At 42.5% G+C, this 70713-nt stretch overlaps 4 protein-coding genes, 3 long non-coding RNA genes and 1 pseudogene across 9 annotated transcripts in view; 5 read left to right on the top strand and 3 right to left on the bottom strand.

The window, feature by feature from the left end:
- LOC116292232 (uncharacterized) overlaps positions 1 to 2034 on the top strand; it is a 7453-nt pseudogene extending 5419 nt beyond the window's left edge.
- LOC148904418 (uncharacterized) overlaps positions 1 to 4618 on the top strand; it is an 11280-nt gene extending 6662 nt beyond the window's left edge. Inside the window, exon 4 of one of the 2 annotated variants that reach the window (XR_016118920.1) lies at positions 3302 to 4618. This is a non-coding gene — a long non-coding RNA (uncharacterized LOC148904418). Of the gene's footprint in view, positions 1 to 3298 lie in introns of both variants that reach the window. The other variant, XR_016118921.1, reaches the window with a different exon arrangement.
- Positions 4619 to 30724: 26106 nt separating this feature from the next.
- Positions 30725 to 44357, bottom strand: LOC116296102 (uncharacterized). Its single transcript, XM_089025343.1, has 2 exons — positions 31028 to 44357; positions 30725 to 30936 (listed from the first exon to the last, which is right to left on the bottom strand). The coding sequence occupies exon 1, from the start codon at positions 37790 to 37792 to the stop codon at positions 35888 to 35890; it is 1905 nt and encodes a 634-aa protein (XP_088881469.1). The 5' UTR covers positions 37793 to 44357; the 3' UTR covers positions 30725 to 30936; positions 31028 to 35887.
- A 5761-nt stretch (positions 44358 to 50118) lies between these two features.
- Positions 50119 to 51129, top strand: LOC116294445 (uncharacterized). 2 transcript variants are annotated; one of them, XM_089025344.1, is made up of 2 exons: positions 50119 to 50806; positions 51003 to 51129. In XM_089025344.1, the coding sequence occupies exons 1-2, from the start codon at positions 50128 to 50130 to the stop codon at positions 51125 to 51127; spliced, it is 804 nt and encodes a 267-aa protein (XP_088881470.1). In that variant the 5' UTR covers positions 50119 to 50127; the 3' UTR covers positions 51128 to 51129. The 2 variants fall into 2 exon arrangements, with proteins under 2 accessions (XP_088881470.1, XP_031557899.2); XM_031702039.2 differs by having other exon boundaries at positions 51000 to 51129.
- On the bottom strand, positions 51110 to 52218 carry LOC148904417 (P2X purinoceptor 7-like). The gene is made up of 2 exons (XM_089025345.1): positions 51913 to 52218; positions 51110 to 51816 (listed from the first exon to the last, which is right to left on the bottom strand). The coding sequence occupies exons 1-2, from the start codon at positions 52110 to 52112 to the stop codon at positions 51402 to 51404; spliced, it is 615 nt and encodes a 204-aa protein (XP_088881471.1). The 5' UTR covers positions 52113 to 52218; the 3' UTR covers positions 51110 to 51401.
- A 48-nt stretch (positions 52219 to 52266) lies between these two features.
- Positions 52267 to 66533, top strand: LOC148904414 (uncharacterized). The gene is made up of 2 exons (XR_016118922.1): positions 52267 to 53748; positions 64809 to 66533. It is a non-coding gene; the product is annotated as an uncharacterized LOC148904414 (long non-coding RNA).
- Positions 53796 to 55570, top strand: LOC148904416 (uncharacterized; the record flags this gene model as incomplete). Its single annotated transcript, XM_089025341.1, has 2 exons — positions 53796 to 53984; positions 54330 to 55570. Coding segments are annotated over 2 exons (522 nt in total), but the record flags the coding sequence as incomplete, so codon positions are not given.
- On the bottom strand, positions 64098 to 65953 carry LOC148904415 (uncharacterized). Its single transcript, XR_016118923.1, has 2 exons — positions 65406 to 65953; positions 64098 to 64935 (listed from the first exon to the last, which is right to left on the bottom strand). It is a non-coding gene; the product is annotated as an uncharacterized LOC148904415 (long non-coding RNA).
- Positions 66534 to 70713: the final 4180 nt, after the last annotated feature.

Genomic DNA, 70713 nt, shown 5'->3' with positions numbered 1-70713 from the left:
GAAGGACCTAGCTGGTTGAAAGAGCCACCAGACTGTTATCCCTAGTTAGACGGCTTCATTGAAGAAGCAGATGTTTCTGAGGACTGTTTAAATGAGTTTCGTGTTATGAGAGCGAAGCAGAACGACACCGAAAGTACGGCTTCATTTCTAACCAGTTCAATTAAGATTCATATGTCAACCAAGCCTGTGAACGTGTCAGAGGTTATCGATTGTACAAGATACAGCAAACCCATGAAACTGTTTAGAGTCACAGCAACAGTGTTACGATTTATAGCCATTCTCAAGACTAAACAAGATGATCGTAAGCAGAAACTACAAAAAAACAGCGAAATATCACAAGAAGAGGTGATAGCAGCAGAGAAGCTGTGGATTCGTGAGGTACAAAGAGAGACAGAGCAACAGAAAAATTGGAAAGATTTGCAGAAACAGCTTGGCCTGTACAAGGATGAAGAAGGAATCCTCAGAAGCAGAGGGAGATTGGCCAATGCGTTGTTACCCGTTGAAACTAAGTTTCCCATATTCTTACCACGAGAACATTATTTAACTAGATTGATCGTAGAACATTGTCACCGAGAAGTTCAGCATGGAGGAGTCAAAGATACGTTGACGCAAGTTAGAAGCCAGTTTTGGATCCCTAGAGGACGTCAGCTAGTGAGGAAGATTCTGTTTCATTGTGTATTATGCAAGAGATTACGAGGAACAGCGTATGCTTCACCACAGCACTCAGATCTTCCACCATACAGGGTTGTGGAGACACTTGCATTTACACATGTCGGGGTGGATTATGCAGGTCCATTGTACATAAAACCCTCAGAGTTGATGCCTGAACAAGGACCAAAGACTTACATATGTTTGTTTACATGTACTTCGTCTAGAGCACTGCATTTGGAACTGGCTCCAGACTTATCAACAGAGTCGTTTTTAAGGTGTTTGAGAAGATTTGTTTCAAGGAGAGGAATTCCCTCATCCATTACTTCAGACAATGCTAAAACATTTAAACTTGCGGATAAAGAAATCCAGAAGTTGTTTGCTCATGAAGAGGTTCAAGGTTATGCGTTAGAGAAAGGAATCAAAAGGAACTTTATTCTAGGGAAGGCCCCATGGTGGGGTGGGTTTTATGAGCGAATGGTACAGTTGGTGAAGAGATCCCTTAGGAAGGTTCTTGGTAATGCAAAACTTAACTATGAAGAACTCTCAACAGTGCTAACAGAGGTTGAAGGAACTTTGAACTCTAGACCCTTGACGTATGTTGAGCCTGAGGTCAGTGAACAGCCACTGATACCCTCACACCTTATTACTGGAAGACGCTTAGCGACATTACCACACCCATCACAAGTCATAGAAGATTGCGATTTGACATCCATAACTAGAAGACAGATGTACCTCAGCCTGTTACTGAACCATTTTTGGAAAAGATGGAGCACAGAGTATTTGATGAACCTTAGGGAGTTTCAAAGAAAGAAATCTTCAAGAAATAAGGTTGCTGAGGTAGGAGATGTTGTAATCATTCATGATGATAATCCAAGTCGTATCAAGTGGAAGACAGGAGTGGTAGAAGAGTTGATTGTTGGAGAAGATCAAGAGGTGAGGGGAGTAAAGATCAGAACTCTAACGAAAAAAGGTGCAGCTACCAAGCTGAGAAGACCAGTCCAGAAGATCTACCCATTAGAAATTACATGTACCCAAGAGAAACCGACACAGTCGCAAGGAACCAGAATTGATCAGAGCAAGGAAGCAGATGAAACAGATCATGATGTTAAGGACAATGGAAGACCTCAAAGGAGGGCAAAGAGTCAAGCAAGAGTGCGAATAAAGGAACTTGTTAGTGACCAAGCAGTTTAGACTACTGCGTTGGTCAAGGGGGAGTGTGAGAGAATGATAAGGACTGGGCTCCCTGTGGAGGGAGTTTGAGTGACATGTGAGAGAAGAGACGTGAGAGCACGAGAGATGTGTTTGGAGAAAAGGATGTTGTGAGAGAGAATCGGAATTGTAAAGAGGATAAACTCGTTATTTGGATTAAATCTTAAAGCAGGAGTTGGAGACTATATTCATAAATTATCGTACACCGATCGTACGGATCGTACGAATCGTGATGACCCCTACAGAAGCACACTTTTACCATTGTCACGAATAGAACCTACTGCTAATTATACTTATACTTTTATATATGCTTGCTCGACCTCTTCACATACCCTTCCATTCGTACCATCCGTACGGATCGTACCATTCATACATACAGTGTACATTATTTTTTTAAAGTTCATTTTAACCTCCTCCACCATTTCCAAAATATTACTTTAGTACAAATTTTACGATTGATGAAGATAAGTAAAAGCATTATCAGATTACCAACTTTTCCAATTGATAATTACATTACGGATCACACATCCGTATGAATTATTAATCCTCTATCTAATAAAGCTGCTTCATGGTCTTCCTCACATCAAAAGTAGTTTAAAGTGTGCTTTCCTTGGGTGCTCACTCTCCTCACTATCCGTACGATCCGTTCGATTCGTACGATTTGTAAAACGTTCATGAAACTATAAGTATGGTATTCACTACCACAGGGTGACCATAACCACTTTACACAGACTGTGACAAAAGTACTTCACACAGGGTTACCGTGAAAGATTAAGTGCACACACCTAATGATATGCATGTTTTATGCATATCAATGACTTTCACGAATCGTACGGATCGTGAGCCACACTGACGATCCGTATCAGTTCGACAGTATTGTACAACCCTCTCCCTAAGCAAGAATCTCTTGCCCTAACTAAATAGTTTCAGTTGAAAGGTAAAGTATTTTAATATGATTTGACTGATCATATGACAATTCATTAGCATATTGGAAGAATAAACCTTGGTATCTCCAAATTGCTTAACTTAAATCATATGCTAGATATTATACCATTCAACTCAAGGGCGGATCCAGGGTTTTTTTGAAGGGGGGTCTCAGGGGTAAATTTTGTGGGCAAAGGAATCCCAGTCGCATTTTTACCACAAGAAGCCCATTTGACCTCGGGAATGACAGGGGGGTCGCGACCCCCCCCCCCCCCCCTCCCCGACCCACCCCCTGGATCCGCCCTTGCAACTCTTCACTTCATGTAGAATCAATACTGGAAATATTCAGTTATATGTGGGCATTTTTTTAAACACTGTAGAGTGTTATATAGGATTTAGAATGCTTACATCATTAAAGGAAGGAAATTTCGGAAAAACTATCGGCGGTTGATGTGATAATAATAAAAATATTAATTATGACAATAAAATACTAATGATCTTTTGTTTGTTACAGCAGGCTGCTTATTTTAACAGCTTTCACTGATGTGGGCCTGCTTTCACTCAAAGCGGTGAAAGACGACGAATTAGCGGTGTACGCCACCCATTTCACACTCTACAAACACTAGAGAACACTAAAAACCTTCATAAGCTTGTACAAATCATTGCTACTGATTGTTAATCATTATAAGTATTAGCATGCCTTGACGGTAATTAATGATGGCAATCGAACTAAGTGGAGTGCAATTTGGTCAGAAATCATACGAGTTATTACAAAATTCACGACGTTTGTAATCACGAATTTCATTTCCTACCAAAATTGCACGACACGAAGTTCAATCACCAATCAATTATATCCAATTTGTAATTTTCTTGATAAATACAAACTAGACAATGTTTTTTAAGCTAAACCAGCTAAACCACCTTCCTAGCCAAACGCATTACTGTCGATCCAAGCATGCTGTCAGGAAACTGAACTAGTATTCTGACCGAGCAATTCTTATTTAAAATAGATATATAGATAGTTTAGAGTAAAGTCATTAAACTCGTGATATAGATATTAGACTAATACACGTTGACTACTATTTTTAATTTCGTTATAAATAGCATACTTGGCAACTAAGGCTGAATCGCGTATAATTTGCAATACGTATACGTATACATACCCTTACTTGCGTTAGGGTTTCTAACCCCGACTTGCGCTAGAGTTTCTAACCCGGACATGCAATGTGGTTTCTAACCCTTACTTGCACTAGGGTTTCTAACTTTAACTTGTGTTAGGGCTTCTAACCCCGACTTGCGATAGGTTATCCAACCTCAACATTTGTTGGGTTCTTTATCCCCAATTTTCGGTTTCTAAGGCCGAATTGCGCTGGGGTTTCATGTTGGGCTAGGGCTTCTAATCCTGATTTTTGTTAGAGTTTCTAACCCCGACTTGCGCTGGGGTTTTCAACAAAGACTTAGATTAAAATAATCGACTTCTAAGTCATTTTACTCGCAGGATTGTCGCCTTTTCAACTGGTGACCATAAATATGTTACTAGTAGAAATACATATATTAATGCTTCTGCGGATGCGCACTAGGAAATACTTGAACAAGCCTTGTCCCAATCTCGTACTCAGAGCCCATGCAGGGCCCGGTTGTGCAAAACCCCGATTAGCGCTAAACCTGGATTATATCGCCTAATCGAAGTTTAAATTTTAATCTAGGATTAGATTGCGTATTCAAAGCACGATTAGCGCTAACCTAGGGTTAAAGAGTGGGTTAAATTTAAACCAACTCGCGAGGTGGTTTTTATCGCTAAACTGAAATTAAAATAAAGATTATGAAAACAAAATGGCATGTCTCTTGTTCAATTTTTTCGCAAAGAAAAGAAAAGCTCGTAGACATAGGTTTAAAAGCTCTTGTATCAAGGAATACATTGACAGCAAACTTCTGTGCAATACAGATTCGGAAGAGAAGCCATTATTCACATGAAAAATCTTATTTATGAGTATCTAGAGCGAAAGACAAGACGAAATCATGCCTCAAAAGTTCGAAAACCTCTGAACGCTCCTCAACGTTTTTGGCTAAGACATCAGTCCGGTGCAATAAAATGCTCTTTTTTTATTACAACGTTTACTTCGTTTTCAATTTTAACTTCATTAGGTAAAGCCTCCATCTTGAAAATAACATAAACCCTAGTGCATTTTGGGAAGCTAATCGTAGATTATATGCGGAGAAGAGATTGTGTAAGTGGGTGTAAGTGTGTGTCGGTTTATAAGTGTGTGTAAGTGTACGTTTGTATGTGTGCGTATGTGTGTAAACGAGTGAACGTTTGTGCGTATAACTGTGTATGTGTGTATTTGTGTGTGTAAGTGTGTGTAAGTGTATGTGTGTGTTAGGTGTGCAAGTCTGTGTAAGTATGTTTAAGTTTGTATAAGTGTGTTTAATTTTGTGTAAGTGTGTGTGTGTAAGTGTGTAACCGTGTGAAAGTGTGTGTGTATAAGTGGGTATGCGTGTGTATTTGTGTGTGTGTAAGTGTGTGTAAGTAGGTATAAGTGTGTGCAAATGTGAGTAAGTGTGTGTAGGTCTGTGTGTAAATGTGTGTAAAACCGTGAAAGTGTGTGTAAGAGTGTTTAAGTGTGTGTAAGTGCATCTATGAGTGTGTAAGTGCATGTATGAGTGTGTAAGTGTGTGTAAATGTGTTTAGGTTTGTGTATGTGTATGTGTGTGTAAGTGTGTGTATGTGTCTGTGTATTTGTATTTGTGAGTAAATGTATGCAAGTGTAAGTGTGTGTAAGTGTGTGTGAGTGTGTGTGTATTTGTGTGTAAATGTGTGAAAGTGTGTGTAAGTACGTGTACGTATTTATAAGTGTGTGTAAGTGCATGTATGAGTGTGTAAGTGTGTGTAGGTTTGTGTATGTTGTATGTGTGTGAAGGGTGTGTATGTGTCTGTGTATTTGTGAGTAAGTGCATGTAAGTGTAAGTGTGTAAATGTGTGTAAGTGTGTGCAATTATATGTATGTTTGTGTAAGTGTGTGTAAATGTGTGTGTAAGTTTGTGTAGTTGGTGTGTGTGTAAGTGTGCGTAGTGTGTGTGTATTTGTGCCAAAGTGTCTTTAGTGTGTGTAAATGTGTGAAAAAGTGTGTAGGCGTGTGTGTATTTGCGTGTAACGTGTTGATTGTTTACAAGTATTACGAGCCACACTCACCGGGCATATCCAGGCCGATCCAAACGCGTGTAAATGACGTCAACTTGTTTGATTGACGGCAGGCTATTGCAAAGTGCACGTGCCGATTTTTGTCTGTGGTGGCCGCGTAGCAATGCAAATGGCGGTAAAATAATTTAACGAGCATCCACACGACCAAAGAATGCGTGATCATGTTTGTTGATGGTAAGGTGTGGTATTGTATTGTGTGCGATTCTGGAGAGGGAACCTGATAAGAAATAACAAAACATTGCTTTTCTAAGTCTTGTAATTGGAATGACACAATCTTTCAACGAGTATCCAATGGAGGGCAAGTCTGGTGCCAGCAACGCCGGTAGCTGGTTTTTGGGTTCACACCGCCAAAGTCGATTACGTGTGATCTTAACTGTTAATGGTAAGGTATTGTATTGTATTGTGATGGGTGCGATCCTGGAGAGGGAGCCTGAGATGAAATAACACGACATGGCTTTTCTAAGTCTTGTAATTAGAATGAGCACAACTTAAATCCTTCTCAACCATGTTAAGGCCTGGGTTTGACCTCTTGAATAGACCCCCCGCGATTCCCAAAGTCACACGTGTTGCTGTCAAAAAATTCAAGATGGCGGATACAAATCGTCAACATGTGGCATTCGTAGCGTTTGATTTTTGAATTATTTTTGAAGTCTTTTGCGAAAAAGAAGTACTTCGAAGGATTTCTAATATGTATTTGAAGGTAAGTTGTATTGTTGTCCATTTGTTTGTATTTTCGTTTATTATAGAAGGGTAATATTTTAATTTAAAATACGAGTTGTTTCTGATCTTGTTTAGAATAAGTTTGGTAGCTCTGTTCATTAATTCTCATACTTTTCAGATATTTTGATGTTTGTTTTCTTTTTTAAAGATTTCTTTTTGTTGACGATGTTATTGGAAATAGATCGATGTATATGTGAAAGAAAAGTAAAATTAAACAAAGAAATAAAATAACTCATTAGCAAAAACAGTTGAAGTTTTATTGAATGTCCATGATACAATATTGTTTATTCAGTTAACATTATATTTACAGAATACATAAACTATATGTACCTAATAGAGTTTTTCTAAATCTTCTGTATTTCACAGCTTAAAACACATGGGTCTATTTTTAATATGCTAATGATATGTTTCTATAGTTACGCTAATTATGAGTACATTTCCCCCTTGCGAACCAGAGCTGACAGTATTTAGCATGTTCAGTACAGACTAGACACGCGCCAAGTTCAAAACGTTCAGGCAATAGTCGTTTGATCTACTCAAGTGTAAAATGAATGTGGAAAAATCTACCATAGATGGTAAGTCACCTAAATATTTGAGTAAATTGTTAGTTATGATAACGTTTCTAGTAAAAAAAAAATTAATGATTTACCGCGAATTTTCTTTTTCTTTCATTATAGAACTAAGAACTCAAAGCTGCAGTGGAAATGGAGCACGTGCTAGAAAAGACGCCATATCAGATGCGGAAAGAATCTTATATCGACAGGCTATTGCGGCAATAGGGAATGATTGGAGAAAGATTTTAGGCTTCTTTGTAAAGCACAAGGAATTGTTATCTGAAGATGTCAAACAGAAGTACGCAACTGCGTTTAAAAACATCGACAACAAAGATGCTGTCAAGTCCATCAGAAACCGTCAGTCAAACATTGGTAGAAAAGTAAGAGATGCACCAGAAATACGCGAACGAGAGGAACGAAACGCCAAAAGCATGAACAACATGACTGCCGAAGATATAATCGTGAGAATGAAGAATGTTCAAACACAGGACAAAGACGACCCTCTATGTAACTCATCGAGGTGTGATAGCGAAGCGGCAGATCAGCTGCATCAACCAGGAACAAGTTACAATACTCTCTCGTGTGACGATGAAATATTTGGTCAATCATCAGTATCAGGAGATAGAGCAGAAAGTACCGACACACTAGATGATGCCGAGATGCATATAATGACTAAGAAAGCAGACGAAAAGAAAAAGAAGGGCAAAAAACCAGCTAAAAGATTGAAGAAAGGTGAAAAGGCTAAAACCTTAACCAAGAAAGCCGATGAACTTATGTACGTAGGTTTGAAGGCCGCAAAGCTTCATATGAAATACCTATTAAAGAGCGCACAGGCGCAAGGGATGGACATGAGTTCCAGCAGCTTGGAGTCAAGTGCCAATTAAATTCAGAAACAAATGGGTCAATAATGCTATGTTTTTGGTTTTTGTTGGTTTGATACCTTGTAATCAAACATGTCATACAAACATCTAGTACTAAAAGCAAGCTTACTTTGCGTCACTTAAATAGTTTTTGTTAATAAACAATTGTTATCATCATTTTAGTTAGTATATTGTTGAGGGAAAGAGATAGGTGCGTCCATAGAGAATTATATGATAGGGTGCTTTCATCAACCCGTGAAATCTGTTTTATTTCCATCTTGATTCATTCAATTAGACAATTGAGAAAAATTTTGATTCAAACTTGAATATGACTCTTAGATTGTTCATTTAATTCACGTATAAAGTAAAACATCCAATTTGTACAAAGAATGGAATAAACCATGAAATTAAATGAGTATTGAATAGCATGCAAATAAGCCTCGTTTATTACTCGTTTATTACTATTTGTATCACGGATTTAGTGCATGCGCTTAAACTCAACAGTTGATAGAGTGTAATTATTACACTTCAACTAGACTCGTCCTTTTTTTCTTTCACGGGCCGTTTAATGATAGTCATCTCCGGTCATGCATATGACGTGTCCTTACAGTGAGTCTATGAGCTTTTCTCTCATGCGTGCTTTAAGGTGCCTTCTTCTATTTGTAAATGCGATAACGACGTCAGTGACCAAAGGACTGAGGTATCTCCTCTGACGAAATCGCCCGTGACGTCCAGGTACACTACGGTAGATGCGGACATCTCCTATACGGTGCTCTACATGTACTCTGATGCGTCTGTAGCAGCAGTAAGTGGGACTCGCGAAATCCGAATCACTAAGCATCGAATTTCATGGGTATTACCTGCGTTTCAGGCCCCTCTAAATGTATGCGTCGGCAGCGGGTATTACCCACGCGATGATTCCCTTACTGCTGCTGTGTTTGCAAAATCTATGTATGAAGTTAAAATATTTGTGTCGCAAACGAAGGTTAAAATATTTCCTAGATATAGATGGACAACATCGCGCGCATTCAAAACAAAACTGTACGCAAGCTGCGAACCCAGGTATTGGATCGTTTAGACGCCGACTTCGCCTTCACGACATTTGCAGAGGGAGACACAGAAGAAATTATGGACGAAGAAAGAGCCGAAAGGATAATAGATTTGATGCCGGAAAGTGACTACCGTCTTGAATTAACGTTCATAAAGTATTACGACGGTGAATGGATAATAGAAAGGGGTCGCAATCCTATTCGGGCGTCTGGTAAGCAGAACGTGTTTGTCTTAAACAAGCACACCAGGCCCGGAGCGTTGGTAGGAATAGACATGCTGTTCTACGAAGTTGCTTACCCGGTCACAGTGGTTATCTACGGCGCGTATGAAATCAAAAAGCCAGATGTTAAGAAACTCAAACCAATGCGACATCCCGGCAACTGTGTTGGGAAGCTGGTAAAGGAATTCTTTGAGGATTCCTCTCGTGGTGGTAAGTTAACCCCAAAGAGAAAAGAAGCCATAAGAAAATGGGAAAACTCCACCTACTAGGCTGGAGCGACGATAAATAACATCAAGAAGCTAGAAACCCTCTTAGAAAGGCGAATACATGTGAAAGATATCGCGGATGGGTACATTTATCCTGGGACGCACAAATACGGGGCAAGAGGCGCGCCTATAGTCATTTACCAGCATAATGGGCATGCCTGGAGAGAGCTAATATTCCCAAAGAAGAAGGAGACAAAAATCTACAAGGCCTCGCCATTGGCAGAGCTAATTCCATTTGGTTGATGGATCCCGAAGGAAGTCAGTTTATTACCCAAGATGGTACCCTGTATCGCCCAGAAGTAGAACATCAACGCATCCAAAGTGCCTGCGAGACTTTAGGAGAAGATTTCTCAGATGAGGTATTAAGTAGTCGTAGTTTGGACTTCTTAGCCGCAAAAAGAAGGAATGGGTGGAAACCGACCCCCAAAGAATTCAAAGACATAGCCAAAGCCTGCGTAGAACACGGCCACGGCGGTCTTTGGAACATGGAGTACGACGAGGAAGAATACGTATCCTTAGATATGAAACATTGTTACCCTGCGTCGTTCAAAGGCATAGGAGATTGTAAGGAATATTACGACCGCTACGGACACCCAGACTCTCAGTTCTTTCGTGTTTCGTTAGACGGCCACTACGACGCGCCGGCTACAGGATTTGTTAGACTAACCTCTTGGAAGTTAGCAAAGGGCTTACACCCCATAATTTACGCTTGCTATGGTAAGCATCTGCAGAAGAAAGAATGGATACCCGCACCCTTGCTAAAGTTCTTTGAAGAGCGCCACTTGCTAAAATACACCGCGCATGAAGCCATACTTTGCCACAGTAGCTTCACGAAGTGGTTACCGGAGCACAACCCAACCGTAAGAATCGTCATAGGAAAGTTCACGCAAGGTGCTAAGGAGGGTGAAAAACATATGCAGCGACGCCTAATAACGGACGAAGGCGAACTAAGCTTCCTTATCAAGCGCGCCCATGAACAAGGAACAATGGTGTCCATGGAGAAATGGGATTATTTCATAGAAGCCGAGCAGAGAGAACGTAAGTGGAATGCTTTGTGTTACTACCAGGACCATCGACCGCAGTATTACCATCTGCGTGCCAGTATGCTTGCATATGCGCATATCAACCTCTTAGCGATGCTCCTACGGTTTGACAAAGAGGACGTTCCGCGCGTATGTACGTGAAACCGCACGTCTTAGAGAAGATGAAAGAATTCTACACAGAAGACGAGTTAGCGGAAAGTGAACAATGGCGCGTCAAAGATGAGGAGATCAAAGCTTGGAGGGAACGCGTAGAATATCACGGAGAACACACCCGTGGTTCCACTACGCCGACGGAAGAACCACTGCCCTCAGTTGCCGACCCAATCTCTTACCAACGCTTCTCTTACCTCTACGGTACGTGCGGCAGCGGTAAGACGACGCGTGTGTTAGAACTCTTTCCTAAGATAAAGGTGCTAACGCCAACGCATCGTTTGGAAAGAGAACTCTGCGAAATGGGCCACGACGCACAAACCTAATACAGCTTCTTTCGTTGGAATGGTCAAAAATGGGTGCCGGAAGCAGTCCACGACATACCTCCCGTGATACTTTGGGATGAAATCTGTACCGTGCCGTTAGAAATCCTGCAGGAGTTCGTAGACTTCCTCCGGGGGAAATGCCAAGTTGTATTTTCCGGGGATCCATGTCAACCACCTCCTATAGCCGGAGAAATGCCCCATGAATGGTTAAAAGAAATGGTAGACTATCATGAAGAAATTAACACAGACTACCGTAGCAAGGATCAATTAAGAAACCTGAAAGCAGAACTGCGGGGGCTTAGCGACGCCGAACAATCTAAGGTGTTACGTAAGAGGGTACGAGCAAAGTCTTGCGAAGACTTCCTGTATTCTTGGCATCCTGAGGATTTGGTGTTAAGCAGTAAGCGCGCAGCACAGTCGCGCATACAAAAAGATCTACTCAAAATACACCAAGAGCGCTTCCCTACGCATCCCGTACCCGTTTGTTATAAACCCCACGACACCCGCATGCAGCGCCGCGACGTTTACGTACCCGGTACCGACATCCAACTGCAAAACGCAGTAACGCACGACAAAGCCTGGGTGCCCATAGAAAAGGTGGAAAAAATAACCTCCCATCCAGACTGGCGCTTGGGCTATTGTATGACAGTCCACATCGCGCAAGGGCTTACCATAAAAGAAACCTTATGGATCATAGACCAGCGGCTGTGTTGGAGCAACCTTATCTACACCGCCGTAAGCCGTGTAGAATATGCCAAGCAACTAAAAAGAGCCTGGGGTCCGCAACTGCGCTACGATAAAACGCCAGAGGACGTAGCCAAAGAAAACATTGCTAAAAAACTCCTTCGCTACAAGCGGCACGACGAAGAAAAAGATATGACGTTCGACCTATGCGTGGACGACGTCTATAAGAAAGGGGCGCGGTGTGCCAAGTGTAACATACCGCTACTATGGAGGTTTGACCCGAATGACGATCAGCAATTCTCGGTGGATCTCATAAATAATAAACGCGGGCATTGTAGAGGCAATGTAAGACTGACATGCCTAGAGTGTAATCGGGCGCGTGGAGCAGCACTACTCTGAGTCTTTGGGGACTATGAGCAGCTCTTCCTTGACGAATCCGCGACTTGGGCCATCTAGGTAATACAACACAGGTTGCCCTTCCTTGGTGACGGACTTCGAAATCTTATACGTTTCCAAAGACCAGTTAGGATCCGTGGCTCTCTTACTGCCACCTTCGAGCTCCCCCGGCTGATAGAGGTATCTGACCACTATGTCGCGGGGGAGCTTTTTTTCCTTCAGTCCGACCGCCCTTGAGCTTCTGACGTAGGACTTGTGTTCCGCGTGTTTCTTCTTCATAGCATCCCTGGGTTTCATTCCCGTAGCCCTGGCCGCCTCGTTATTTAAAGCCGCGACGACCTGGGGGAGTCTTTGAGTCCATTCCCTGTTGCGTTTGGAGGGATCTTCCAGCTCTTTCCAATACTGGTACCCAAAGAGACGCTCGGCCAGGGTCTTATTGAATCTTTCAACAATGCTCTGACCCCTGTGGTACTCTGCTTCGGCTCTCCTAATCTTAGTGTCGTGGTCTTTCAGGGTCTTGGTAACCACGCCCATGAACTCTGTCCCCGCATCCACTTGCAGCAGCTTAGGCCATTTCAAGACGCGCTTATAAATCCTACCTAGGGCTTCTGCGACTTCCCCAGAATCCTTGCTGGTTATGGGTTCGGCGTCCTTGTATCTGCTTGCGATATCGACTACGGTCAAAGCGTACCTATAGGTCTTTTTTCTCACCTTGTCGTGCGGCAAGAAAAGCAAATCCGCCTGATGGACTTCATTGGGGGCATTTACGGTAAAGCTGGGCCTGGGAATGTACTTAGGCACGGGAAGATAAACCTGCCAGAGGGTTTGTTTTTTTAACCAGTTCTTAGCCGTTTCTTCTGATACCCTGGCCGCGGTCGCGAGTTTCTTGATAGCTGACGCACCTCTCCAATAGCCTTCAGGCCCGTAGTAAATCCTTTTGAGCTTGTCCTCTACGCGGCCCATTATATGAATTCCAAAACAAGATTGATCTTACGTCCGTTGAAATCCACCGTCTTTCCGTCCACTTTAATGGTGATGTTTATGCTTTCTACCAAATTAGACAAATCATAGCACAAAGAAATGGGAGTGTATTCTACCAGGTCAAATGGATTACCTTTGGGCAGGAACTTAGACATAAGAGAAGACTTTTCTCCATTGTTGTAACTATTGACCAAGTCGCAATAGACTTCATAAGAGGATGCAACTTTCCATTTCACAGGTATGGCCGTGTTGGTAATTTCCTTGCCTGAGACACCTAGTAAAGATCCCAATGCGTCGTATTTTCCTAGGGTTACCGAAAAATTGTTTGGTAGATTATGTTTGAAGGTCATTTCGTACGGCAATCCTGTGGTGAGAGTATAACCGCGTTTGGCGAGCTCCTTAGCAAGGGTGATTGGTGTGTAATGTCCATCGGGTAGCATTACGCCTTGATAATTGTTAGATCCCTTATGCACGGTGACCATACCATTGACTAAATTATACCAAGAATTGTACAAAGAGCAACTAACCAGCCGAACCTTATGTGCCTTAATGGGGGGATTTAAGTAAGTGGTAAAGTTATTCTTGTCGCTTTCCAAAAAGACGATCATATATTACAGGGGACAAGTCCCCTTCTAGAAGCAAGCTACGCTTGCTGACTTAGACTAAATACGCCAAAGCTACGCCTCCCGCCAGCCCTGCAACTCCTACAAAGACCAACTCACTATCTTTTTGTTTCTTAGAAGGCTGGTAGTAATTCTTGAACTGAGGCCTTTTCAACCCCGTTAATGCCGCGGGGTGTGCCTGTGCATAAAGCTTAAAGGCGTAGTCTGTGTTTTCAAAGTTCTTATCCGCCTGCATCTTGTCTTGGTAGTTCTTGTCCAACCAATCCCTGTAAGCTTGTCTTTTTTCATTCCAAGACGCCACGTCTCGCTGATATTTCTCCAGCGCTAAGTCGTGTCTCTTCCTTTCGGCGGCCAAATCTCCGCTTTTGTCGCCTCTGACTAATCTATCCAATTACTGACCACCATAATTAGCTCCAGTGAATGCTAAAGCTGCGATAACTCCGCCGGCAAGCAAGGTAGCCATTTATACATTAGGGATGTACTTTTCCTTTCGTAGGTAATCCTTTACCATGATAGCCCCGCCAACGGCAGCGGTCATCTTAGCAAAGTTAGCGAAGCTCTTGCTTGGGTCTTCAGTAAAGTCTTCTTTGAGCACTTTCTTACCTACCCAACCGATACCCGCAACGATGGAAGTAATAATAGCTGCCTCTTCAACAGTTTTCAATAACGCGGTTGACATTATATTACAGAGCGAGAAGGTTATTACTCCATTACGGGTATTTTGCTTCTAGGCTTCTGCGTCACATGCACGGGTTCTACTTTTGGCTTTGTAGCCCGCCATTGTAAGTAAAGGCTGCCTGCTGCCAAAATGACTCCTAACGCGCCGATGACTTACCCAGGATTAATGAAGGATTCCTCTTCTTTCTCTTCCTCTTTTTCTTCTTTTTTGGCTTTGTTCTTTCTGTTCATCTCTGCGAGCTTCTTCCCCGCCGCGACTCTGCCTGGAGATTTAGCCTTGGTGATCTTTTGCTCCTCTTGGGGCTGCTCTACCTTTGATTCAGCTTCACTCATTTATATCTAAGGACTTGAAGGACTTGATAAGTAACTTAATAGGACCTGAGCAAGTACTTAAGGACGACTTGACTAAGTACTTGAGGCGACCTGGGTAATTCCTGAGGATGACCTGACCAAGTACTTAAGGATGACTTGACCAAGTACTTAAGGATGACTTGACCAAGTACTTAAGGATGACTTGACCAAGTACTTAAGGATGACTTGACCAAGTACTTAAGGATGACTTGACCAAGTACTTAAGGATGACTTGACCAAGTACTTAAGGATGACTTGACCAAGTACTTAAGGATGACTTAACTAGGTACTTGATCAGGTACCTCGGCAAGTGCCGCCTGGAAGACCTTTTCAACGTCTTTGTCCTTCTTGAAGTCCTTCCAAGACATCGTAAGTTCTTTCAAGTCGACGTGCTGAGCTACGTGAAGTGCCGCAGAGGCAACTGCCATTAACTTACCGCACTTCAAAGACAACCACCCGCAGGTTATCTTAAGTTCTTGAGCGATAACATAGTCATCTCTTATGTCCTTCTGTAGTTGCTCCACGTCGTCTATGGGCAGCGCAAGTCCGAGAAGCTTGGTGGCAAGTCGGATAGCGGAGTCTGCGACGGCGTCGGTGGTCTTACTTGCAAGGGCAGCCTCGTACCTCTTATGGAACTTCTTAACTTCCTCTTCTGACAACTTATTAACTTGCTCATGGGTAAGTTCCTTGCCTATCATTTCCTTGCACTTCCCAGATGACACAAGGATGTTAAGTTGTTCCTTAAGGTTACTTTCGTCTAACTGTGTGGGGACTTCTATCAACTGCTCAATCTCCATATACATTAGGAGTTAAAAATCGCAGGTCTTTACTAAATACGGAAACCTCAAAGAGAAGATCATTTTGGAATGTTGGTGCGTCTTCAAATGCCGCATGTATTCGTGCAGCTGTTCCTTGGATATCTCACCGCCGTAGTCGCTTAAGATGGTTTCCAGGTCTGACTTACTTGGAGTATAAAATACGACAAGTGATCCTATGTTTTCCCTAAAGGGCTTAGAGACGCTGGTAAGTTGATGGGAGAGCAACCAAACGCTGATATTGTCATGCCTGCCGCTAAAGGCGAGCTTAACGAGCTCGGAAGTGCGCCTTTTTACGTCGTCCCCACAGGCAATGTCATCCAGTATGAGGAGTGTCTGTGTATCTTTAGGGAATTGTTTGTGCCAAAACTTCAAATGTCCAGATAACTCATTGGGGTTTAAGATATCTACAAAGAAGTCATCATCTTTCGCGCCTACGCCCGTCCAGGTGCGGTTATTCACGTAGGTGGGGCAAAGTAGCACGATATAGTCAAATCGGTATCTAAAGGGTCCTAATAGCTGCTCTACCACGAACTGGGTCTTTCCGCAGCCGGTGGGTCCTACTATCAGAGCGTTACAAGGCATGTGATCTGGGTTCATTATATTTTAGAAAATCACAGGGATTTTCACTAGTTGCCTTTTCTTGAAGGGAACTTGTTCCCTGATATATATGGAGCCTACGGAAGCAGTGCAGAGAATCGTTAACGACGTCAAAGATAAGAGAGACACCATCGAAATGCAAAGGGAGGAGATCAATCGATTAAAAGAGCGCGTGCAGGAGTGTATGATGAAATGTGTGGTCTGAAGCGCGCGGAAAGGTTTGGTGCGCTGTTAATGATGGCCTCATGGGCTAAGGAATCCGTTAAGGACTTTATGAAGTATCCCATATAAGGCTTATTAAATTCTTATTATATATGGAGTGCGTGCGATGTAATAAGGAGTTCATCTCTAAGCAAATGCTCGAATATCACGTCAAAAATAAGGTCTGTAGAAAGTCGCGGGAGAAGCGCTGTGAACACTGCGATCGTCTGTTCAGCAGCAAGCAGATGTTAAAGTACCACGTGGATAACAGAGTTTGCCTGAAGAACATTTGTGAGCGCTGCGAAGAAAGCGTAGATAGCGACTGGCATCAGTTCCGCTGCTTTACGGGCTATGATCTTATCGCTGTGGCCTGTGAGGAACACGGCGACGCTGCTGCGCGTTGTTGTCCAAATGAGACTATTATCCGTTTGATACGTCGTAAGAAAGAGATTGACGACCGCTTTGCATGGTTCGACCGCGTTGAAGGTGTGCGTTGGGAAGACAGAGAATACTGGGAGGCGGATTGTCCAAAGTGTGGGTGTAACAGAAGCGAGCAACATATCTGGCAATGTTCGTACGTGAGCGCAGAGTGCCCCAAAACGTTTCAACAATACGTCGATCGCCTTGAACTGGCGCGTGCAAAGAAAAGAGAGGAGATTAAGAAAACCTCAGGGTAGGCCCATACATGGGTTTAGCGAATCCAGGAAACTATTTTGAGATATCCTTTATTATTATTTATTTATTATTAATAAGAATAAATAATAATAAGACATTACTTAAAATAGTTTCCAGGGCATTTAATAAGACCTTCATAAGAATAAGGCCATCCTTAAAATATATGATAGCCTACGCAGCAGCATTCCTTGGAGGATTCCTAATAACCCTAAGTATATATGGACTGTATTACGTGCGAACCCCCTGCTGACTGCATCGTTAAAAAAGAGTCGCCGACCCTCATTGTCGACGAACCCCACTTAAACGACGCTTTAGACGCACTTACCCGCATAGGACCGAAGGAAGGATGCACTTTGCGACGTCAAAGGCCCAGCGGCCATCCTTCTTACCATACGACCTCAGATGCATAAACTCCTGTCCTTCGATGACGTAACGAACGCGATCCGGCGCCCACAGACTGTACGTGACACCCTCGTGCGCCAATAACAACCGTAGCCTGTCAATATCGTCAAAGGCTACATAATTTTTTATTTCATACGTAACACCCTCCTTTAAGTCTCTCCAGTGTATCTGCCTCACAGCGTTAAACGCCATATATTCTATGAAATATCTTTAAGTGCGTCTTTAAAGTGTCTGTGTTCCTAAAGCGCTTGCAGCACCACCTACAAGGCAGGCGAATTCCTCGCGCATACTCCGTGATGCTCCTGCAGATGTCGTCGTAGTCGTTGCTTATCAGCACCTTAAATCCATTTTCCTCGTAGCCGCTTAAGAGGCGGCGTTGATCCTCAGACAATACCCCGTTGCCTTTCGGAGTCTTCAGCTCGATGCAGAATCCACGGTACCGCCTGTGAGCATTAAGGATGAGCAGATCAGGTTGACCGCGTTGATATCCTTTCTGCCAGCACTTTATGCGCTTGCCGTCGCTGTCCTGCAGTTCGCCTAGGCCGGGCGTTACGAGCATTTGAGGGTAATACTTGCGAATGTAATCCACCACCTTTTTATGCAGGTCGAATTCGTTTTCTATTTTGAATACCAACTTGTTAGGGCTGTTAAAGCGCTTGTCTAATTCGTACTTACCAGTCTTCCTTAGCGCGGGTAGGACTTCCTCAAAAACCCAATCCTGGAATGCCTCTGCCTTTGGCATCTTCGAACTGAATATCAATTGATACAGCCCAGGTTCGGTTACGTACACAGAATGCGGGTGAATAGTAGAAGGGAGGCGATTCGTTACCCTTAACTCACTCAACCTTTTTTTGTGCTTTTCAGAGACGTGGTCTTTGATAGCCTTTTTTCATAGTCCAACGCAGCAGCCACTTCCTTCGCCTTAAAGTACAAAGTTTCGCCTTGCACTATGCATTGCAGTTTGGTGTTGTTGTTTTCGAATACGCGTAACATGGTATATCTGAGAAATATTTTGACTTTTTTTCTAGAACGACTAAGGTAACGAAATCGGTGAGCATAGCTCACCTCTAGAGGCAAACTTGTTTGCCGAAATTAATATGCAACGCTCTTTAGTTGGTTCATTTCTATGCTCAGTTGTGCGTCAGACACGACAAAGAAGTAGCAGTTTATTTTGTCAGTGTCGCCCGCGGAGGCATTCTTGGTGCGCTTGATCTCCAATATTATACCATCCTGCGTATTTACTAGGCGTAAACCCTGGCCATGTAGGTCTTCGTCGTTCGTCGTGCGCATATCGATCCACAGCGCATATTTGTCCTTAAAGAATTCCTCAGGGCTAATTTGGTCGCCAAACTTGCGCATTGCCTTCCTGTACACGTCTGCGGGCTTTATCCCCTGGGAGTAGACCTTGTTTGGAACGCCGTTGACATTTATCCCCACGTTAGTGATGTTGGGGTTATGAAAGGCTTCTGAGTCGCGCTTGCCGGCCTCGTAGGGCTTAGCAAACACCAGCATCAACCCCGTGAGACTTCTTCGGGGGAGGTTAATGCTTTTGTTGACAACCTCGTCCGTCTTATCCAAGAAGCTGAACGTCTTGTACATCACCACGTGGTCGTAAAGGAATGCCTTTCCGGCGCTATATTCCATGCCGGCGCTACGGGCCAGCTCTTCGCTGTATACCGTTTCGTACTGCAGCTCTAAGTTGGTAACGGAATAGGGGTGAATGCTCCCAGAAAGTGCCGTTCCGGACGCATCCATCTGTAAGATGTTCGTGGTATCCGCTTGGGTTACTTCGAACTGTAACTCGGATAGCTGCCTGGGATAATACGCGCCATGGTTTGTAATCACTTCAAAGTCCAGCGGGATAACATACTTAATACCATAGGCGGTCTTTATCCTCGTGGCGTCTGCTACTGCCGTTGCGTCACCAGAATCCGTAGGTTGTGTCTTAGTATCGCTGCGAACCTTACGTAAGATAACGCTGCCAATTCCCTGCTCTATTCTTTGTGCGCGGTCAAAGGCCGTTAACCATAGGTCCTTATAGGTGGTGTATAAGTCGTACCTATTTAAGTCCAGCAAGGATTCCCCGGCAAACTTGATCCTCATCTTAGAGACCAAGTTGCGGCCTGCGTTATTAACGACGTAAGTTTCTATTTTCGTACCTGGTTGTATTGCTAGGTCAAACCTTAACGCCAAGGTGCCGGGTACTAAGACTAGGTTATCCGTTAGACGGGGTACGACTACATACAGCGTCTCCCCTGGTTTTGCGCTGGATGGCGTGAATGTGACCCGGTGAAAGGTGCGTTCTGCCTTTAGTCCGCCAACCTGCTTAGGTAATACGTTGGGGTTTAACTTTGAGCTTATCATATATAATGGACGTAGACGAAACTACTGACCTTGACCCCACCACTGAGGAAGGTAAAGAAGACATTTACGACGGCGACGAAGAACCGCTGCTTCCCACCCAACAACCTGACGATTCCCTAAGGAATAGAATTGTAAAGGCCCTAAGACATCCCAAAGCACGCGAGTACGTACTTACGCGCGAGCACATAGAGCTAGAGGACTTAGGTACCGTAAACTCGGCCATGCAGCGGCTAAAAGATACGTATTCCAACTTTGACTCAGACGAAGTAAGGCTTACCGAGCGTGGCGGCAGAGTCCTCATAAGCGTCCAAGACCTGAGATTTCCTGACAAAAACCGCTGGACGAAACCGCAACCCCTTTTTGATGAAGATGGTGAGGTTAGGGGTGACGTCTCAAGATTAAAAGGCTTCCAGCGTGCCACTAGAAGCCTATTAGACCGGCTGGAGGCGTTAAACCAAAAGGCTGCGTTAGAAAGGCGCGCTGAGGGGCTACAAGAAACGTTGGAAGAAAGGGAAGCAGAATACATGAGACAAAACCGACTACTCCTTGATGCTCAAAAGAGAGAACTTGACGACAAGAATCAGTTAATAGTACAGATGAGAGAACAAAGAGACAATGCCCTACGCGATAGAGACCAGGCCCAAAAGTCCTTTGAGCTTGCCCTACGAGACCTGGACATGAGCAAGGAAGAAGCTAAAAACTTGCATGTCACCATAGCCGGCTCTTTGGAGGAACAGCGGCAGTTGGTTGCCGAAATCAACACTAAAGAAGAGCAAATCCGGCAAATGAGTCAGGCTATTGAAGACCTGGAGGGGCAAATAGAGCGGCAGCAGGAAACAATCAATGACCAAACTCGTCCCGAAGAGGAAAGGGAGGCAGCCCAAAGGGAAGTAGAAACCCTCGAGGTACGCCTTGCGGAATTACAGGCACAAAAGGAAAACCTGGAAAAGGAGTTGGGGCTTACCACCAAGGAAAAGGTAAAAAGAGCTCTGGTGAAGTATGGTATTCCGCTGGCATTCGCGGTCGCTATTTCAAGCGTAGTAGGAGTTATCCTATCCGCGCTTAAGGCTACGGGCGCAGGCGTGAAAAAACTGGGTTCTGGTTTGACGGACTTGGGAAAAAAGATGGCAGCCGGCTTGCCTGGGCTACTTGGTAGCGTTCTTGGCCTGGCACTTAGGGCCGGCGGGGAACTGTTGAAGTTCGTGGGGAATAACATTTGGATCTTGGTTGTCGCTATTGGAGTGGTACTCCTGAAGAAGATGCGGGGTTGATCTTATCCTTGTATGTTACTGGAGGCTTATCGTCGTCGGGTGTCCGAGGCATCCTCGACTGGGAATAAGTAAAGATGGTATTCGCACCGCCTTGATAATGCGGAACTAGCGGCAGCACACTCATGGTGCTAATGGGTTTATGGCACCAAGCAGCATTAGGGGAACTAGGACCAAGGCCATTTATTCGAAGGTAGGCAACGTCGTTGGGGAGAACTTGTAGCTTCGCATATTGGCAATTAGCTATCATATGAAAAGTTATTGACGTTATGTCCTCTGCGCTTTGCGGTGGGGGCTCCGACGAGAAATGAACTGGGTTCCTTTTGTTATATTTTTTTCTGTAAGGCAGTAATGGATGGTCATTCTCATCAACGATCCTAAACCCAGCATTGCACGAATACCCCGTGTTTATGCTAATAGTACACACGATCAATCCCAGGCCTCCAACCTTCACCCACAGCCCGGTGTCATACCAATGCTGTTCTAAGTATTCCTTCTCCTCCAAATAATGAAGAAACCAGTCCTCTTTTGTGAGCGGATTCATACATTTCAGGGAATAAATTCCCTTCTAAAGACTAAGCACCATAAGAGTGCTGATGGTTGCGTGGTTATAAATAGTATCCCTTTGATTTTCTATGCTATTTACCGTGACCTTTCCCGTATCGTCTACGCGTATTTGCAGCTTTACCTTCCCATGGCAGTCGGCAACCATATGGAAAGTCCAAACCGATAGATTCTCGGCGCTCTCGGGGTTTGGCTCTACGGAGAAATGCGCAGGCTCCCTGTTGTTTGTCTTGTTTCTCATAGGCTGCAGTATGCCATTCTCATCTAGGAACCTAAAGCCCACGTTCGCATGGCTGCTCGTGCCAATGCAAATGCTTATTATCATATATTATCAGCTTCTTTCCTGAGTAGTTCAGATCCACAGACATCCCGGTGACGTCCGCCCAAGACGCCTGGGCGTATTTTTTCTCGCCTGTGTAAGTCGCGTAAACGCAATCTACTCCAGCTACGTAGGGGTTGTTCATCGCCATATATAATAGCTCAGACCAATGCTTGCAGCTGTTAAGTCGGCTTTTAGTAAGTTATGGTCATATTCCTCGGGTATCGTAGGCAGGGCCTTCTTTGATGGTTTCTTAACTACGGGTAGCTTCGTTTCGTGTGACTTTTTTGGCTCCTCTACGAAGTGAGGAATGCCCTTGGTAGTATCAGAGTTTACGTCATTCACCCCAAACTTCATGTCTTTGGTTGCTCGTTGAAGTTTGTTGTTATAACCCACGACGGAATTGGCGTTGATAACCAAATTACTTGGCATCAACCAACAACCAGGACTTAAGGCGTAATCCAGCCGCACTTTAGATTGCTGCACCGCCAATTGATATCTCTGCACCGACTTGGATATGTCATTTTCTATTATTGCGGACTCAAAAAGGACAAAGAATTCTTGTTGCGTTTCCCGCGAAGCACCTTGGGAACCAACAATGGGGCTGCGGGTATTTACCTGCGCTCCCAGGGTGCAGTAGACGAATGCTTCAATGCTGCGGTTAATTCGAGCTAGGTTTCTTAGGCCTTTTCCTTTTAATAATACAAACGGATCCCAAGGACTGGGGTAAATCGTCTCAATCCTATCAATCAGCGTAACGTCATTCTTGCGACCACCCAAGTCGTAAAACTTTAGGACCCCGGGGTATTTTTGATGATACATGTCTGCAGGACGCACGCCGTCAACATGCCAAGCATAGATAATGCCCAAGCCATGCGTGGCGGCTTCCCGATAACGAAAGTCTTTTTGCTGCGGCTTAAACTCATTCATTAGTCTTTCTAAGGCAGCGGAATCGTAGTGGTTATCCATTCGATTGAATGGCTTTTCCCCCGGCAGCGGTACGCTAAGCTCCTTCAATATGCGCCGCATAGTAAAGGCAACGTGGAACCTTAGAAAGGCAATGTCGAACATATCCGCGGCAACCCCGCAGCCTTTTGTAGCCGCCCAGACGGCAAAGTTTAACTGCTGCGGCCAGTACTTAAAGTTAGGTCCCCTTAACCATTCGTGGGCTTCTTTTCCTGAAGTGTGCTTAAGCTTAAAACCCTTAAAGATGTCCCTTACTACTACGTCAAACGTTTGCTTGCCCACTGGAATCTTTAAAAGCGTTACTATTTTATCAAAGTTGTTTACGCCACCTTCAGCATCGTAAAATGGATAATCCTGGTTGGTTATTAATAGATTCTTTGGAAAATTAGGTAGCCTTTCTTTATGCTCGGGTGCCTTCTTTGTCACATAATGTGGTACCTCCTTTGGTTTCAAATCCTCATTGCTGTACATTCTGGAGCCGTTGAAATAAATCCCATCGGGTCTTCTTTCAAACTTACTGGCGTCTGCGTGTGGAAACATCTTCCTAAACGCTCTCCAGTTCCAGTAATCCCTGTTGTCATGATGTGGCTGCTCCTCAATATCATTCCCAAAAGCGTCGTACATTAGTATATATAATGGATGTTATACCATCAGCACCTCCACTTTATCCGGATTTACCCAAAGAGGGTCCTAACGAATTAAACGCAGAAAACTTTAGGCTTAACAAAGCAAATCTAATCCTGGCTTACTTGGAAGGGCAGGCAAAACACTACGAAAAAGTTAGGAAGAAATACGTCAGAGCCCGGAGTACGCTACATAAGATTGCGATAACTTCAGGATCCATATCCGTAGTGTTGACGGGCTCCGGCGTTGCTACTTCGCTTACTGGACTGGGAATAATCGTTGGAGTTCCTTTGGCCGGCGTTGGGGCAGCCTGTGGTATTATTTCTGCTGTTGCTACGGGCATTATGAAACAGTTGTCAAGCAAAATATCCAAGCATGACACGACAATAGCTCTGTCAAGGGCTAAAGTAAATACAATTACCGATCTTGTCTCAAAGGCTTTGCGTGACAGAAAGATAGACGACGTAGAATTCTCGCTTATTCTGGCACAAGAGGAAAAGTATGAGAAATTAAAGTCGGACATAAGGAACAAAAAAACAGTCGTAAAAGATCTTTCCGAGGAATCTCGCAAAAAGATCTACCAAGAAGCGAAAGAAGAGCTTCAAAGAAAACTCGCTCAGTAAATATTTGCTTTGAAAAGAGCGTGACAGGATTCTATTTACATATCGAACGTCAGTCTAGAAATTATGCAGATTAAATATAATAATTTTCACATACGTAAGCGTCCTGCGTGTCTGGCGTTCGCTTGTGATCGTGGACTTTGGATCTGGGGAGGCCCAGAGTCCCGAGTTCAAGCCTCGCTGCAGACACATTTGGACCGGTTGCTGTGAGTGAAAAAAAAAGCCTCCCCCACTTACAGCAACCGTTAAAAAAAGATAAAAAATGCAATTCAAGAAAAATATATGTGTGTAATAGAGGGCCTTTGGCGCGGGATGAAATAAGCCTCGTAAGCCCAAAATGTAAAAAAACCCACTGGGGATAGCTTGGCGTTCTGCGCGATGCATTCCCCAGTGGGGTTTCTGGCAACGCCAGTTTTGCATTTTTATCTTCTCGGAATCCATCCTAACAGGGGGTGGTTGGGGTCTATTTTGTAAAATATTTCGTAAATTACGTCAGGGTAATAAGGAATATCCTTATCCAGCCGACAAAACATCCACTCGGCTCTTGTCATATCAGAAACCTCGGGAATAGACTTACCGGTAATTTCAGACAAAAGATAGGGAATAGCTTTGTAATATTTCCCTAGTTTTAATTTTTTCAATGTCTTCCGTAGACTTTGTGGGGTTGGCTCTTCTAAGTGGTCTATGATTTTCTTCTTTACTTCGTTGTCTAAATATACCGGTCGTAAACCCTGGATATGACTCATCCAGTCCCTAAAGTATTTTATTCTGTTATAAGGTGTTTTCTTACGACCTCCATTGGCGTAATACTGCTCTCTGGTAGCATTTGGTACGGCCTTACGAATATTCTTACCACACTCGTAACACTGTGCTGACGTGTCATCTTCTATTTGCATTTTTTTACCACAACAAACTAACTTCCTTGGTGGCGGGGTAACAAACTTAGGTTTCAAACACTTTACACAGAAGTCATAAACGAACTCTTTACATTCATGCAACGTATATAAGACAAATATTTTAACTTAGTAATGTGGGGCACCAGTAAAACCCGTAGAGAGCTTTTCGAATCGAATTACGCAGGTAATACCCAGAACGACCTTACGGGTAATACCCGCGGCCGACGCACGTACGTGAGCGCGGGGAATACCCATGTAATTCCGGGGGGTGGCCGCGAGTCCCCCTTACTGCTGCTCTTGCTATGATTACCTGTTCCTAGCTATGATCAACCGTCCCTACCTGTGATCAACTGTTCCTAGCTATGATCAACTGTCACTAGCTATGATCAACTATCCCTTAGCTATGATCAACTATCCCTAGCTATTTTCAACTATCTCTTGCTATTTTCAACTGCTCCTAGCTGTCATCAACTGTCCCTAGCTATTTTCAACTATCCCTAGCTGTCATCAACTGTCCCTAGCTATGATTACAATTTGAACATTCTTTTACTTTAACGTGTAAAATTGTTTAACTTAACATTGGCGTATCTAGGGGGCTCAGGGGTGCCTGTGACCCCATTTTCAAAGCCAAAGATAAATCATCTGACCGTTGATGCAGTATGTGATATGATGTCATAGTGACAATTTGGTATGTTGTTGTTTTGGTTAGCTAAACGTATCTATTTCTAGTCGAATATTTTTATGAAAAAGGGATTTTCATGCCGAAACCTTCAACGAGTGGGTGGACGAGGAATTTACTGCGTCATAATTTACATAAAAGAGTGCTCACACGAGTTTTATATTAGTTTATTTATAGTTCCTTTCACGGTTTCCGACGCCATATTGTTTGGGCAGAAGTGTAGGGAAAGAGATACGTTTTTCGTAATATTTCCATTCTGAGGTTACCCTGCGAGCAAAGTCTCCTTTACCTTCCCCCGAGTGAGAGAAAGGAAAGAGTCTTCTTTCCTTTCTCTCACTCGGGGGAAGGTAAAGGAGACTCTGCTCGCAGGGTATTCTGAGGTAAATTTTCGAGACCAAACTTTTTCTGCAGATGGAGAATCTTCTGTTCAATAATGTTTTGTGTGGTGTTTTTGAGCCGATGGAGCCACCATAACACTGGTTCTCAGAGAGACGGAGGCTTGCTTTGGGGTTTGCGAACAAGACTCGTTTATGCTGGTTCAATTTGACCGTAAAAAAATATTCAAACCGAATCCACGGACTTTCTTCTGTCTTACAATGACTAAATCCCAAATAGTCTTGTACTCTATTCAAAGTATCCAATGTGCACAGCACATTTGACACGCTTTCCCGTGTCAAAACTTGTTATACTTCTCCCCCTGTTTGCATTTCATTATGATAGCATCCTGATTGGGATTCCTGTGGCTGGGTATTAGGCACATTATATCATCAACCCCCCTCTCGGGGATCTTGCTGTACATGTGACACTTGGTAGCTTTGCCACTCGCTTGGGATATTCAAAACATTTTAAGGTGGGTTATGGCTTCTTCGATGCCCAATGTCCTTATTTTAGGTCATTCATTCGTTCGTCGAATGTCTTTCGATTTGAATTTAGTACTTGATGCCCGAGCAGACCGCTTATTTGGTCTTAAAGGCAGTGCAAACGTTCGCTTGCATGGCATCGGTGGTAGGGCCGTTGCTATGTTGAGAAAGTATGACCTTTCCGTGGTCTCTCGTTTCCGTCCTGATATAGTTATTTTAGAAATTGGTACCAATGACCCCTCCACACAAGGTCCCGAGGTAGTTGGTGCCGCAAATGAAGATTTAGTTTCTATTCTTCGGGAGGAATATTCGGTGCGAATCGTTTGTGTTTGTCAGGTAATCCCACGTGGCTTGGGATGTCGAAACCACACACAACTCAACAAAAAAGCCCGAACGCTCAACCACGTTGCTAAAACCTTGCTAGATCATAAGCAAGGGGTTTTTACCTGGTATCACAAGGGTTTTACTAACCCTGCTTTTAGTCCTTTGTTGGGTGATGGTGTACACGTTACTCAAGCGGGTCAGTATAGGTTGTATCGTAGCTACCGAGGCGCGATTTTGAAGGCACTAGAGAGTTTTAGATTGACATTTTTTTCTCCCCGCAAACGGCAAACGTGACCACGTTTTAATAGTTTTCCTGTATTTTACTTTACCTTTTGGAAACCTACTCACCAGGCGCAAATATTCTTTTGGTTTTCTACTACTTGGACGTTTTTGCGATTCGTTTTCAGTAATTTAAAATGATTTTTTACTAGTCAACTGACGTTTCACGTTTGCCGTGACCGTAAATGTAAAACTCTCTACTGTCAATGCTTTAACCGCAACTTGATCGGATGATTCAACCCTGTTTAGGTAGAAATACCTTTTTACCCCCTTTTAATTTTACGAGTTAAGGATGGTGCCTACTAATTGAGAATCAATTATTTTTTTAAATGACTATGTGAATTATTTTAACCTATCAAAGGGTTGTCAAATTCTGGTTAGAAAAGTAGGGGTCACTATGCATTAATAAGAAATAATAAGGCTTAAAGATCGTTAACAAATGATGACGTCGTGATTTTACTAACACCAGGAAAAAAATTTTTTTTCAAAAGATTTTGAGAAATTTCTAATTGAAATCGTCCTAAATGACTGACACTCTGTTTCTTTACTAAAAAATACCCAATTCTACCATGACTTTAATAGTTGGCTATAATATATATAACTTTTAGCTTCGTGCTCCCTATTTTCAATCAGTAGGTACATAAAGATTGTGTCCATATTCTTTTCAAAACCAATCATTTTTTATAAATTTTATTTCACAAGGCTAATTTAGCATTTACTCTATCATTTAGACGAAGAAAAAATAGGGGTATCCAGGCGTTTTTAAGCGAATTTTTAAAGAACATTATTAGGGATAAATCTTATGCCGAATGCGTGACAATTTCATATGTATTTCTGGCTTGTTTTTATTCAAGTTTTATAGGATTAAATCTAAAGAAACGGTAAAAAGCTTTATTATTGAAAGGATTTGGTTTTTTAGAACTATGAGTCTGCCATCTTTTCACTGAAACTTGCCGAAAAAAACTTGATTCTTTGTCAATAACACTTAAACCTTGGCAAATTATCTCTTTAACAAGCCTGGGTTACTTAAAGGAGAACCCCACACTCGATCCATGGCTTACTCAATTAAAAGTTTATTATATACTTATCTTTTCTACAAACCCTTGACTCCATAGCATCAAGTACAGCAGAGAAATAATTTACGAAGGACACGAAAAATCCGAGCATGGCGGTCGCCATTCTGAATTGCCTTCTGAGCGCGCAACATACTACTGGTCAGCGGCGTGTGACGTCACTACGCGGTCTGCACTTTCGCGCGAAATTCAACAAAAACACTCTCTACACGGCTTTGTTTACTAATTTTTTCACTCCTTTTTAACTCGTGGATACGCGAAGCGTAGAAACGAGTTATTGTGAGGGGGCTGAATATGCAAATGTGTCACTCGCTCACTCACTCACTCACTCACTCACTAAGATGTTAGCAGATCGATAATTAAACGTTTGTCGATCGTCTTACGTCATCCGATTACGAATGTTACACGACACTAACAAGCACAAAGCTCTTATACCATATAGATTACTTTGATATTTATATGAGGAAACGAAATGCTCATGTTCCATGTGGGAAACATTTCTATCACTTGTAGAAGCCGTGGGGGCGCACTGTGCATGCGCACACTCGCACATAGTTTTATCTTCGAATTATTCATATTAAAAGAATCAAGGAAAGATGCAAGTTGAAGTAAAATTATACAATTCACGCCTGAAATAAAATTTCAATGAGTTAGACCTTTTTTTCTGATGTATTTTAAAAAAGTAAACAAAAACGCTTATTAGGTACAACGTCAACATTTCGATTTCAGACTGAGATTCGTAGATCGAGCCGGTTATCGAAAAAATTAATTAGAACTCAAGAAGAGAGTCTGATTTCAAGCTCTGGAGGACTTTATTCTCCATAGGGACAGCTCAAAGTCACGGCGGTATTCAGCAATAAAATCTCATAAACTCGATCGAGAGAAGTCTTATTATTACTGATCAACAGTTGTATTTACTAAAGTAAACTTCTTAAGAAAATAATCAATGTAGATGTATACGTAGATCGTAGAAAAAATAACAAAAGACGAAAAAAAGACCAATTCCAATGGAGTTTTGAAGGAAGTTCGGCCAGTTTTGTCATTTAAATGAGCCGTTCTGAATAAAAAGTAGATTGATCGCCACGCATTACAAGATTACAAACAGCCGAAGCAATGCTCAGATTGTATGTTGAAATAGGCGAAGGTCTAACGAGAATTCGCTCTAATAAATAATCATTAATTTACCGACTTGGATGAAGGCAAAATAAATAGCATTTATAAACGTATTTCTATAAAATATTTGCTTAAATAAATAGTTTCATCCGAAACAAATGTAGGAGCCGTGACCATTGAAGGTCAAGATAAGTAGTAATGTAAATCAACACTTATAACGCAACGCTTTATGTTTATCGTCCCGATCGGCCGATTATCTTGTATATTCAGTTTTTGAGCTCGTAGGTCGAATGTTTGCTGGAATAAAACACACAGCCCGCCTTTGAAATTAAAAGCAGAGAAAGCGTTTTCAAATAAATCCTCTTCCAATTATACTCTATACTTGACTCAGTTGACTCTATCGAAGTCGTAGTCGAAGTCGTCTTTCGTATTAATTGAAGTTCAGACAATTCATCACAGAAATCGCTTTCAAACTCAACAAAATAGCGAAGAACTAGGTGTTAAAAGGAAAATAAAAAGGACGATTACTTATCTTACTAGATAAATTGAGTATTCAAAATATTAAATCGAGCGAAGTATTTGGAATCCTTTGAGAATGTCAGCAAGCATGAGGGCACAGGAAGACCAATCTAAATATTCGAAAAGTGCAACAAGTATCCACGAGTTCGCCAAAGGGCCTTTGATTTAAAAGTTATGCCTCATTGTATGGTGCCTGGTTGTTTCAATGGTTCCAAAACAATACAGGGAAAAGAAATTTCCTTTCACAGAATTCCAAAAGACAAAAAAATTGCAAAAATATGGCTGGAAAAAGTAAGAAGAAAAAATCCACCAAAACGCGAGTCATGCTACGTCTGTAGCGAACACTTCATGCCAGAATGCTTTGAAAAATCATTTAATCATGTGATAGGTCAAAAAGAAAAGAAAAATGCTGAAGTCTGAGTCTGTCCCTACTATTTTCAAACACAAAAAAGAGAAAAGACAACGCCAATTTTCCATTCAAAGACGGAACAAACAAGACAAGCAAGAGGTGGGTCAATTTATTTATACTTTCTCTCTTTTTTTTTTTTTTTTTTTTGAAGTTTGCAGAAAAAGAGTAGTATTTAGTTAAAAACACGCACTGAAACGACTATCAACCTTGAAAAATACTTCCACAAGCAAATAAAGTAGTATTTGACATAATAAATTGTTTCATGAAAATGTACTATCTTTCTTTGTTTATTTGTATTTCAAGGAACTCGTCCAATTAATTGCATCAAGTAATGTCCATCTTGACACTGTACAACCAGAAGACACTTTAACTATAACACCACAGAACAGCAAAACAACTGTTGATGCCAGTACACAATATTCCTCTTCAGATTGTTGTGGTATTTATCATCGTACTATAGGAACTCAGACACTGAAACCATCTAAAAAAAGAAATAATAGTTTAGTCCATCAGCAGACCTCTCCAGTTGTAGATTTTGAGACAAATTCTTTAATTCATAGCCAAACAAATACCCTTCTTGATCATAGCTACTGCCAAGCACCCTCTACTAGTACTGCATCAACTGGAATGGAACAGGAAAGACAACTGATCCCTTGTACTAATGTTGTTGATTGTGACATGTCTGACCTGGAAACATCTTCAGATGAAGTTTCTGACAATGATTACATCTATGACAGCTCAGATGAAAGCAGTGAATACTCAGAAATTTCAGAGGACAACAATATTGGTGATGACCTCAAATTCATAGTATATGAAAGTGAACTTGACAAGCTTTTTCATTTCTGTCACTTCTGTCATTTCTTGTCACCAGTTAGTGAAGTGAAAAAAATAACAAGTGGTAGTATGGTGGCCATGCATACATTATGTCTACAGCATCATGAACTCATCTGGACTTCCCAACCCTACATGAGCAATAATGTACCTGCTGGAAATGTACAAATACCAGCTGCTATTATATGCACTGGTGGAACATTTCAAGAATTTTCTAGTTTTGCTAAAGCTCTAAAATTAAAGTTCATAAGTGAATCATCATTTTACAGCACCCAAGACAAGTTTGTATTACCAGCAATAAATAAGCAATACCAACAGCAACAGCTATCTGTGATAAATGATGTAAAGAAACGTAATACTCCTGTTGATTTATGCAGTGATGGGAGAGCTGACAGTCCAGGCCATAATGCTAAATATGGTACATACAGCATGATGGATGAAGATTCAGGTTTTGCATTTTAGTCCATGTCTCAGAAGTGTCATCGTCAAATGCCATGGAATACGAAGGTTGCAAAAGAACACTAGATAATTTACTTAACAACAAAGTCTCAATACATAGCTCTTATTAACCGAGTGCAAGGTAGCAGCAGTAAGGGGGACTCGCGGTGTCCCCAGGAACCTATCACGTTTTCACGGGGATTACCCGCGTTTACGCCTATAGGAAACTTTTTACCGGCACGGGAATAACCCGTGTGAAGTAGGTGCGTTACACTGTTAGCTTTCGCGGGAAGTCCCTTACTGCTGCTATGTTGGGTACCGCATGCAAGCGGAGGTTAAAATATTTGTTGGATATACGATGCATGAATGTAAAAAGTTCACCAATGACTTCTGTATAATTTGCCTAAGATCCAAAGTTAACATACCCAAGCCTCGGGGTTTCTGGTGTTGTGGTAAGAAAATGCAAATAGAAGATGACACGTCAGCACAGTGTTACGAGTGTGGTAAAAATATTCGCAATGCCGTACCAAATGCTACCAGAGAGCAGTATTACGCCAATGGAGGTCGTAAGAAGACCCCATACAAGAGAATAAAATACTTTAGAGACTGGATGAGTCATATCCAAGGTTATCGACCGGTATATTTAAACAACGAAGTAAGGAAGAAAATCATAGACCACTTAGAAGAGCCAACCCCACAAAGTCTACGGAAAACGTTGAAAAAATTAAAGCTAGGGAAATATTACAAAGCTATTCCCTATCTTTTATCTGAGGTTTCTGATATGACAAAAGCCGAGTGGATGTTTTGTCGGCTGGATAAGGATATTCCTTATTACCCTGACGTAATCTATGAAATATTTTACAAAATTGACCCCAACCACCCCCTGTTGGGATGGATTCCGAGAAGATAGTGGACGATTACGTCACATGTCTTTTGGCCAATCAAAACCTTCACAATTTTAATTCACATTTGTGAAAACGTTTCACATTTGTGAAATAGATTTGTGAAACTAATTTGCATATGAACCAGACAGCGGGCGTTCAATATGTAAATAGAATCCCGTCACGCTCTTTTCGAAGCAGATGTTTACTGAGCAAGCTTTCTTTGAAGCTCTTCTTTTGCCTCCTGGTAGATCTTTTTGCGAGATTCCTCGGAAAGATCTTTTACGACTGTTTTTTTATTCCTTATGTCCGTCTTTAATTTCTCGTATTTGTCTTCTTCGGCCAGAATAAGCGAGAATTCTACGTCGTCTATCTTTCTGTCACGCAAAGCCTTTGAGACAAGATCGGTAATTGTATTTACTTTAGCCCTTTACAGAGCTATTGTCGTGTCATGCTTGGATATTTTGCTTGACAACTGTTTCATAATGCCCGTAGCAACAGCCGAAATAATACCACAGGCTGCCCCAACGCCGGCCAAAGGAACTCCAACAATTATTCCCGGTCCAGTAAGCGAAGTAGCAACGCCGGAGCCCGTTAACACAACGGATATGGATCCTGAAGTTATCGCAATCTTATGTAGCGTGCTACGGGCTCTAACGTATTTCTTTCGGATTTTTTCGTAGTGTTTTGTTTGCCCTTCCAAGTAGGCCAGGATTAAATTTGCTTTATTGAGCCTGAAGTTTTCGGCATCCGTTATTGGTTATTGGAACTGAGGTGCTGATGGTATAACATCCATTATATATACTAATGTACGACGCTTTTGGGAATGATATTGAGGAGCAGCCACATCACGACAACCGGGATTACTGGAACTGGAGGGCCTTTAGGAAGACGTTTCCGCATGCAGACCCCAGTAAGTTCGAAAGAAGACCCGATGGGATTTACTTTAACGGCTCCAGGATGTACAGCAATGCGGATTTGAAGGCACCAAAGCCCGTTCGTAAAGAAAGGCCACCAAAACCCGAGCATAAAGAAGTACCACCCAATTTTCCAAGGAATCTATTAATGGCCAAGGAAGATTACCCATTTTACGACGCCCAAGGTGGTATAAACGACTTCGATAAATTGGTAACGCATTTGAAGATTCCAGTGGGTAAGCAATCGTTTGACGTAGTAGTAAGGGATATCTTTAAAGAGACGATGTTGAAGCATACGTCGGGTAAAGAGGCCAGGGAATGGTTAGCAGGGCCCAACATGCGGTATTGGCCGCAGCAGTTAAACTTTGCTATTTGGGCTGCCACTAAAGGTTGTGGTGTTGCCGCGGACATGTTTCATATTTCATTTATGCGGTTTCACGTCGCCTTTACGGTGAGGAGGTTGTTGAAGGAGCTTAACGTACCCCTACCAGGAGATGAGGTGTTTAATTCGATGAATAACCGCTACGACTCCGCTGCCCTAGAAAGGTTAATTAACGAGCTTAAGCCACAGCAAAGAGACTTTCGTTATAAGGAGGGTAAGACGCATGGGTTGGGCATTGTTTACGTTTGGGGTATTAATGCTGCGCGTCCGGCAGGCATGGATCACCAAGAATACCCCGGGAAGGAATTAGAGTTTTACGATATGGGCGGTCGCAAGGATAATAACACGCTAATTGATAGGATTCAAATGATTTTTCCTAGCACTTGGGATCCGTTTGTGTTAATGAAAGGAAAAGGTTTAAGGAATTTCGCTAGGATTAACCGCAGCATAGAGGCATTCGTGTACTGCATCTTAGGAGCGCAGGTAAATACCCGCAGCCCCATTGTTGGATCCCAAGGCGCTTCACAGGAAACGCAACAGGAATTCCTAACCCTGTTTGAGTCCGCAATAATAGAAAATGACATATCTAAATCGGTGCAGAGATATCAATTAGCGGTGCAGCAATCAAAGGTTAGACTGGATTACGCTTTGTCGCCTGGTTGTTGGTTGATGCCAAGTAATTTGGTTATTAACACCAATTCCGTTGTGGGTTACAACAACAAGCTGCAGCGAGCAACCAAAGACATGAAGTTTGGGGTGAATGACGTGAACTCTGACATGACCAAGGGCATTCCCCATTTCGTGGAGAAGTCAAAAAAGTCGCATGAAACGAAGCTACATGTAGTTAAGAAACCATCAAAGCATATTCGCGCAACCATACCTGAGGAATATGACCATAACTTATTAAAAGCCGGCTTAACAGTCGCAAGCATTGGTCTGAGCTATTATATATGGCGATGAACAACCCTTACGTAACTGGAGTAGATTGTGTTTATACGACTTACACAGGCGAGAAAAAATACACCCAGCATCTTGGGTGGACGTTGAGGGCATGTCAGTGAATTTGAACTACTCAGGGAAGAAGTTGATCCTTTGCAGTATTTGCATTGGCACGAGAAGCCACGCCAACGTGGGCCTTAGGCTTTGTGATGACAACGGCATACTGCAGCCTATGCGCGCGAAGACGAACAACAGGGAGCCTGTGCATTTTTCCGTAGAGCCAAACCCCCTGAGCGACGAAAATCTATTGGTTTGGACTTTCCACATGGTGGCCGATTGCCATGGGCTGGTAAAGCTGCAGATACGCGTAGACGATACGGGGAGCGTTTGCGTAAATAGCATAGAGGATCAAGGGGATAATGACTATAACCACGCAACCATTAGCACTCTTACGGTGGTTAGTCTTTAAATATATGAACCCACATACGAAGCAAGAGGGGTTTTCCCATTACTTAGAAGACGCTAGCTTTTGGGGGGATTTATGGCAAGATACCCAGCTGCAGGCTTACGTGGGCGGCTTAGGTCTAGTAATGTGCACTGTTAGCATTAGCGGCTGGAATAGCTGCAATTTAGGCTTTAGGCTGGTCGACGAAACCAACACCCCACTACCGCCTTATAGGAAAAAAATGAACAGCAGGCATTCGGCTCACTTATCATTTGAGCCTACGCCAAGGAGCGCAGAGAACTTAACGTCGGTAACTTTTCATATGATAGTTAATTGTCAACGCGTAAAGTTGCAAGTGCGCCCAAGCGACGCCCGCACGATTGCAGGGCAAAAGTACATTGGCTTTGTTGGAATAAACACCATTCATTCTGCCGTGGATGTTCCTAAAGATGAAATTTGGAATCATAAGTCCATTAGCACCATTAGTGTGCTGCCTTTACTACTGCGCTACCAGGGTGGTGCGAATACCATATTCGCCCCCCGTTCGCAAACAAGGACGCCTAAGGAGGAAGTGGGGGAAGTAATGCGCTCGGATAAGCTTAAACCTTCATCTTCTTCAGGAATACCACCCCAATAGCGACGACTAATATCCAAATGTTATTCCCCACGAACTTCAACAGTTCACCGCCCGCCTTCAGTGTTAGGCTTAAGACGCTACCAAGCAGCCCGGGAATGCTGGCTGCCATTGTTTTTCCCAGGGCTATTAGCCCATTACCTAATTTTTTTCCCATTTCCCCCATTTCTTTTCCCACCTTTTTTCCAAGCGCCTTTGCACCTGAAGCCACACCGTTAATTGCATTCATAATTCCAGCAATAGCACCCGCAAGGGTAACTGCGAACGCCAGCGGCACGCCATACTTCAAAAGGCCTCTTAGTATTTTTTGTCTGGTGGTAAGCCCCAGCTCCCTTTCCAAGCCTTCCCTTTGCGCCTGCAACTCCGCAATTCGTTCCTCTAGGGACCCTACTTGCGCCCGAGCTGCTTCTCTTTCTCCTTCGGTGCGAGTTTGATCGTCGATTATTTCCCGTTGCGTTTGTATTTGCCTTTCCAGGTCCTCTATGGCTTGCTCTCTTTGTCTTAATTGCTCCTCCTTGACGATGATTTCCGTGTTTAACCGCCGCTCTTGCATTACCGAGGCTTCCAGCTGCGCACCCACGCGTCTAAGTTCAGCGTTACTATCTCCAACGTCTCTAACTGCGCGGTCGAAGTTTTTTCTAGCAGTATCCCTTTCAAGTAGCAACATGCTAATGCGGTGCCGAGCGTTTTCGCTTTCCTGATCATGGGAGTCTAACATTGCTCGCATTTGCTTCATGTATTCATTTTCCCTTTCGTCCACCGTTTGCTTTAAGTTTTCGATGTATTCTGCCTGCCGTTGTAATTCAGCGCTTTTTTCATCTAATTGCCCTGTAAGTTCGTCAAGTTGTTCCGTATGTTTGTTTATGAGTTCTTGCTGCGTCCTTTCTTCCATGTTGAGGGATTCTAAAGACTGCTGCAGCTGCAAGGCAGTGCTGCTGCCTGATGGCGTGCTCGTTAGCTTCTCCTCTACGTCTTCCTTGGTAGCCTGTATTTTCTTGAGCCTTTCTTGATCCTTATCCAGAATTCCAGCGATGGCATGCATTTTACTGGTAACCTTGGGGGTCTTAATGCCTTTGATGAATTCCTCCTGTAGCCTCATAGTTTCCTTACTAGTTAAGCTGGACAGCACGGATAAGTCAGGCTTGCCTAGCGCTGTCGTTATTTCCTTTGGTAAGGCATTGTTAAGTGCGTCAGACTTTTTGCTTTGATAAAAGTCGTACCACTTTTCCCTGCCTACGTATCGGACTTGAATTTGACCCTTGCCCCCGCGTTGGAATTCTAAAAGAGTCGAACTGGCGCTAGGATACCTCTTACGCACGTCGGTAAGTAGCTTTTCGGGTACCGTTTCGCCAATAGCTGCCTTTAAAGTTGGAGGAATTCGGGGGTCGGCAAAGAACCTTCCTTTACCATCGCGGATGACGTAAACCTTGGCGCCGCTCCTTGCAAGTCTACCCATGATTAGTTCCCTACCGTATTCGTCTTCTTCGAATAGCAGCTGCGCTTTCTTAGGATCCCAGTCGGGTAATAGCTCCCGAAGCCTTTCGAAGTCATCCGGGGGCTCTTCCATGGATTCATCCATTTCCGCTTGTACTTTTCGCAACCACTCGGCGCTAGGAGCTTCGGGGGCCGGTCCTAAGTCGTCCATTCGCATGTAAGATGGAAGGGATTTGTCGGGGTTTTCCCTTTTGAACCTGTCCGTAAGGCTACGTAAGGCACCGCGGGCCCTTGGACCGTACTTGCGACGTAGCTTTTCAAAGAAGCCCGGCTTATCCGCTTCCGGCAGCAGGGATTCGTACTCATCGTCGTTAATGTCTACTTGACCTTCTTCGGTAAGGGGATCGAAGTCTGGATCCGTTCCTTCTACTTCCATTATATATGATAAGCTCAAAGTTAAATCCCAACGTATTACCTAAGCAGGTTGGCGGACTAAAGGCAGAACGCACCTTTCATCGGGTCACATTCACGCCCAGGAGCGCAAAGCCTGGAGAGACGCTGCGCGTGGGCGTGCCCCGCCTAACGGATAACCTAGTATTAGTTCCTGGCACCTTGGCGCTAAGGTTTGACCTAGTGGTGCAGCCAGATACCGCAGACGCGCGCTACGTTGTCGATAACGTGGGTAGGAACCTCGTTTCTGAAATGAGAATCAAGTTCGCCGGGGAAACCCTTTTGGATTTGAAAAGGTACGACCTGTACACCACGTATAAGGACTTGTGGTTGACAGCCTTTGACCGCGCGCAGCGGGTGGAGCAAGGAATTGGAAGCGTTATCTTGCGTAAGCTTCGCAGCGGCACCAGCCCGGCGCCTACGGACTCCAGCGGAGCAACCGCAGTAGCAGAAGCAACAAGGGTAAAGACCGCCTATGGTACTAAATACGTTATCCCTTTGGACTTTGAAGTGATTACGAACCATGGTGCATACTACCCCAGACAGTTATCCGAACTGCAGTTTGAAGTGACCCTAGCAGATACTACGAACATCCTGCAGGGAAAAGATGTAAGTTCAACAGCCGTGGACCCTTATTTCGTTAAAAACTTAGAGCTGCAGTATGAAACCGTGTACAGTGAAGAGCTGGCCCGTAGCGCTGGCATGGAATATAGCGCCGGAAAGGCATTCCTTTACGATCACGTAGTAATGTACAAGACGTTCAGCTTTACGAACAACGTCGAAGAGGTTATCAACCAAAGTATCAACATACCCCGACGCAGCCTAACAGGGTTAATGTTGCTGTTCGCAAAGACATACACCGCAGGATTGCGCGACTCTGAGGCATTCTTTAATCCTAACATTACCAACGTAGACGTTAGCATTAACGGAGTGCCTAACAAGGTTTACTCACAGGGGATAAAGCCCGCGGATATGTACCGGGAAGCCGCGCGCAAGTTTGGTGACCAAGTTGCTCCAAAGGATTTCTTCGCGGACAAGTACGCGTTGTGGATCGACATGCGCACGACAAACGATGAAGACCTACATGGCCAGGGCTTGCGGTTGGTAAACACCCAGGACGGCATTACTTTGGAAATTACGCGCACCAAACATGCGAGCGACACAGCAAAGATAAACGCGTACATCTTCGTAGTTTCGGACGCGCAACTAAGCGTGGAAATGAATCAGCTAAAGAGCGTTGCGTATTGATTCGCTCGCTGCGCTCCCTCATCCAAGGAAGAATAAAATATTCCTTGCGTATACGATGCTTCGCGTATTTGAAAACAACGACACCAAACTGCAATGCATAGTGCAAGGCGAAACTTTGTACTTCAAAGCGAAGGAGGTGGCTGCTGCGTTAGATTACGAGAACACGGCTAAGGCTATTAGCGACCACGTATCTGAGAAAAACAAGAAAAGGCTGGGCGAGATGAACATAACGAATCGTTATGCTTCTACTATGCACCCACGTTCCTTATTCATATCGGAGCCTGGTCTGTATCAACTAATATTTAGCTCCAAGCTACCTAAAGCCGTGGAATTACAAGATTGGGTATTCGAGGAAGTCCTACCCGCACTAAGGAAGATGGGTAAATATGCAATAGACAAGCGCTTCGATGGTCCAAACAAGTTGGTATTTAAGATCGAAAATGAGTTTGACCTACATAAAAAGGTGGTGGACTACATTCGCAGATTTTACCCTCAAATGCTCGTGACCCCTGGTCTAGGCGAACTGCAGGATTCGGACGGCAAACGTATAAAGTGCTGGCAGAAGGGCTACCAACGCGGTCAGCCCGACCTGCTCATCTTGAATGCACACGTGCGATACCATGGATTCTGTATAGAGCTGAAGGCCCCTAAAGGCAACGGGGTATTATCTGAGGATCAACGACTACTCTTACAGAGGTACAAAGAAAACGGCTATAAGGTAATAATTGGCAACGACTACGATGTCATTTGCAGGGAGATCACGGAGTATGCACGAGGAATTCGCCTGCCTTGTAGGTGGTGCTGCAAGCGCTTTAAGAGCGCGCAAACTCTGGCAACGCATTTGAGAATATTCCATAGGTATAATGGACAAGGATAAATTCGCCGAGTTAAAGTTCATACAAACGCACTGGAGGGATTTGGTGGTGGGGGAGATTTACGAGATAAATAATTATGTGGTCTTTGAAGACTTGGACCGCCTGCGCTTGGTCTTAAAGAATAAAAAAAGAACATACACCCTTTGGGCGCCTGATAGGATAAGGTACGCCATCGAAGGGCAGGACGTTACCCATGTTATGAGTCATGGTAAAAAGGATGGCAGGTGGGTATTTGACGTAGTCAAGTATGAGCCCGAGAGTCCTCTGCACTCGTAAGGACGTCTGCTAAAGTCCGCTGCGCTTTAGGATCCGCGGAGCACCAGTGGCCCACAAAGGATTCTTCGGGGAATACCTTGCCACAATGAAGGCAGGTGTATTTTTTACGCGGTTTAGGTGTCGGCGGCTTACAAGGGGTAATGCAGTCTGCAGGTAGTTCGCACGTAATACAGTCCATATATTGAAAGGGTGATTAGGAATCCTCCAAGAAATGCGGCTGCGTAGGCTAGCATATATCCAACGACTGCAAAGGGCTTTCAAAGGGGGTCTTCATTATTCTTGTTGATTGTTAACAAACAACAAGAAAAATAAGATCAGGATTTGAGACTCTTTGCGCAAACCCTGTTTTGCTATTAGGCGCCCTTATTCCTTTCGGACTTTCCTTACCACCTCATTACTAGCATGCCAAGCGTCGAATCGATCTAAGTACTCTTTAAAGCCACCTTGACCCTCATACAAGCAATGCCAAATATGTTGGTCACTTCTTTGACACCCACAGCGATCGCAGTTAGCCTCCCAGTAATCCCTGTTTTCCCAGCCTTCAACGTGATCAAACTCCGCAAATGTTTCGTCTATTTCCTTCTTACGGCGCGTTAACTCCTTTGCGGTGTCGACTGGACAACATCGGGCGGCAACGTCGCCGTGTTTAAGGCATGCTACGCCGACCAAGTCGTACCCTAGACATCTATGACGATGCCATGCGTCGGTAAGGTCCTCGTCGCAGCGCACGCATACGTTCTTTAAGCAAACCCTTTTATTGCGGTGATACTCCAGCGCCTGCGCACTGCTGAACTGCTTATCACAGTCTTCGCAAACGGTAATATTATTCCTTTCTTTATCGCATACCCTCTTTTCGACGTGATATTCCAACCGCTGCCGGCTGCTAAAGCCCCTATTGCAATTCTTACACTCCATTATAACTAAGTGTTATTTAAGCCTTATAAGGGATACCGAATGAAGTCCTTGACGGACTCTTCTGCCCAGCCCGCCATCGTCAAGAGCGCACCAAACCTTTCCGCGCGCTTCAGGCCGCCTTTGCATTTCTATGGTGTCTCTCTTATCTTTTGCGTCGGCGACAATTCTTTGCACTGCTTCCACTGGTGTGTAGGCACCCTCCATATATATAAATGGGGTTCATTAGATATAAATGAACCCAGATCACATGCCTTGTAACGCTCTGATAGTAGGACCCACCGGCTGCGGAAAGACCCAGTTCGTGGTAGAGCAGCTATTAGGACCCTTTAGATACCGCTTCGACTACATAGTGCTGCTCTGCCCCACCTACGTGAATAACCGCACCTGGACGGGCGTAGGCGCGAAAGATGACGACTTCTTTGTAGATATCTTAGACCCTAACGAGTTATCTGGACATCTTAAGTTCTGGCACAAACAATTCCCCAAGAATACGCAAACCCTCCTTATACTGGATGACATTGCCTGTGGGGACGACGTAAAAAGACGCACGTCAGAGCTCGTTAAACTCGCCTTTAGCGGCCGACACGACAACATCAGCGTTTGGTTGCTCTCGCAGCAGCTTACCAGCGTCTCTAAGCCCTTCAGGGAAAACATAGGTTCACTTGTCGTATTTTATACTCCGAGCAAGTCTGATCTGGAAACCATCCTTTCTGACTACGGCGGTGAGATATCCAAGGAACATTTGCATGAATACATGCGGCATTTAAAAACGCACCAACATTCCAAGATGATCTTCTCTTTGAGGTTTCCGTATTCCATTAACATATATGGATATTGAGCAGCTCTTAGATGAAGTCCCCACACAACTAGATGAAAGTAACCTCAAGGAACAACTCAACATCCTTGTGTCTTCGGGGAAGTGTAAAGAAATGATAGGCAAGGAACTTACTCATGAGCAGGTTAATAAGTTGTCGGAAGAGGAGGTTAAGAAGTTCCATAAGAGGTACGAGGCTGCCCTTGCAAGTAAGACCACGGACGCCGAGGCAGACTCCGCTATCCGACTTGCCACCAAACTCCTTGGACTTGCGCTGCCCATAGACGACGTGGAGCAACTGCGGAAGGACATTAGCGAGGACTATGTCATCGCCCAAGAACTTAAGATAACTTGTGGGTGGTTGTCGTTGAAGTGTGGTAAGTTAATGGCAGTCGCCTCTGCGGCACTTCACGTAGCTCAGCATGTCAACTTGAAGGAACTTACGACGTCTTGGAAGGACTTTAAGAAGGACAGAGAAGTCGAAAAGGTCTTCCAGGCGGCACTTGCTGAGGTACCTGATCAAGTCGCCTCAAGTACTTAGTCAAGTCGTCCTCAGGAATTGCCCAGGTCGCCTCAAGTACTTAGTCAAGTCGTCCTTAAGTACTTGCTCAGGTTACCTTAAGTTACTTATCAAGTCCTTCAAGTCCTTAGATATAAATGAGTGAACCAGAGTCGAAGGTAGAGCAGCCCCAAGAGGAGCAGAAAATTACCAAGGCTAAATCTCCAGGCAGAGTCGCCGCCGGAAAGAAGCTCGCGGAGATGAATAAAAAGAACAAAGCAAAGAAAGAGAAAAAGGTGGAGGAAAAAGAAGAGGAATCCTTTATTAATCCAGGCTACGTCATTGGCGCGTTAGGAGTTGCTATAGCAGCAGGCAGCCTCTACTTACAATGGCGGGCAGCAAAGCCAAAAGTAGAACCCATGCATGTACCGCCAACATATCACGCACCCGTGCAGGAGCCCCGAAGCAAAATACCCGTAATGGAGTAGATTTATCACCAGGTGCCGTGGCGACCTAGATTTTCCTTCTCGCTTTGTAATATAATGTCGACCGCGTTATTGAAAACTGTTGAAGAAGCAGCTATTATTACTTCCATCGTTGCGGGAATTGGTTGGGTAGGTAAGAAAGTGCTCAAAGAAGACTTTACTGAAGACCCAAGCAAGAGCTTCGCTAATTTTGCTAAGATGACCGCTGCCGTAGGCGGGGCTATCATGGTAAAGGATTACCTACGGAAGGAAAAGTACCTCCCTACGGTGTAATATATATGGCTAGCGTGGTCGTAGGTGGAGTCATTGCAGCTTTAGCATGCACTGGAGCTAATTATGGTGGTCAATATTTGGATAGATTAGTTAGAGGTGATCGCAGCGGAGATTTGGCCGCTGAAAGGAAGAGACACGACTTAGCGCTGGAGAAATATCAGCGAGACGTTGCAGCTTGGAATGAAAAAAGACAAGCTTACAGGGATTGGTCGGATAAGAACTACCAAGACAAGATGCATGCAGACAAGAACTTCGAAAATACGGACTACGCCTTTAAGCTCTATGCGCAAGCACACCCCGACTTTAGAATGAGAAAGCCTCAGTTTAAGAATTACTACCAGCCTTCTAAGAAACAAAAAGACAATGAGCTGGTCTTCGTAGGAGTCGCAGGGCTGGCAGGAGGCGTAGCTTTGGCGTATTTAGTCTAAGTCAGCAAGCGTAGCTTGCTTCTAGAAGGGGACTTGTCCCCTGTAATATATGATCGTCTTTTTGGAAAGCGACAAGAATGACTTTACCACTTACTTGAATCCTCCCATTAAAGCCCATAAAGTTCGGCTCATAAGTTGCTCTTTGTACAATTCTTGGTATAACCTGATTAGGGGCATAGTCACTGAGCATACAGGAGGATCTAACTATCAAGCCGTATTGCTGCCCGATGGACATTACACGCCAATCACACTGGCCAAGGAATTAGCAAAACACGGTTATACTCTTACCACAGGGCTGCCGCACGAAATGACCCTCAAACATAATATGCCAAACTATTCAGTAACTTTTGGAAAGTCTGACCCATTGGGATCTTTATTATGTGCCTCGGGCAAAACAATTACCGACACAGCCATACCCGTGAAATGGAAAGTCGCATGCTCTTACGAAGTCTATTGCGACTTGGTCCATAGTTACAACAATGGAGAAAAGTCTTCTCTTATGTCCAAGTTTCTGCCCAAAGGTAATCCATTTGACCCAGTAGAGTACACTCCCATTTCTTTGAGCTATGACTTGTCTAATTTGGTAGAAAGCATAAACATCACCATTAAAGTGGACGGAGAGACGGTGGATTTCAACGGGAGAAAGATCAATCTCGTCCTGGAATTCATATAATGGGCCGCGTAGAGGACAAACTCAAAAGGATTTACTATGGGCCTGAAGGCTATTGGAAAGGAGCGTCGGCCATCAAGAAACTCGCGACCGCGGCCAGGGTATCAGAAGAAACGGCTAAGAACTGGCTAAGAAAACAAACCCTCTGGCAGGTTTATCTTCCCGTGCCCAAGTACATTCCCAGGCCCAGCTTCACCGTAAATACCCCCAATGAAGTTCATCAGGCGGATTTGCTTTTCTTGCCGCACGACAAGGTGAGAAAAAAGACCTATAGGTACGCTTTGACCGTAGTCGATATCGCAAGCAGATACAAGGACGCCGAACCCATAACCAGCAAGGATTCTGGGGAAGTCGCAGAAGCCCTAGGTAGGATTTATAAGCGCGTCTTGAAATGGCCTAAGCTGCTGCAAGTGGATGCGGGGACAGAGTTCATGGGCGTGGTTACTAAGACCCTGAAAGACCACAGCACTAAAATTAGGAGAGCCGAAGCAGAGTACCACAGGGGTCAGAGCATCGTCGAAAGATTTAATAAGACCCTGGCTGAGCGCCTCTTTGGGTACCAGTATTGGAAAGAGCTGGAAGATCCCTCCAAACGCAACAGGGAATGGACTCAGAGGCTCCCCCAGGTCATCGCGGCTTTGAACAACGAGGTGGCCAGGGCTACGGGAATGAAACCCAAGGATGCCATAAAAAAGAAACACGTGGAACACAAGTCCTACGTCAGAAGTTCGAGGGCGGTCGGACTGAAGGAAAAAAAGCTACCCCGCAACATAGTGGTCAGATACCTCTATCAGCCGGGGGAACTTGAAGGTGGCAGTAAGAGAGCCACGGATCCTAACTGGTCCCTGGAAACGTATGAGATTTCGAAGTCCGTCACCAAGGAAGGGCAACCCGTGTTGTATTACCTAGATGGCCCAAGTCGTGGATTTGTCAAGGAAGAGCTGCTCATAGTTCCCAAAGACTCAGAGTAGTGCTGCTCCACGCGCCCGATTACACTCTAGGCATGTCAGTCTTACGTTACCTCTGCAATGGCCGCGCTTATTATTTATGCGATCCACGGAGAACAGCTGATCGTCATTTGGGTCAAACCTCCATAGTAGAGGTATGTTACATTTGGCACACCTTGCCCCTTTCTTATAGACGTCGTCCACGCATAGGTCGAACGTCATATTTTTTTCTTCGTCGTGCCGCTTGTAGCGAAGGAGTTTCTTAGCAATGTTCTCTTTGGCTATGCCTTCTGGCGTCTTATCGTAGCGCAGTTGCGGACCCCAGGCTCTTTTTAGTTGCTTGGCATACTCTACACGGCTTACGGCGGTGTAGATAAGGTTGCTCCAACACAGCCGCTGGTCTATGATCCACAGCGTTTCTTTTATGGTAAGCCCTTGCGCGCTGTGGACTGTCATGCAATAGCCCAAGCGCCAATCTGGATGGGAGGTAATTCTTTCCACCTTTTCTATGGGCACCCAGGCTTTATCGTGGGTAACTGCGTTCTGCAGTTGGATATCGGTACCAGGTACCCAGACGTCTCTTTTTTGCATGCGGGTGTCGTGGGGTTTGTAGCAAACAGGTACGGGATGCGTAGGGAAGCGCTCTCGGTGTATATTTAGCAAATCCTTTTGTATGCGAGTCTGTGCTGCGCGTTTGCTGCTCAGCACCAGATCCTTTGGATGCCATGTGTAAAGGAAGTCCTCGTAGGACTTCGCTCGTACGCGTTTGCGCAGTGTTTTGCATTGGTCGGCGTCACTAAGGCCCCTTAATTCCGCTTTCAGGTTTCTTACTTGATCCTTACTGCGGTAATCTGCGTTAATTTCCTCCGCATGGTCTACGAACCCCTTTAGCCATTTGTGGGGCATCTCTCAGGCTATTGGAGGAGGCTGGCAGGGATCTCCGGCGAATATTACTTGACATTTCCCGCGAAGGAACTCTACGAACTCCTGCAGGATTTCCAAAGGCACGGTGCAAATCTCATCCCAAAGTATCACCGGAGGTATGTCGTAGATGGCTTCTGGTACCCACTTTCGGCCATTCCAACGAAAGAAGCTGTGGTAAGTTTGTGCGTCGTGGCCCATTTCGCAGAGTTCTCTTTCCAAACGATGCGTTGGAGTTAGCACCTTTATCTTAGGAAAGAGTTCTAACACACGCGTCGTCTTACCGCTGCCTCCCGTACCGTAGAGGTAAGAGAAGCGTTGGTAGGAAATGGGGTCGGCAACTGAAGGTAGAGGCTCTCTGGTAGGCGTTACGGTGCCCTGGGTGTGCTCGCCGTGATATTCTACACGTGCCCTCCAAGACCTTATCTCCTCATCTTTGACGCGACATTGGCCACTTTCTGCGAGTTCATCGGCAGTGTAGAATTCCTTCATCTTTTCCAATACGTGCGGTTTCACGTATAAGGAATCCGTGGCTACGCGTGGAATGTCATCTTTGTCAAACCGCAAGAGCATTGCGAGAAGGTTAATGTGCGCATATGCAAGCATACTGGCACGCAGATGGTAATACTGCGGTCGATGGTCCTGGTAATAACACAGCGCATTTCATTCGTGTAGTTTATCACCTACAAGGTAATCCCACTTCTCTACGGATACCATCGTTCCTTTGTCATGCGCGCGCTTGATGAGGAAGCTTAACTCGCCTTCGTCCGTTATCAGGCGCCGTTGCATGTGCTTCTCTCCCTCCTTAGCGCCCTGCGTGAATTTACCTATGACCACACGCGCTGTGGGGTTATGCTCCGGTAACCATTGCGTGAAGGCGCTGTGACAAAGTATGGCTTCATGCGCTGTGTATTTTAAAAGTTTGCGCTCTTCAAAGAACTTCAATAGGGGCACCGGTATCCATTCTTTCTCCTGCAGGTGCTTCCCATACCACGCATAGATTATGGGGTGCAGACCCGCTGCTAATTTCCAGGTGGTCAACCGTACAAACCCCGTTGCTGGGGCGTCGTAGTGACCATCCAACGCAACACGAAAGAACTGTGAATCTGGATGTCCGTAACGGGCGTAATATTCCTTACAATCTCCTAGGCCTTTGAAGCTTGCGGGGTAACAATGTTTCATATCCAGCGACACGTATTCGTCTTCATCGTACTCCATGTTCCACAGACCAACGTGACCGTGTTCTACACAAGCTTTAGCTATATCTTTGAACTCCTCCGGTGTGGATTTCCACCCGTTCCTTTTCTTTGCGGCTAAGAAGTCCAAACTGCGACTGCTAAGCACTTCGTCGGAGAAGTCTTCTCCTAAAGTCTCACAGGCGCTTTGAATGCGCAGCTGTTCCACTTCAGGACGATACAAAGTACCATCTTGGGTCATAAATTGACTTCCCTCCGCATCCATTAACCAAATAGAATTCTCGTGCATTAGTTCCGCAAGCGGCGACTCCTTGTAAACGCGCGTTTCTTTCTTCTTTGGGAACCTTAACTCCCTCCACGCATGTGCGTTATGCTGGTAAATTACGATAGGCGCACCCCGGCCCCCATACTTGTGCGTCCCGGAGTAGATGAAGCCGTCGGTGATGTCTTTCACGTGTATGCGCCTTTCTAAAGCAGTTTCTAACTTCTTGATGTTGTCTATCGTTCCTCCGGCGTTGTAAGTGGCGTTTTCCCATTTCCTGATGGCTTCTCTTCTCTTTAAAGTTAACTTACCACCCCTAGAGGAATCCTCAAAGAACTCTCTAACCAGCTTTCCTACGCAGTTACCAGGATGGCGCATTGGTTTAAGCTTTTTAACATCCGGTTTTTTAATCTCGTACGCGTCGTATATAACTACGGTAACCGGGTAAGCAACCTCGTAGAACAGCATGTCCACACCTACTAACGCTCCCGGCCTGGTGTCTTTATTCAGCACGAACAAGCTTTGCTTACCCGACGCCCGTATTGGATTACGCCCCTTTTCTATTATCCACTCACCGTCTAAATACTTTATAAACGTCAACTCCAGACGGTAATTACCTTCGGGCATTAAGTCAATTATCCTTTCTGCTCTTTCCTCGCTCATCGTCTCATCTGTATCTCCCTCCATAAACGTTGTGAAGGCAAAGTCCGCATCCAGGCGATCCAACACCTGAGTTCGCAGTCGGCGCACAGTTTTGTTACGAATGCTCGTGATGGTGTCCATCTATATGTAAGGAATATCTTAACCCTCCGTTTGCGGTACCCAACACAGCAGCAGTAAGGGACATCCCGCGAAAGCTAACAGTGTAACGCACCTACTTCACACGGGTTATTCCCGTGCCGGTAAAAAGTTTCCTATAGGCGTAAACGCGGGTAATCCCCGTGAAAACGTGATAGGTTCCTGGGGACACCGCGAGTCCCCCTTACTGCTGCTAAGGTCCGTACCGTAAGTTATGGACCGAGTTTTTTCCACTGCCTTATGGCCCAAGCGCGTAGTGCGCGGGCCATAAAAAAGTGGAAAAAACGAGGATCCATAACTTACGGTACGGACCGAGCAAACGAGGTTAATAAGATATTTATTATATGGCAAGGCATTGAGATCAAAAAGAGGCGAAGCAACAAAAAGTAAAGTTGACAGCGCATGTCAAACGAGAACTGCATTGGAAGGGCTTCATGTACGTGCCAAAAGTCATGTAGTGTTTGAGTCGCTCAAAAGGCGAAGTTTTAGTTTACTTTGAAAGAATTTAGCTAAAGTTCAAAGTTTTCTGAAATACTAGTTAACAAAAGTGAGGCTTTATTTTGCAAAACATATAAATGCAAAGCAAAAAAGGCATCAAAAGAAGACCTCAAGAACTCAACATGAGATTGAGAAGAAAACTGTCGTACTTCAAACTTCAAGATATTCACAACCAAGATGAAAAATACTACAGCCTTCCGCTTGTTTTCCTGCCTTTTATTGAGAAAAGAAACTCAAAAACTGTCTCCAGAAATGAATGAGAAGCTTTGAAAAATTACGGCTGGCTGAACATGGATAGTTTTCGTCAATTTTCAACGTTTTGACTGTTTGAAGCAGGCCGCCATATGTACAATGGCTTAAGTCATGAAGAAGGCACACTTTCGACTCAATTAAAAAAGGTACTGCCAACTCTCCTGTCTAAAAATACATTCAAATTCAAGTGGGGGTGAAATATTACTGAAATATGGACATACTTCAAGAGCGGATGAGCCTAGAAAACTGCTTAAAACATTTACGAAAGAAACTACTGGCTTCTTCACCCGATCGATTCAGATAATTTCAAACTAGACGATGTTAGCTCACTGAAATAACAAATTTACGTTAATTCTACATGTAAACCTATCTTTATTCCATTTACTGAATTAGCCGCTGGTCACCACCCTTTAGTTCGTAGTTTGACATAGTTTTAGCTTTAGCATAGTTAGTTTTTCTAGTTTTTTCTAGTCGTACAAAATCGCTCAACTAGTGCCGTGTAGAGCCTTGATCGAAAGAGTTTCGCTTGTATGAAAGAGTTGTCGCTTGTTTGATAAGTTTTATATTAAAAGCCAGTGACTTTCAGTTATCTTTAATTATTTATTGAAGGTTTTCCAACGATTTTCATCCAGGAATATATTTTTTTGATAAAGATTTGAATGTTTTAAAAGATCATAAGTACGTACACTCAGTGAACCATTTCATTTTTCGGTCCGTACCGTAAGTTATGGACCGCAAATTGACCAATCAAAGCGCGTGAAATTACCTTGCCATATAATAAGCTCCTTAACTACTGACCGTCACACTCAAGTAACGGCAAAACTGCAGCAAACTACCCTACTATCAAGCACCAAAATGATGTTTGGCATCTATCCAAATGGGTGACAAAGAAGCTGTCAAAAAAAGCGAAACTCAAGTCAAATAAAGATCTAGAGTCTTGGATTAAATCGATCAACAATCATTTATGAGTGTGCAAACCCGTAACCAAGACCCCAAAGTTCTTGTTAGTAACTGGGTGTCGATCACCAACCATATTTGTGACAAACATACCTGGAAAGAAGGTAAAACCACTGTATCTTGCAAGCATCAGAAGCTATCTAGACGAGAACGCAAAGAAATTAATTGGTTAAAGCCAGGGTCACCTGCTCACGTAGCACTAGAAGAAGTCATCTGTAATCAGAAGTTTCTAAAGGACATTGTTAAGCTTACTGAATGTCATCACACTGGAAATCTGGAAGTTTTCCATTCTCTACTACTAAAGTATGCACGCAAGAGAAAGCACTTCTCATACCAGGGAATGGTTGGCAGAACCCAACTGGCCATTATTGATCATAACAACAACAGCAATCGAGAACAAGCAATTACTAAGAAAGGAGAAGGCCGATATCTTGTGGTTTTTCCAAAGACAAGAAAAACCTGGGTCGTTAAGCCAGTGCTAACACAGATGTCATATTCATTTGTAAACGTCATGGTGGATGAGATAGCTGAATGTCACAAGAATAAGAAAACACTGCCAAAAATACAAGTACCTGAACACATTCCAAAGAACATCGCCACTGTCGAAAGACTACCAAAGGAGGAAGTCGTGAAGAAGCATATATCTCGAATGATCAAAAAGAAAAAGGAAAAATCTCAATCTAATGGTAAGTATCGATCAATCAATCAACTTTATTTATTAGTACACTAGTTACAATGTAAATTAAGTATGGTGTGTAGTAATCTGGTAGCATTGATATTTATGACAACATATGCTATCATAGCAGTGCTCTGAACAAAATACATGTCAACATTATAACATTGTGCCATTTTCATTTGTCAACATGATTGATGAAATAGCAGAATCCCACAAGACTAACAAAACACTATCAAAAACACATGTACCTGAACATATTTCAAAGGAGGTTGCAACCATAGAACCACCAAAAGAGAAAATTAGCAATCTAACGACAAAAAAGAGAAAATAAAATAAAAAATGACTGGTAAGTATAAAGTGTGATAATCTGCTTTTTCTCGAATCACAAGCTAACTGAAAAATAAATAAAATCAAAAAGAACCAATGAACATTCATAGTAATGTAATAAATAATCATCATTAGAGATCCAGGCGGTCTGATGGGGAAACTATACTGCAATGGAAACAACAACCGTGTAATTTTTCATAGGCAATACAAAGAATCAAACAAATAAACAACAATATATTGTAAGAACAATTCTATTTCAGATTCTATTTCAGATCATTCTACTCGTCTGGATAGTGAAAACCAGAGAATTCGAAGTCATCTTCAAGACCAGGTGGAGGAAAGTGAGCACGGATGCACATCACGGCACATGAAGGCAAAACCACTCGAATTTCTTTTCCTAAGACACCCCAACACCATCTCACTAACTCACGATATGCTACGTGTCGATTCCTTTTGTGCTCTGGAGTGTGAACGGCACCATATTGCTGACGATAGTGAAACCAGGCAGCATCCAAAACCCAACGGTTCAGACACACAGCTTTAAATCCTGGAATGTCCGTTATGCAGCGCAGTGGCTCAGCAAGATGTTCCTCTTCAACGACTTGACGGTTTTTTTCCATAATCTGCGGGATTTCACGGCAGCAAAGACACTCGACTTCTCTATCCATTATTTGACAATTATCGCTTTGACACCTTGGTGAATAAATTGACAAAAAATGTAAAGTAAACTTCAGCTTGAACTCGAAAATCAGTGCAATAAATGCTTCAAGTGCTAAAAAAAGTGCTTACCAATCTGAATTTTGCAAACGGTTGTCGTGAGTTGCAGAGTTTGATGAATCTGACGAGATATCCGACTCTGAGGAATCGTCCACGATGCGTCTTGGTTCGAACATGAAACCTTGAATAAGTCCTTCCTGCTGTTCAATTTTCTCAAAATAATCGCCAAAAACGCTTCCCGAACTCGAATCGCTAGAAGAACTACTACTCATCGTTAATGTTTTGAAGTTTTGGCTCGTAAAACAAGCAAAAAAAACAACACAGAAAGTCAATATTTGTCCAACAATCAACAAATATTGACTGTCGAAAGTTGATAGACCGCGCAGTGACGTCACACGCCGCTGACCAGTAGTATGTTGCGCGTTCAGAAGGCAATTGAAAATGGCGACCGCCATGCTCGGATTTTTCGTGTCTTTCGTAAATTATTTCTCTGCTGTACTTGATGCTATGGAGTCAAGGCTTTGTAGAAAAGATAAGTATATAATAAACTTTTAATTGAGTAAGCCATGGATCGAGTGTGGGGTTCTCCTTTAAGATCGTTTTCTGCTTTAACTTTTATTGAAAATAAACGTTTTGTTTCCTGTAATTCGAGTAATAAATCTTGAAATTCCTCGAATGTAGATGCGCAGTACGTGTGCGCGTGGACAATAGTAGGCACCGTCCTTAATTTCCCCATTTTATAATCAACTAGTTCACGGGGCATATTTTGAATCGAGGTTTAACTCTTTAGTTTTGAATAGTATGCTGTTTATACTTCGAGGTTTAACACCTCGCTTTGTACATTATTTATAGTATGCTTATATATATTTTTGATGTCAAACTTTACTTTGTTTCATTACAACCTTGATTCTAGATTTAACTCATCGTATCTCGAAGGCTTAGATGAGGTTTAAGTCCTCACATTTATCATTGTTCTAGGGGTTTAACTCCCCTAAATTTCGTATCTCGGATGTTTAGCTGAGGTTTAAGTCCTCGCTTTCCCGAGGTTTAATTCCTCACATTTATCATTGTTCTGGGGGTTTAACTCCCCTAAATTTCGTATCTTGGATGTTTAGCTGAGGTTTAAGTCCTCGCTCTTTATACTTAGAGGTTAAACCCCTCACATTTTCCATTATTTTTATGTTTAACTCCCCAAACTTTAGTTGTGAGGTGTAACCCCTCACATTGTACCTGGTTTTTGGGGGTTTAACACTTACACACACATTCACACACACTTACACACAGTTGCAGACACTCATACATACACGTACACATATATGCAAACACTTACACACCCTTACACACACTTCAAAACACAATTTTACTTGGGACTTGCGAGTTACACTGAACTGTTAATACATGTATTTGCGTTTTCTTCTATGATTATTTTGGTGAGGTTTTGTAACCTTCAGATGCGGCAACATTTTGTTTGCCAGATATGGTTGCATCGACTGTCCACCCTTCGTTACGGTACATCAACATTGTTCCTGGTGCTTTCTGTTGTTTATTTTCAGCATGCCGAAAACACGTCAAATGACCAGGAATTCTGCATCAGAGTCCAGACAAAGTCACAACCAGCGAAATAGAAGAAGGAGCAGATACAAATCACACTAGACAACACAACAACAGCCAGGCCAATGACAGGCAGACCGAATAACAGCTCACCATTGGCCACAGATGTTTTGTAGCAGTTGGTAACCACTATAACCGACAGAGTTACTGCGAATCTCACCCCAATGATCAGCACTGTCCGACAACCAAGCCATGAGAGCCCAATAGTGCCTCCACCAAGTCCACTACCTGATCATCAGGCATCCCATAACACCGTCATTGCAAGAGTGGTAGACCAAGTTAACTCCCAGCTTTCAGGTAAAGCGCCAGCTAGTACAGCAGATAAAACATTCCCTAGGGAGTGATTCCAGTCGGTCGACGTCCAGTTAGATTACAGGGTGTCCCCAAAAATTAAGGCCAAAATATGGGACAATGAATTCATTGATCTGGGAGTGTTGCTGGCTAACCCTATTTCTGATGGCAAATTCCCTGGGGGTACTCCCCTATATTTGCTATACGGGTATGTGCCGCCCTATAGGGTATGGTTTTTCGGCTTTTAGGTCTGGGGTAGGGTATCATTTTTTGACATTTTGTCTGGGATAGGGTGTCATTTTATTCTGGGATAGGGTTAACGATTTGGTCGTTTTTGTCTGGCTAATAGGCTACGCTTTCTGCAGACACAAAAACAATAAAAATGTTAGTAAATATTGATTGCAATCGATTGTAAAACCATATTTTCCGTCTTTTATTCTGGGATAGGGTGTACAATTCTTAGTTTTAGTCTGGGGTAGGGTACGTAAAATCAAAATTTTAGGTCTGGGATAGGGTCAGGGTTTTGAGGTCCTGGCGGCACACCCCTACCCAAGTTGGGGTGGTAGTACCCCCCCCCCCCCCCCCAGGTCAAATTCCAGCTAAGTTTAATTGAAATAGGAGGAAATCAACAACCCTCTCTTTTTGTGGAGCCAGTTTCTAAACCAAAGCGCATAACCAACATAGGGATGTGGCGGTCAGCATTCCGTATATTTGCAGCTGTATACTCGAAGAAATTTCATTCAGAAACCCCAGCGCTAATGACGTATGAGGAGACTGTGCAAGATTTAGCAAGAAAGGGTCTTAACTTTTTATTTTATGACGAGAGTTTTCGGCATTTTAAGCAGGATACTGCTACATCTCTCCCCTGGGGGACAGAGCGGAAAAACCGGACGCATGCGCAGAAGAGACTATTTTCATGAGCAATCCAATATGGCGGACAAAAGGGGGTAAAAATCTGTAGGAAAATTGCTCTAAAAACGGACAAAAACGCAGCAATGACACTCAAAACATTTGACAACAACTCATAATATTTGCCAGAGCCCTTGATCTTGGTAGTTTTTTTGAAGCTTATCGTCGACTTGACGCCAAAATAATGAATATTACGACTTGATTCAGAAGGACTTTGATCGCATCTCTTAGTGTTCGATGACAAGTGGAAAATCTTCAAATATAAGGATGGACATGGATATATAACCTTCATACTTCGACAAAAGAACAATAAGTGAATGAACTAAAACATATCAAATACCATCTGAAAAATTTTGATACCCTTTTTCAAACGGGGCATTTGAACTCACGACTGTGTGGGTAAATGTGTGTAAGTGTGTGTGTAAGTGTGTGTAAGTGTGTATGTAAGTGTGTGTAAGAATGTGTAAGTGTGTATGTAAGTGTGTGTAAGTGTGTGTAAGAATGTGTAAGTGTTTGTAAGTGTGTGTAAGTGTGTGTGTAAGTGTGTAAGTGCGTATAAGTGTGTGTTTGTGTGTGTAAATGTGTGAACGTATGTGTATAAGTGTTTGTAAATGTTTGTAAGTGTGTCTCTCTATGTGTATTTGTGTCTAAGTTAGAGTCCGTCGCTGTGTAATTGTATATAAGTGTGTGTAAGTGTGTGCAAGTGTATGTAAGTGTATGTGAGTGCAGTGTGTGTAAGTGTGTGTGTAAGTGTGTGTAAGTGTGTGTAAGTGTGTTTAAATGTGTGTAAATGTTTGAAAGTGTGTGTGTAAGTGTCTAAATGTTTCTAAATGTGTTTAAGTGTAAGTTAGTGTGTGTAAGTGTGTGTAAGTGTGTGTAAGTGTGTGTAAGTGTGTGTAAGTGTGTGTAAGTGTGTGTAAGTGTGTGTAAGTGTGTGTAAGTGTGTGTAAGTGTGTGTAAGTGTGTGTAAGTGTGTGTAAGTGTGTGTAAGTGTGTGTAAGTGTGTGTAAGTGTGTGTAAGTGTGTGTAAGTGTGTGTAAGTGTGTGTAAGTGTGTGTAAGTGTGTGTAAGTGTGTGTAAGTGTGTGTAAGTGTGTGTAAGTGTGTGTAAGTGTGTGTAAGTGTGTGTAAGTGTGTGTAAGTGGGTGTAAGTGTGTTTAAATGTGTGTAAATGTTTGAAAGTGTGTGTGTAAGTGTCTAAATGTTTCTAAATGTGTTTAAGTGTAAGTTAGTGTGTGTAAGTGTGGGTACGTGTGTAAAAGTGTGTGTGGATAAGTTTGTGTAAGAGTGTGTAAGTGTGTGTAATTGTGTGTATAAATGTGTGCTTAAGTGTGTGTAAGTGTGTGTAAATGTGTGTAAATGTGTGTAAGTGTGAGAAAGTGTGTGTTTAAGTGTGTGTAAATGTGTGTACGTGTGTGTAAATGTGTGTAAGTGTGTGTGTAAGTGTGTCTAAATGTTTGTAAACGTGTTTAAGTGTAAGTTAGTGTGTATAAGTGTGTGTAAGAGTGTGTAAGTGTTTGTAAGTGTGTGTAAATGTGTGTGTAAGTATGTGTTTTTCTGCGTACGTGGTTCTAAGTGTGTGGAGGTGTGTGTAAGTGTGTGTAAGTGTGTATAAGTGAGTAAAGTGTGTAAAGTGTGTGTAAGTCTGTGCAAGTGCGTGTAAGCGTGTGTAAGTGTGTGTGTAAGTGTGTGCAAGTGTGTGTAACTGTGTGTAAGTTTGTGTAAGTGTGTGCAACTGTGTGAAACTGTGTGTGTAAGTGTGTATTTCTGTGTACGTGGTTCTAAGTATGTGGAGGTGTGTGTAAGTGTGTGTAAGTGTGTATAAGTGCGTAAAGTGCGTAAAGTGCGTAAAGTGTGTAAAGTGTGTGTAAGCGTGTGTAAGTGTGTGTAGTGTGTGCAAGTGTGGGTAACTGTGTGTAAGTTTGTGTAAGTGTGTGTAAGTGTGTGTAAGTGTGTGTAAGTGTGTGTAAGTGTGTGTAAGTGTGTGTAAGTGTGTGTAAGTGTGCGTAAGTGTATGTTAGTGTGTGTAAGTGTGTGCAAGTGTGTGTAAATGTGTGAAAGTGTGTGTGGGTGTAAATGTGTGTAAGTGTGTAACTGTGTGTATAAGTGTGTGTAAATGTGAGTAATTGTGTGTAGATGTGTGTAAGAGTGTGTAAGTGTATTTAAGTGTGTTTAAGTGTGAATAATTAAACACATTTACACACACTTACACACATGATTATGATTTATGATTTATATAGCGCCCTTTCTATATGGATATAATCAAAGGCGCTTTACATGGAGTTGTGAATGACAGATTGCTTTGTGCAATTTACAAGCATGAGAGATGGTTAGTATGAAGTGTAGGCACTGAGGGTGGTCACTGCCAGGGTTTCTTTTTACGTCCTCAGTGGTTCTTTTATGCCCGCCATTTTTACTGTAGGTTAGGAAGGGTTGGGAGACAGGGCCTACGGTTTAAAGTCCTTGTCCGAGAAGACTTGAAGGTCTAACCATTTGCAGATATTATTACAAAGGCAGCACCTTCTCCTCAGTTATTTTAAGACCCTGAGTGTTGGTCCGGCCGAGGCTTGAACCACGACCTCCCGCACAACAGACCGACGCTCTTACCAACTGAGCTAACCGGGTGGCGGTTAACACACACACTTACACACATTTAATCATACTTACATAAATTTACACACATTTACTCACACTTACACACACTTGCACACACTTACACACACACTTACACACACTTAAACACACTTACTTACACTTGCACACTCTTACACACAGTTACACACAGTTACATACACTTACACAGACTTACACAAACTTATATACATTTATTTTGTACATACTGAGATTTTCTTATCAAATTTCCCTGTCTGAAAAACAAGTTCATGACTTTTTTAGCCAATCAGAAAAGCGAAACGATTTGTCACACGTGAAAAAAGCGTTTCGTCCAATCGCAAACCACTGTCGAGTAGCTTTGTCGAGTAGCTATGTGTATTGTAGTTATTTGTAGTTCAAATTAAACTTATCCAATTAAGAGCTAGGAGATATTTGTGAGGATGGCTGAACAATCAAGAAGATTTTTTTGTCTCTTGAAAAACCTATACAAGTTTATCGAAGACCGAAAAAAAAAACAACAACAACAACAACAAAAAAAAAAAAAAAAAAAAAAAAAAAAAAAAAAAAAAAACAAACAGAAACACTCTGTCAAAACACAAATGGATGTAAGATTGCTGACTGAGTTTCTCAACTCCAAAAATGAAACGAGAAGAGTCGAGAAAATCCCGCCAGAAGAGCTTAATGGGTATATCAGTGAATTGCAGTACTCAAACGAACAACAGAAAAAACATGTCTTTGATTCTGAGTGGAAATACTACAAGTACCTCTACGTGTGTGTAAGTGTGTGTAAGTGTGTGTAAGTGTGTGTAAGTGTGTGTAAGTGTGTGTAAGTGTGTGTAAGTGTGTGTAAGTGTGTGTAAGTGTGTGTAAGTGTGTGTAAGTGTGTGTAAGTGTGTGTAAGTGTGTGTAAGTGTGTGTAAGTGTGTGTAAGTGGTAAGTGTGTGTAAGTGTGTGTAAGTGTGTGTAAGTGTGTGTAAGTGTGTGTAAGTGTGTGTAAGTGTGTGTAAGTGTGTGTAAGTGTGTGTAAGTGTGTGTAAGTGTGTGTAAGTGTGTGTAAGTGTGTGTAAGTGTGTGTAAGTGGGTGTAAGTGTGTTTAAATGTGTGTAAATGTTTGAAAGTGTGTGTGTAAGTGTCTAAATGTTTCTAAATGTGTTTAAGTGTAAGTTAGTGTGTGTAAGTGTGGGTACGTGTGTAAAAGTGTGTGTGGATAAGTTTGTGTAAGAGAGTGTTAGTTTGTGTAATTGTGTGTATAAATGTGTGTAAGTGTGTGTAAGTGTGTGTAAATGTGTGTAAATGTGTGTAAGTGTGAGAAAGTGTGTGTTTGAGTGTGTGTAAATGTGTGTACGTGTGTGTAAATGTGTGTAAGTGTGTGTGTAAGTGTGTCTAAATGTTTGTAAACGTGTTTAAGTGTAAGTTAGTGTGTATAAGTGTGTGTAAGAGTGTGTAAGTGTTTGTAAGTGTGTGTAAATGTGTGTGTAAGTATGTGTTTTTCTGCGTACGTGGTTCTAAGTGTGTGGAGGTGTGTGTAAGTGTGTGTAAGTGTGTATAAGTGAGTAAAGTGTGTAAAGTGTGTGTAAGTCTGTGCAAGTGCCTGTAAGCGTGTGTAAGTGTGTGTGTAAGTGTGTGCAAGTGTGGGTAACTGTGTGTAAGTTTGTGTAAGTGTGTGCAACTGTGTGAAACTGTGTGTGTAAGTGTGTATTTCTGTGTACGTGGTTCTAAGTATGTGGAGGTGTGTGTAAGTGTGTGTAAGTGTGTATAAGTGCTGTAAAGTGCGTAAAGTGCGTAAAGTGTGTAAAGTGTGTGTAACCGTGTGTAAGTGTGTGTAGTGTGTGTAAGTGTGTGTAAGTGTGTGTAAGTGTGTGTAAGTGTGTGTAAGTGTGTGTAAGTGTGTGTAAGTGTGTGTAAGTGTGTGTAAGTGTGTGTAAGTGTGTGTAGTGTGTGTAAGTGTGTGTAAGTGTGTGTGTAAGTGTGTGCAAGTGTGGGTAACTGTGTGTAAGTTTGTGTAAGTGTGTGCAACTGTGTGAAACTGTGTGTGTAAGTGTGTATTTCTGTGTACTTGGGTGTCTAAGTATGTGGAGGTGTGTGTAAGTGTGTGTAAGTGTGTAAATTAAGTGCGTAAAGTGCGTAAATTGCGTAAAGTGTGTAAAGTGTGTGTAAGCGTGTGTAAGTGTGTGTAGTGTGTGAAGTGTGTGTAAGTGTGTGTCAGTGTGGTGTAAGTGTGTGTAAGTGTGTGTAACGTGTGTGTCAGTGTGTGTAAGTGTGTGTACGTGTGTTGTAGTGTGTGTGTAAGTGGTGTGTGTAAGTAAGTGTGTGTAAGTGTGTGTAAGTGTTTGTAAGTGTGTGTAAGTGTGTGTACGTGTGTGTGTAAGTTTGTGTGGGTGTCCGTGTGTGTCCGTGTGTGTCCGTGTGTGTCCGTGTGTGTAAGGTGTGTGGTCCGTGTGTGTCCGTGTGTGTCCGTGTGTGTGTCCGTGTGTGTGTGTGTCCGTGTGTGTCCAGTGTGTGGTCCGTGTGTGTTGTCCTTGTGTGTCCGGTGTCCCCGTGCGTGTCCGTTGCGCCGTGTGTCCCTGTGTGTACGTGTGTCTCTCTGTTGTGTAAAGTGTGTGTAAGTGTGTGTAAGTGTGTGTTGTAAGTGTTGTGTGTGTGTAAGTTGTGTGTCGTAAGTGGTTAGTGTGTGTGTGTAGTGTGTGTCCGTGTGTGTGTCCTGTGTAAGTGTGTGTGTAAGTGTGTGTAAGTGTGTGTTACGTGTGTGTGTGTTAAGTGTGTGTCAGTGTGTTGTCAGTGTGTCCGTGTTGTGTGTGTTCCGTGTGTGTCCGTGTCCGTTTGTGTCCCTGTGTGATCCGTGTGATGTCAGTGTGTGTCGTGTGTCAGGTTGTGTGCCGTGTGGTTCCCTGGTGTCCGGTTTGTGTCCGTTGTTGTGCCCCTGTGTGAACGTGTGTGTAGTGTGTCTTTCTGGTCCGTGTGTAGTGTACATAAAGTGTTCTAAAGTGGGTGTGTAAGTGTGTGTCCGTGTGTGTATGTGCGTAGTGCGTAAAGTGCGTAAGTGTTGTAGTGTGTGTACGCGTGTGTAAGTGTGTGTAGTGTGTGTAATGTGTGTGTGTAAGTGTGTGTAAGTGTGTGTAATTGTGGTGTTGTGGTAAGTGGGTGTGTGTGTAAGTGTGTGTAAGTGTGCTGTAAGTTGTGTAGCGTGGAAAGTGTGTAATTTGTGTGTGTAAGTGTGTGTAAGTGTGTGTAACTGTGTGTGTGTGTAAGTGTGTGCAAGTGTGGGTAAAAGTGGTGTATTGTGTGTAACGTGTTTTGTGTAAGTGTGTGTAATGTGTGTTGAAACTTGTGTGTGTAAAGTGTGTAAAGTCTCGGTGTACGTGTGTTCAGTAGTGTAAGTGTGTGTAAGTGTGTGTAAGTGTGTGTAAGGTGGGTGCAGTGTGTGTCCGTAAGTGCGTGTGTGGGTAAGTGTGTGTAAAGTGTGTGTGTAAGTGTGTGTGTAAGTGTGTGTAAGGTGTTGTGTAAGTGTGTGTAAGTGTGTGTTTTGTAAGTGTGTATGTCGTGTGTTTCCGTGTTAGTGTTGTGTGTGTAAGTGTGTGTAAGTGTGTCCAAGTGGTGTCCAAGTGCGATTTGTAAGATTGCGTAGTGTATGTAAATGTGTGTAAGTGTCGCTCTAATTTTGTAAGTGTGTAAGTGGTGTAAGTGTGTTGTTGTGTAAGTGTGTGTAATGTGTGTTGTTGTGTAACTGTGTGTGTGTAAGTGTGTGTGTTTGTTTAAGTTTTTACATTGTGTGTGTGTAAGTGTTTGTGTGTTTTTACTTTTGTGTAAGTGTGTGTGTGTGTAAGTGTGTGTGTGTGTTAAAGTGTGGGTAATGTGTTGTGTGTCTCTGGACAGGGTGTGTGTAGTGTTGTAGTGTGTGTAAGTGTGTGTGTGTGTGTCTGTGTCCGTGTCTGTTCCGTAAGTGTGTGTAAGTGTGTCCTTTTTGTAGTGTGTGTCAGTGTATTGTGTCAACGGGGGGGTCCGTGTGTGTGTGTGTTTCCGTGTGTGTAAGTGTGTGTAAGTGTGTGTGTAGTGTTTGTGTGTGTGCTCCCCCGTGTGTCCCCGTGTGTGTTGTACGTCCGTGTCGGTCCCTGTTACGTCTTTGTCTCTCCTCCTGTAAGTGTGTGTACTTAATTGTGTTTTTTTTAAGTGTGGTAAGTGTGTGAAGTGGGTGTAAGTGTGTGTAGTGTGTGTAAGTGTGTGGTAAGTGTGTCCAAGTGTGTCCAAGTGAGTGTAAGATTGCGTAAGTGTATGTAAATGTGTGTAAGTGTTGTATCTCCTAAGTGTGTAAGTGTGTGTGTCAAATGTGAGTAATTATGTAAGTGTGTAAGTGTGTGAAGTGTGTGTAAGTGTGTAAGTGGTGTAATGTTGTTGTAAGTGGTGTCTGGTGTGTGGTGTAAGTGTGTGTCTGTGTGTGTGTTTTTTGGCTTGTGTGTAAGTGTGTGTAAGTGTGTGTAAGTGTGTAAGTGTGTGTACTTGTGTGTAGTGTGTGTGTGTGTGTAAGTGTGTGTATGTGTAAGTGTTGTAATGTGTTGTGTAAGTGTGTGTATTGTGTGTAAGTGTGTTTGTACGTGTGTGTAAGTTGTGTAGTGTGTGTATGTAAGTGTATGTAAGTAGTGTTGTGTAAATGTGTTGCCCGTAAGGGGTTGTGTAAATGTTGTAAGTGTGTTGTGTGTGGTGTGTGTGTGTTTTGTGTTGTTCCGTGTGTGTGTAAAATGTTGTGTAAGTGTGTTAAGAGTGTGTGTTGTAAGTGTGTGCCCGTGTGTGTGGTGTGTCAGTGGTGTGTGTTGTGTGTCACTAATGTAACGTGTGGTAAGGTGTGTAAGGGTGTGTAAGTGTGTGTGTCAATGTGTGTTGTGTAAGTGTGTATCCGTTTGTATGTTTGTCTTTGTGTAAGTGTGTGTCTATGTATATGTGTAAATGTGTAAGTCCGTGTGTGGTGTGTAAGTGTGTGTAAGTCCGTTAGTGTGTGTGTAAGTGTGTACTGTGTCAGTGTGTGTAATGTTTGTGTAAGGTGTGTAATTGTGTGGTGTAAGTGTGTGTAAGTGTGTGTGTAAGTGTGTGTAAATGTGTGAGTAATTGCGTGTAAGTGTGTCTAAGTGTGTGGGTAAGTGTGTGTAAAGGGTGTAGTGTTAATGTGGTGGGAGGTGTGTGTAAGAGTGTGTGTAAGTTGGTGTAAGTGTGTGTAACTGTATTTAAGTGTGTGTAAGTGTATTTAAGTCTGAGCAAGTGTGTGTAAGTTAGAGTCCGTCACTGTGTAAATGTATGTAAGTGTGTGTAAATGTGTTGTGTAAGATGTGTGTGTACTGTTGTGTGTAAGTGGTGTAGTAAGTATGTGTGTGTAAGTGGTGTAAGTGTAATGTTAGTGTGGTGTAAGTGTTGTAAGTGTAAAAGTGTGTGTGTGTGTAAGGGTGTGTGTGTGAAAGGGTGTGTTATTGTAATGTGTTGTGTGTCAGTTGTGTAAGGTGGTAGGTGTGTGTAAAGTGTGTGTGTAATATTTTGTTGTAAGTGTTTGTAAGTGTAAATGTGAGTGTGTAGTGTGTACGTTTGGGTAAGTGTGTGTACAGTGTGTCTGAATGTGTGTGTGTTTGTAAGTGTATGTGTAAGTGTGTGTGTAACGTGTGTGTTGTAAATGTGTGTAAAGTCGTCACTGTGTTTTTAAGTTGGGTAAGTGTGTGTAGGTATGTGTGTAGTGTGTGTAGATGTATGTTAGTGTGTGTAAGTGTGTGTAAATGTTTGTAAGATTGTGTGTAAGTTGGTGTAAGTGTGTGTAGGTATGTGTGTAAGTGATTGTAAGTGTTTGTAAGTGTGTGTTAGTGTGTTTAAGTGTATGTAAGTGTGTGTAATTATGTGTAAGTGTGTGTAAGTGTGTGTAAATGTGTGAAACTGTGTTTTTAAGTGTGTGTAAATGTGTATAAGTGTGTGTGTGTGTAAATGCATGTAAGTGTTTGTAAGTGTTTGTAAGTGTGTGTAAGTGTGGTTAAGTGTATGTAAGTGTAAGTGTGTGTAAGTGTGTGTAAGTGTGTGTAAATGTGTGTAAATGTGTGAAAATGTGTGTAAGTGTATCTAAATGTTTGTAAATGTGTTTAAGTGTATGTAAGTGTGTTGTCAGTGTGTTGTAAAGTGTGGGAGGGGTGTGTAAGTGTGTGTAAGTGTGTGTAAATGTGTGAAACTGTGTGTGTGTAAATGTATATGTGTGTTTGTAAGTGTGTTTAAGTGTGTGTAAGTGTGGGTAAGTGTGTGTCAGTGTGTTTAAGTGTATGTAAGTGTGTGTAAGGTATGTGTAAGTGTGTGTAAGTGGGTGTAAGTGGGTTTGAATATGTGTTAATGTGTGTAAGTGTGTGTAAATGTGTAAGTCTGTGTAAAAGTGTGTAAGTGGGTGTAAGTGCGTGTAAGTGTATGTAAGTGTGTGTAAGTGTTTGTAAATATGTGTAAATGGTGACCGATTGCGCCACAGTGACCTGATGTTACCGTTTGTACATTGTAAAGATCAAATATCGGAGTTTGACTGAGATTCACTTTAAAAGCTAAAAGGTAACGCTCCTTTCGGTTAACAGCCGATCGCGCTGACCGATTGCGCCACGGAGAGCTGATGTTACCGTTTGTAGATTGTAAAGATCAAAGATTGGAGTTTGACAAATAATCATTAATAATAAACATTATTTAAAAGGTAAAAGGAAACGCATAAACATTCCCCCAGCATATTGAACGAACTCATTAGCCGTAAATCTTCTGTGGAACATTTAAAAGGCACCCCTGGTTTTGAGGCATTTGGCAGAATTGGGCAAGGGGTAAAATGCATGAAAAAGGCATGGATGTGGGAAATAAATTTTATTAACTTCTTGTGAGTACTAATAGTTACACAGAAACAGAATTTTGTGAAAACTGCAAAAAATTGTATTTTCCATTGTGTTTCCCGTATAAACTAGCTGTAATGCCATATGAAACACATATATAGGGAATGCCCACAAATAAAAGTGACCAATGGACATTCTTTTAAAATGGCCTTCAATTTCTTAAATATTTTGCTTACTCGCCTTACAAATCTAATGTAGATATACACAAGTAAAAAAGTGAATCTTGTGCAAAGCTTTCTCTGATCTTGTTTTTTTCCTATCACTTTTATCTTAAGTGGGCTCCCTGTGGTCATATGTGATTGAGTAGATTGCATCAGAGCGTAACCTAATGGAAACAGAACTCATTTAAGGCTATCCCAAGTGTGAGAATAACAGGTCAATGCAAATGAAATATCTCCCATTATTACATACACAAAATATTAATTTTTTGATTCTTCTGCTCCATTTTTATGATGTTCTATAGGTCTGGTACCAGGAAGACTTGCTAAACATCTCTTTTTCCCCCACAAAATAACACAATGTTAGCCTGATCAGTTCTGTAGCATTTTTCATAATTTGTGTATACAAAACATATATTAAAATTGTGTCCATTGGTATATGTGCTTTGATCATATTGATTTGTTTCGTCTTGGCTTTTCTTATTTTATTTTATTCTTTTCTTGGCTTACAGACTCCAAGGCATTTTCTCTTACAAGTCCTGGCCTTGCTGCATAGATTCCATATTTAAGCTGATCTCTGTACCTGTAATGGACTGGCAGGTTATTTTGAGACACACTACGAATGCCTGACAACTGAACCTGAAACATTAAATCATCAAATCAATAATTGATTAATCTTAATTAGTAAGTTACTGTGCAACTACACCAACCAAGGCCACCTAGACAAATTTTCAGGCAAATTGGCCAAACACCATTGAGTATTTTTAAAAACAATATACACTAATTTTCACATTTTCCTCTATAAAATCATATATTTTACTTTATATGAGTATGTGTATGATCAGGAGTGAACAAGAAACAGTATAAAATCCAAAATTCAGAAATTCATCTGTTATGCAGCATTCAAAATGTAATTCTTGAATTTGATTTAAAATTTGTTTGGGTGTCCTTGGTTCATGTACTCAATGATGTTCTCAAGATTACTGTAAAAGTTCTTTTAACTTGTGAGGAGTATATGCAATATGCATAGTTTCCATGGCCATGCTTCATCGATGTACCTATCTTTCATTCACATATACCCTTCAGGTCCATATACAGTTTTTACTTACAAATAATAATAATAATAAGTAATAGTGTACTGTGTCCTCTGATGAACATATCAACAGACGTACTTATTACCTGAAAGTATGGAAAAATATTCAAGAGTTTTCAACATTCAAAATTCTCTTTTATAAACTTGGCAAAAATCAGAATTTAAAATATTATGAGAAAATTCCACTTAATACAGTAATTAAGTTCAATACCTCCAAAAACCTTCTCGAAAGAAGCAAGCCTTACATTTCGCCACGCGTCCGCCATCTTTCTTTCTTCCTATCATGCATTGCGCGTTAGCATTGATGGACACAGGGATCCCGCTGTACTGACAGTTTAGAGTCAGTGAAAATATATAAAACATGAGAAACGAAAATCAAAAATAAACCGGATGAAGCCAGCTGTAATCAAAGTTCATTGCTTTAGATGCCGATACGCAATCAAATACAGTGAAATAGCGAGAAAGGCACGACTAGACACGACCAGGACCTCCAGTTCGCCTTTCAACATACTCAATTTTAATTGGGAAAACGTTTTTACGGTGTAAAGGATAATTTTAGTAAGACACGGCAAAGTATTTAAAGTTCAGCTGTCCTGGAAGAAATGCCAAGTTGAGCTTCCACTAAAAAATATATATAGATGAAAGGGGTAAAATTGCTATAGCAATGAAACTTTTGACTTTTGGCGGCTTTGTAGTGCCTCAAATGAGGAAGTAAAGAACACACCATTGACCTCTGTGGAAGAGGATGTCGCCGCGTTGAATGAGTTATCGAGGACACTAATAAGGGGCTTTCATACATTAGCGCATGGAGAGGGGGGTGGGGGTCAGCAAAATTGCAGGGGGCTTCGTTATTTTGATTAAGTGGTTAGTATAGGTAATCATATGGGACCGAGTAAAATTAAGGATTGATTTCACGATTGTGCGAAGCGACAAGGGCAATTTCAAAACTTGGAAAACACAAGTGAAATTAATCCTTAATTTTACTCATACGATTACCTATACTAATCATGACATTTTAAATTCTTCAGAAAGACGAACGGGCATCTTATACCCAGCAAATAGAAGAGTTAAAATCACAGAATCACATAAAATCTTTGAGAATTATGTAAAAACTTCAATGAAAATAAACATTTTCATCATCATATATAGGGCAAAATTCAACGAAAAACATACGTCTTGAAACCAATATAATACCCGTGCGTTGTCATTTATTTTGAACTACAAATCAAATGTAGTTATGGTTCAAAAGAATTTTATTCAGAATTCAAACGTGTTTCTTCATTACATGAGCTCTCTTCTATCAAACTTTCGAAAATAATACTTCAAGGTTTTCTCCTTTAAAAAAGAATATCATAGATTACTGAGTTTAAACAATAATTATTTTATAAGTTTCCCTTGGATCCCACTGAATGAACTGTTAAATCTTGAAAAAAGTGCTTCACCGAAAGAATGGCAAACGCAAAATATTCCGTCAAAACCCATAAAAACATGCATAAAACTAGATTCCTACCAACAAAGTCCTTAATCTGAATCAGAATCCAAAGAAAGAAGCCGATTAAAGTTGCGTTTTAAGTCCAGACCAAAATGATTGTGTTGAATTATTTCCACGGCGATGGCGTTTAAAGTCACATTTGGAGCAGGTGTAATTGTACACATTTGGGAGTACTTTAGTAGCCTTTTCGAGGCCCATTTACGGGAAAAAATTATTCAAACACTTGTACTCTTTCCAGTGTTCTCATTTTCGCTTGAACTTTTTAGTTTTCTTATCGTCTGCCAATGCAAAACGGGAAGCCATTTTGAAAAAGAAAATTTTGCAGTTTATGACCGTTGCTAAGCAACTGAACTACCAATCATTTTGTAGTAATTCGGCCCCGAATTACGGAAAAAAGCCCTCCTTCATTAGCCAATCAGCATCGAGTAATTTTGCCCCGTATATGATAAAGGGAACTATTGAGAACTAAAGATCCTTTGAACCTTAGAATCTATGAACCTGTGAATCCTCAAGAGGAATAAAACTGACGTTTTCTAAGGGATTATTGTAGTTTAATGTTGTTGTGGCGCCATTTTGAATGCACAGGGACCCCAATCGAATCATAATATATGACACCAGAGAAAACATTTTAGCGCCAAACTTTTTACTTCTACACTTAATGAGGTCAGCTATTTGGAAATATAGCGTTTAAAATTCTTTGAAGTGTTCTCCTTAACGTTTTGCCGTTGAGTTAGAACAGTCTGGTGCGTCTGGTGCTGAAACAGCAAATAGACGTAAAATATTTCTTCATTATGGACAAATTCTTATTGAATCCACTTTTTTCGGTTTTCTCTTTGTGGGCTTCCTTTGTGCTGTCATATCACAGGCTAACCACTCTAATAAATGAAGGAAATACTCTAATAAATGAAGGAAATACTCTAATAGATGAAGCAAAATCCTAAATGGTGTCTTGTCTTTGTCTTTTTATGAGCGCGCGCTATCGATTTTTTGCCATCTCCCCTACCTTCTTGGTAACAATTTTGTTTTTCTACTATACAATATACTAAAAGTGTATACCATTTAGTATTTCCTTCATTTATTAGAGTATTTCCTTCATTTATTAGAGTGGTTAGCCTGTGGTCATATATTGCGATTCAATTGGGGTCCCTGTGCATTCAAAATGGCGCCACAACAACACGAGTTGAACAGAGTTGAACTTGTAAACGTATTTTAATATAGTTTATAAATTTGTGGATCACTGAGATCCAAAGTATAACAATAATAATTTTAATGCTCCTATAGCGCAAAAAGGCATTTGGGTATATGATCTAATGCGCTTTATAAAAAATGGTAAGAATAAATAAATAATAAAATTCTATCTAAACTAACTAAATTATAATATATTAATGAAATTTATATACATACAATTAAAATGTCATAATATATACATACAATGCGTTAGAAAAAAAATTAATTAATAAATAATTATATAAATGCATAAATAAATAATCTAGAAACATGACTTCTTAAAAAAATGTGTCTTCAGTTCCTTCTTGAAAATAGCAATACTATTAATGGCTTTTAATCTTGGTGGCAGCGCGTTCCATAAGACCGGAGCAGCAACCGCAAAGGCTCTGTCTCCGGTCGTCTTGCCCGATTTTATAACAGGTCTTGCTAAAATGTTGTTGCCTGCAGACCTCAGATGATATCGGGATTGTTGCTTAATAGACACGATACTAGAAATATATTCTGGTGCGAGACCATGTAGGGCCTTAAAAGTAAATAAAATAACCTTAAACATAATTCTAAACTTTACCGGTAGCCAATAACTAATGCATGAACCAGAGTCTTAGCAGCCTCGAATGGTAAAAACTTACGTATACGGCTAGTGTTATAGATGGAATAGAATGCTGACAGACATGTCTTGTTAATATGCGTTTGAAACTGAAAGTTAGAGTCAAACCAGACTCCGAGATTTCTTGCTTCGTTTACAGATGGTACAAGAGTTCCAGCAACTAAAAGACTGTCAGTCCGTACTTTGGCTAGCTGTTGGCGAGTCCCAATTAGCATGAACTCGGTCTTGTCGGCTTCATTTAGCTTGAGCTTGTCTGTGACCATCCATGCACGCACGGCCCTAATGCACTGCTCCATGGCACACTTCGCCTCTGTTTCACCGACTGCACTGTCTGGTTTAAACGAGAGGTATAATTGGGTGTCGTCAGCATATGCATGGGCGTGAGGGAGGTGAGTCTTAATGACATCGAAGAGCTTATTGGCGTAGACAGAAAAGAGCAGGGGACCGAGACAGGATCTTGTGGCACTCAATTAGCAAGGACTCCCCCAAGAAAATCCTTAATTTCTCAGCCGGTACACTAGCTGCAGCCCCCAAATAAAAAAAAGCAACGACTTTGGAGCTCGGGCTACAAGACTATGTAGTTTGGTGGGTGCTAGAGTGAATGATGGAAGAGTTTAAAGGCACAATGTAATGTGGAGTATAGAGCATTCACAGCCATTGTTTGGGACACAGAGCCAACGCTGGGGGGAGGGCCCGGGGGAGGTGAAAACTACTAGAAAGACGTATTTTAGCTGGAAATTTGCTGTTGAACATCATTCCCCTATCGAAAACGGTCAAGAAAATTCGGTTTTCCAAACGAAATGACGTTGCCAAGGGAATTGGCAAAGTTCCTGTTTGTGTTCACATACATTTGCTTATAAGAGCATTTAGCTCAATTAGCAAGGACTCCCCCAAGAAAATCCTTAATTTCTCAGCCGGTACAGTAGCTGCAGCCCCCAAATCAAAAAAAGCAATGACTTTGGAGCTCGGGCTACAAGACTATGTAGTTTGGTGGGTGCTAGCGTGAATGATGGAAGAGTTTAAAGGCACAATGTAATGTGGAGTATAGAGCATCCACAGCCATTGTTTGGGACACAGAGCCAACGCTGGGGGGAGGGCCCGGGGGAGGTGAAAACTACTAGAAAGACGTATTTTAGCTGGAAATTTGCTGTTGAACATGATTCCCCTATCGAAAACGGTCAAGAAAATTCGGTTTTCCAAACGAAGTGAGGTTGCCAAAGGAATTGGGAAAGTTCCTGTTTGTGTTCACATACATTTGCTTATAAGAGCATTTTGCTCAATTAGTAAGGACTCCCCCAAGAAAATCCTTAATTTCTCAGCCGGTACACTAGCTGCAGCCCCCAAATAAAAAAAAGCAACGACTTTGGAGCTCTGGCTACAAGACTATGTAGTTTGGTGGGTGCTAGCGTGAATGATGGAAGAGTTTAAAGGCACAATGTAATGTGGAGTATAGATCATTCACAGCCATTGTTTGGGACACAGAGCCAACGCTGGGGGGAGGGCCCGGGGGAGGTGAAAACTACTAGAAAGACGTATTTTAGCTGAAAATTTGCTGTTGAACATAATTCCCCTATCGAAAACGGTCAAGAAAATTCGGTTTTCCAAACGAAATAACGTTGCCAAGGGAATTGGCAAAGTTCCTGTTTGTGTTCACATACATTTGCTTATAAGAGCATTTAGCTCAATTAGCAAGGACTCCCCCAAGAAAATCCTTAAGAGGGCTAGTCCCTAAAAACCAAACAACGTGAGCAGACCTTGAAAAATCAAAATTCTTCAAACTTTGCCAGATCATAGCATTTGGGCTACTATTAAACACAAAATAACTCAAAGGCTTATTGGGATGTTATTTTTTATGAACTAAGGCAATTTTGATTTTCGCCGTTTTAGGGCGACTTTTGGGGTTGGAATCCTACCTCTCAACCCAAGCTCATTTCTATATCAATCTCAAATGCTATGCACTTTTAAAGTTGATACATAGAAAGTATAGGCATTTTTCTA

This window comes from Actinia tenebrosa, unplaced genomic scaffold (assembly GCF_029948245.1).
Source record: "Actinia tenebrosa isolate PJP-AT-01 unplaced genomic scaffold, QUT_ActTen_1.0 utg1230__unscaffolded, whole genome shotgun sequence".
In the NCBI taxonomy this organism is placed as follows: domain Eukaryota; kingdom Metazoa; phylum Cnidaria; class Anthozoa; order Actiniaria; family Actiniidae; genus Actinia; species Actinia tenebrosa.
Note: the sequence above shows the minus strand (reverse complement) of the source record. Positions and strands in the feature narration are given on the sequence as shown.

Coding starts and splice junctions, on each gene's coding strand:
- LOC116296102 (XM_089025343.1), bottom strand. CDS start 37,792: ATGGAAGTAGAAGGAACGGATCCAGACTTCGATCCCCTTACCGAAGAA.
- LOC116294445 (XM_031702039.2), top strand. CDS start 50,128: ATGAGTGTGCAAACCCGTAACCAAGACCCCAAAGTTCTTGTTAGTAAC. Junction 50,807..50,999: donor GGAAAAATCTCAATCTAATG/GTAAGTATCGAT, acceptor TTGATGAAATAG/CAGAATCCCACAAGACTAAC.
- LOC148904417 (XM_089025345.1), bottom strand. CDS start 52,112: ATGAGTAGTAGTTCTTCTAGCGATTCGAGTTCGGGAAGCGTTTTTGGC. Junction 51,817..51,912: donor CGTTTGCAAAATTCAGATTG/GTAAGCACTTTT, acceptor TTATTCACCAAG/GTGTCAAAGCGATAATTGTC.